We start from the raw sequence: 71,445 nt of genomic DNA, 5'->3' as shown, positions 1-71,445 counted from the left end.
CAAAAAAATATATATAATAGCGCTCTAAGTTCATTTCATTTAAAATAATTCCTAATAAAACATTTTTATTGGACATTTTGAAAAAAATTTGTTAAGACACTAAAAAACCTAAACCTGCGTAACTCAAAGAAAAAACTTAATTATTTCTATCATATTTTTATTGGCGCCTACTTCGACGAAATTTATGAACTGGTTTTTTATATTGTATATCTGCTGCATTCTTACAGTATTTTTTCTGTTCATAAAAGCTTACATGAATTTTGTCGGCATCACTAGTGCAACTAGTTGCATTTTTGAACTCAGCCGATCTGTTCGTTCGTATTATGCATCGTGTCCCAAATCTGCTTGTCAACTTGACTTTTTAAGGAACCATATACGGTGACAACCACGGACTAATGTAAACGAATAGAAGCATTCTTATTTAAATATAGCGATCGGAACTGCACATCGCTTGGGTTTGGCCAAGGTCTTAGTCGTTAAACAATCTTAAATATAACAAGCACCCTGTACCTTCCAAATGGACAAAGCTAATTGCGCAACTAATGATTATCAAATCCTGAATCATTTTTTCATGTGGAAGAACGTATATCCCCCAATAAAATAAAACATTTATTAAAGTTGTTTGCACATCTGATAAGCAATTAATTATATCACGTATTTAAGATTCAAATTTAAAGTTGACCTGCTTACTTTATAAACAAAACTCATAAATTTAAAAACTGTTAAAAGATAACGGACTCCTAATTAGTGAAAATAAATCAATTTGTAAAGTTTAACCGGAGGCTACATGAGCTTTATTCATACCCAAAAAAAGATTCGCTATCTATTTTCTATTAAAAAGTACAAGTAAAATACATTTCTATGGCCCTAAATAAACAGAAGACAAATAGACATACCCCCTAAGTACATCACAACGAACTCATCAATATGAATTTGGAATTTGACAGTCAATAAAAATAAATTTACTCAATTATAATTAAGCATGATCATATTATAAAATGTATCTCAATAATTATTTTCGTGTCTTAGTTTACATTTATTCTTGCTAATAAATGTTTACTTTCCAAAGTTCATACTGCGATGATTGATAAGAAGGGAGGAATCTTATTTAACTAAGGTATACGCAAAAATTTCGTTCAAATTTATTTTAAACAGGAGTTATTGTTATTGACTAATTTTTGTCTGTGAATGACATTTAAGCATACTGTCTTTTACAAGCTGTATCAACACAAAAGTATTGATTTTTAGAAGAAAAAAAAAATAGATTTATTACCTAAATATTTATTATTTATTTCGAAGACAAGACAGGTCGCAATATTCATTCGAATTTAAAATAAAGTTGTACACAAAAAGATAACATTAAAAAAAACAGGTTCTTTTTAAGTAGGAATTTTATTATTTTTATTGACACAAGACAGTAACGGATCTTAAATTACTTTTTGTAGGGTTTGATTCGGGCAAATCCAGTTTTTGATACTATTTACTCTATTTAAATATCTCAGTAATCATCAGATAAAATTTACAATAACTGGGTAGGTGTAACTAGAAGTTAATATATCAATTAACCAATTAAATGGAAATAGCACATATAACTGACAGTTTACAGTGACATTAAAAAACTAACACAATTTTTACAGGAATAATGCGATAAACCCGAGGATTCACTTCTGCGCATCTATCAATATTTGGGAATAACGGATCCGATATCCATTTAAATGACATATGCACTTCAATATATTTTGTTATTATCTACTGAACTGTCAGTTTCGCTTTAATTTTGAGAGGTCATTAAAAATGTATGACATTTTTAACTTTGTAACCTGTCAAAATGTAAAAGAAACAATAAATTTGTGTACTGTATTCTGTATCCCTCATAGAGTCTCTAGATGATATATAGATTTTATATGCAAAGCCGTATTTCAAAATTATTAAATGGGCTTAATTCAGATATACTTAAACCAAATTGTTTTTATTATGTAAGGAATACACTGCTAATAATGCTCCTAAGCCCGTGATATTAGTCATAAATGTTTAAGTGGCGAAGTGAAATTGGCGTTATTTGATAAGATCATAACAAAATGCATTAAATGCATAGTGTGAACCGAATTCTTTAATTATTAGGGGTTCACTAAACAAAATACTATTCATGCAAAATTTCAATTATTGAAATTAATTTTAAGTATTTGAATTTTATGACTTCAATAAAGATTTTAAGAAAAATGTTTTTAAAGGGTAAAAGTTGTACGTGCTAAATCCACCCCTTTCCATTTAAAAAAAAAAATCGGGGCTACTGACGTGATTAACAGTTTACTTTAATTCAACATCTTTGGGGTAATGTGTATTTGAAATGTCGAAGTTAAATAAACCAAGCAATCATAATATACTTTCACAGGCATTTTATATCGTCTAAGCTATATAAAAGAAGAAGCACTTGTTAAGAAAGCTATCAGTCAGGTATTTTGTATCTTAAGACTCGCAGTTGTTATTAGAGGTTTTTGGCATGAAGTGCTTGGGAATATTTGTACTAGTGGTTACTGCTGTAGTGATGCAGGATGTTTTGACTCAACATTTATTTGGTTCAGATGTGCAGATTGGTTTGTTGCAAAGTCCTGTGAAAAATATTGCACTTCCGGGAAATGATGCAAAACTTGTGCTTCAAAATGGATACACCAAATTTCAAGATACTCTTAAAGTTGCTGAAAGTAAAGCAATCGAAGGATTAACACATGCTGCTCAATTAGTTATTACTGATCCCAAAGCGTCTGCTGAAACAATACGCAAGTGCATGCAGGAAGCTTCAGACACACATTATGATGCAGGACTTTCTTTCTTTTTTGGCATTGGAGGAGCTGTGAGCATCTGTAATTCAGCAAGGGAAAAACTAAGTGAGGCCAGTCTTTTGCTTCAATACGGGGCACTAGAAGTACTTGATGAAATGGGTACTTCCCTAACTTTAGCACTTCAAGGAACCGAACTTGGTGGACATTTAGGAAAACAAGCTATTGAAGCTGCTTGTCTCGCTATTAGAGCTTCTTTTGCTCAATTATATTACCAGATTCCGATTTCGTTCGAAATAGCAGTTGGTTCCGTGTCAGATCTACAGAATTGCCATCCGGGGACAGGTCGTACCATTAGTAAAAACTTAGCAATAAATAGTGTCCTTCCAGCTTCCATCTCAGTAATTGAAAAGGTTGCAGAAGATGCCATACAAAATAAAGGTGCTTCTATTGACAAAGTTAACTGGTTAAAAGAATCGCTAAAAATTACGCTAATTGATCTTGCTGACGTTACATCAGAAGAAAATGAAAGTTTTGCATATATTCAATTATTGGCAAAGACTGATCCATCATTAGCAAAGGATAAATATCTGACAGATACTAAGGACTTTGTCAGAAGAATTCATATCATATTTGCAAATACATTTTTGGACTATGCAGCTTCAGCTGTCAATTATGACAGTTCAGTAATGAAGGAAATTGGATCTGCTATTAGAATATTGGAACGCGCAAATGGTGATGTGATTGTTGCCGAAGGAATTTCTAAGCATATGACACTTGTTGGACTTGCATCGACAGATGCTAATGTACGTTTGGAATTATTGGAAGCTGCTTTAAAAACTCTGAATTTTAAGATGGAAACCTTAGCTCGAGGTATTCTCACCAGTGCTGAAATTATGTTAGGTTGTCTTAAATAAAATCAATAAACCTTACCTGTTAAATTCTTAAGAAAAACTTTACGTTTATATTTTTGTGTAAATAAATGTGTTAATATCAAATAATCGAGTATAAAATGTTTTTAATTTCTTTTTTGTGTTTTCAACGTAGTGTGTAACTAAGATACTTATGTTAAAACAAAATTAGCATATCGATCTAAGTGACTTGACTTGATTGTTTATATTAATAAAAAAAAGTGTTGGGCGCCATATAATCATACAAAATTATCTGGTACAAGATTTCAAGGCCTCTAATTTATGGGAATGTGCAGGTATGGGACTCACCTTGGCCCTCTTTTATAAATGTCATTTGCAATTTACCGTCATTAAAATATGGGTGATGCATTACCAATATATAAAACAATTTGGATATGTTTGTGTCAATATCTTTTGAAGGCAATGTGACATTTCCATTTACACATGGATTTGTATGGTGGTTAGGATAATTTGTTAATACGTATTACAGCAACTCAGTACTCGTGACATGATGGTTAGTGCATTGGATTGTCATGAAAAGTGATTTCTCTTATTAGCCGTATGGATTCGGCTTAACATTGAAAGTTCCCTACATCCCTAACAATATTACTGGCACACAGGAATGGTTGAGAATTGTAAGTCACTATGCCCTAGTTCTCTACGGACTATTCCGCCACCCAATTTATTTTTTATTTATAATACAGCAACAATTTGGAATCCTGGTTTTTCTCTGGGTTAATAATTGCTTCGTTTAAATATCAAAAATGACATATATATACATTTAATTATGACAGCTACAGTGCTGTTTTGTGTTTTATTTGTAGTTTTAGTCATTAATTTCATTTTACCTGCGCCATATTTGATTTGTTTTCTTCTTTTCAACAACTGACGTATGACATTTTTGTTTTAATTTGCTTTGACAGTTTAAAATGAAAAGAAACACGTTAACCCGGTTTAAATCAACTTTTTCGTATTTGGGATAATTTGTTTCTTTTTAATAAGCAAAAATAAGGATGAACATAATTTTCTTAACTATAATTTTCTTACGATCTGCGTTTATAAAGGTCAATACATTTCTGGTCTGCTTTACTCAACTATCCAAATAATGCGATTTCAAGTATTTGAATCATCTTTGTTTTAGATTTAAAATTATAGAAACAGTGTAATTCCAAGATAATTTAACCAAATTGTTGAGTTATGCTTGCAATTATGAACAAAAATAGAGCCGGATGGATTAATTGGAAAAACGAAAGTGTAAAAGAATGACGCGAAGATAAACTTCTTCATATCTTCATTATGGGAACTACTTATAATCTACATTTTCTATCTAAAGCACTATTCACATGAGCACGACCTAATATTCGTCGATCTTGACATTTCTTTCACTTGAGAGTTTTTAATTCGTCGCGAATGAAATTTGACTTTGACAATTGTTTTTTTTTTGACAAAATGCTGTCCAAGCTATATTTGTTTAAAAAAAAGTTATTGGTGTCCTTGTTAATAAACAAAACAAGAAAAAGATTTCATGTGCATCCATTTAATTCAAATCGGAAAATTGAAGGAGAATATGTTTCCTTAATAACACTGCTGGAAAAATATCCAGAAAAGTTCTTTACATATACATACATAGCCGAATACCATTCACCACCGAAACCAAAACAAGAATGCTTTGTTCAAGTTAAGTACGCGCTATTATTTTATTCGTTGTGAGTGTGGATAATGTGGAACGCGAATAAAGTTTGACAGTTCGTATCAACTACAATTTTTTAGCTACGAATATATTTGTTTTCTTAAATTTATTAATATATGATATTGAAAAGTAAAAGTATGCATCATAAATCATAAGGAAACTATATTGCTATCGTTTTATTAAGAATTCGTGTGAAAATATGTTTTCAAACGTATATAAACTAACATTTTGTAATTCATTCGTGGTTAGTTGGTCGCGCTCATGTGAATACTGCTTAACTAATGTTAATTCAGTATTTTGTATCCTTTTTCTTTGCAGATTTTAAACAAAAATATTTATTTGCTGAATCACGAAAAAAGACATGATGGAAATTCTTGATGTGTGCATACCTGAATGCGGAATAAAAGAAAAAATGTGCACTGAACTGTTCCACCAAGCTACAAAAAAAAACCAATTTACATTTTTGACACTCCTCACAGTTTGAAAACATAACCTTGCAAGTCTTATCAAAACAAAAATACAAATTTTAATATTTTTAATATTTAAATCAAAAGAACAGAACACCTAAACAAAATATATTTATTATGAATAAAACTTAGAGATCATTTAAATAAAATGCAAATAAGTAGATGTGTTTTAATACTCTATCCATTCATATTTTAAATGAACTAATTTTCATAGATAAAACAACCAAAGATGCTGACAATTTTAAATCCGTTTCTTGAAGTTATCAATTTTTTGAAGAACACCGTCCACTATGTCCTGGTTGTTAGCTTCCTCATTGGGAAGGGAATGTTTGCATTCTTCGAACAAATTTTCTCTTTCATCAAGATAGTTTTTCAGGGTGGAGCTGTTGTTCTAGAGGAGCTATGGTTATTTATAAGGGAGCTCAATTCGACTGTGAACGAAATGTTTATCTACATCGAGACATCAACGAATCGTGGTCTGGCTGGGATACTCGAGGGATTTTTCTTGTTTTTCAGTGAAATGGGACGATTCTTGACAAATGGAAAAATTCATTCTAAACTACTTGCATCGACTGTTGCTAAATGGGTTAGTAATTTCTTTGGAATTATCCGTGGGGCTCTGCTTTTGATAGCCGATTCAGTTTGGTTTGCATTGACCATCATTCCAAGGACTTTAATCGATGTGTTCATAGTTCTGGGAGATCTAATTGCCTTTGGAATTGGTGGCACTTGGAAGTTGATATTGCGCTTTGCTCAAAACGTGATTGATGAGCTATTTCGATATACCATAGCATTTGTTGTAATTGCTGTTGCTCTAAGGAATCGCAGACGCATTTATAGAACTAGCCGCAGGTGGACAGTTCGAATTTGTCGAATTTCAATAAATGTAAGCCTTAACTGATAAATCAAAATAGTTCTCCATTCTAGATATATTTCTCGTTTTAGTGGGTTTTGAGGATCTATCGTTTCCTCTTCGTTCTTCAACCTCCCAGACCAACTACCGACGATGCAGCTGTGGTCGTTGTGTCGTCGCCATCGATTCAAAACCGCATAAAGTCACGTTCTCCAATTAACACCACTTCGACGCTAAATAAAAGCAGCGAATCCATTTGCTGCGTTGTGTGTCGAGACCGTCCCAAATGTGTGCTGCTACTGCCCTGCAAACATTTATGCATGTGTGAAGAATGTGCCGAATTTATTTCAGCTATGCGACAAGCATACTGTCCTCTATGTCGTAGTAATGTTCACAAACAATTGTCCGTCTATGTGTAGACTAAGCGGCGGCGGGCCACAAATATTTTTTGAATTACAAATTTGACCAAAAAAAAAGTCTGAACATATTTTTCTACTTTTTGTACCTTGCTGAGCGCGTATTTGTTTTAAGTTCTATTTTGTGTGTTGTAATACTAATTCATTCTATGATTAATAAATTTTTAAAATTTTTTGTAGAAAAAAGTTATTAATCTTTTTGAAAAATAACCTGGTAAGCTCACGTCGTGTATTCTGATTTATGTCTGAGGTAATAGAGAATTAGAACCAAACCTTCTTTAACGACGTGCCCAGCAACGAACTCTCAAAGTAGAGATCGACCGAACTACTACTTGGGAATTATAAACGAAAAGAGATGCATCTAGCTGGGATATCACTTGCAGGCATAGCGGTTGGAGCCAAGTCGGAGCACATTCAAGGGACAGTGGCAGTTTAGGACAACTTCAAAAAAAGTACTGAAAGAAAAACTTTTTATCATCCAACAAATTATATTCAAGTGGCAGCACCATACATACAAACAACCATTTTCTTAATGTAACGGTACCAGCACACAAAAAATTTATTAGCAAAAGTGTGTTTCTGGAAGGCATGTTTATTTATTTTGTGATGTGATTCGACAAAGAAATTTAACAATTTATAATGTCTCTATACAATTTAAAGCTTTTTAGTGTTTTCTCTCTCTCGGGGCACTTTTGGACAATGCACGAGGAGAAATGTCCTAATCTACCCCCTAATAATTAATCTGTTTTGTGGTGTCTTTTATTGACACCAACTTCACAGAAGCTAAGTTACCACAAAAACAAGTGAGGTGAAGAAATGAAACACTTATGTTTTATTTAACACTTATTAAAAGAAATAGAATAATAATTTATTGATTAAGCTAAATATATGTATACTAATTTTAAAAATACAGAAACTGTGCGGTTGGATATTAGAAAAAACCAGACCGAATTCAGAAGGAAAGAAAGTAAGAATGGAAAAATATTCAAATTTCAAATTTAATCTGCTCACTTGGGCAGTTTGATTTTTTGTACACTTTGAATCAAAATTATTCTGTTCTAGAATTTTCTGTTTTAATTTTGTCATGAGCAGGCAGATGTGCCACCATCGCTACCGTGTCACCACAGTTTACATTGTACAACGCCATCTGACGTTTTAAATTTTGGTTCACAGCTACTTGAGCGTCAAACTTGTCGAGTTGTAGAAGCTGAGTAAGGTCAATGATTCTCGGGAATTATTTCTGCAGGAGAGTCTTGAAACCAAAGGACGCTCGCCCCTCCCCTTCCCAATCCTTACCCCCTCCTGCGACGGCTTTGTGCTATTAGGTTGGATGATGGCTTATTATCCCCTGACTGTATAGTGTATCACTGTCTCTCAATACCTAGTTTCCTTCCTGGGACGCTTATGGCTTAATTGCTGTTCGTCTCTCCTTGTCCAAAATATATCCTTCCCTTCAACTTCCCAATTGGCCTGGATCTAAGGTGTTATACGATCCGTGCCGATGATCAGCCAAGCTGAGGGCCCAATTTCTAAAAATAGCTCAGTCATTAACGGAGTTTTCGGATAACAGGCGATCTCCGGATTAGCTAGCCTTATCTTTTCTTCGCCTGCTCGTGGGAACTAAATGAATAACATAAAACAAAAACGTCAAACCGGTACGTGAATAAACCTCTTCAGGGTGTTGCTTGAGGTGGTATCCGTAGGGTTAGCAGCGTCGTGAATAACTACCCTGACTCTACTACGAATACCGCCACCCAACATAGGATCTCTTACAAACAGCGGTTTAATGCTATGACGATTCTAAAATCCCCTGGTTCAACATTGGGGGATGGACGTAATCCCATCTGTAGCAAGAGGCAAGAGTGGGCCAAATCCATGCTAGACAAAACTAACATCAGCTACGATTTCACGCCAAAGCGACAAAGTTCTTTGGAGGAGTCCACTCTCGTCCCTAAAAAGCCAAAAGTGCAGAACACCAGCACTCCCAACATTGCTAGAGCAATGGGCCTTTTCTTTTGGCCTAAGCTAGTAATTTTCATATAGGTACATAAGTACAAAGGTAATTTCAATTTGTATAATAAATAATAACAAATAAATATATTTGGCAACACAAGCTAATGGTTGTCAACTTCCTTTTTAAAAAAAAAAAATACTATAAAACAAGTTTACATCCTTTCAAATAAGCGATCTGTTTTAAAAGATGCCAGCGTTCTGAATATTTTCGAATTCTTATCACCTACTTGTGAGGGGCCGCTTTTGACGATTAGTCACAACAAAAGACAACTTCACAGAATAAAAAAAAAGAAGAACTGCTCAAAGATCCTCACCAATTAAGCCATTTTTTTTTCAATTCAAAGGTTTCTTTATATTCACAATTTTTATTTTCAATCTAAAAACAAGGATATGAAAGCCCACGTTTAATATATTATTTTAATACTTATTTAAAAACCACCACAGCAACCAAAAGCAACCGTTATGAATATTATTTATTTATTTATTTTCGTATATAATAGACTAATCGCAAGTTGATAACAATGTGTAACTACACAATGCATATATGTATGTACCTATATAAGATAAAAATAAGAGCTACAGAAAAAGAAAATTCAATTCAATTATAACCACACTCCTTCTTCTTCGATACAAGATCGTTTCTTTTTTTTAACACGTAAACATTTAAATTTCACTCGACGTCACAGTTATCATGTTTGAGTTATGTTCTATATGCTTTTTCGTTGAATGAAGTGAAGTGATTAGAAAAGGTCCATTTATGCAGCTTAAGGTTGTGGTGGTTGTCTTGAGGGGTCATTTGCATGCGACTGTTGGAGATTGGCGACTTCAGAGGCAGCCGCTTGGACTAGACTAACCAAACTTTCGGCGTCGAATCCGCCACCTGCTCCGGCTCCAATCGATTCGAAGAGACTCATCAGCCGGGGGTCATTTCTGTTGACTTGCATGTTTGAGACGATATCTCGGAGAGCTGGATTGGAGAGCATAGCACCAATGGCTTCAGAAAGTTGTGGAGCCATATTGAAGGCTGCTTCGTTGGCTGTCGGCCTTTGGTTCTTGGCCACTTCCAAATTGGTACGATAGTCCTGATTGTCGGGTTCTAGTTCAATGGCCTTGCTATAGGCAGCTTGAGCATCATCGAACTTCCCAAGGTTCGAATAGGCTATACCCATTCGGCCGTAGGCTTTTCCATAGCTAGGATTGTAGACAAGTGCTGATTTGCAATCCCTCACTGCTCTCTCGTTCTCACCCAATCGAATAGAGGCTGCGGCACGATTGCAATAGAATATCGGGTTCTTGGGATCGAACGTGAGTGCTCGGTTGTATTGGATGAGGGCTTCTTGGTATTTGCCTTCTTTCATCAGGCGATTACCTTCGTTCTTAATCTGCTCGGCCATTTCCAGGGATTTTGGATTGCGTTCAATGAAAAGCGATTGGAACATCTCAAAGAGATCGATTTCATTTTCTGTCACTGCAGCTGATCCCGATTGGGAGACTTCGCTTCCGGACGCAGCCGACTGTGGTTGTGCTTCATCTTCTTCGCCTATATCGAAGGCTGCCTGTAGACATTGCACTGCCACTTCCAAACTTTCCAATGCGTCGGCAGCTAGTAGTTGCCCCTCGACTTGTGTTTTCAGATAGCCGATAAAGGATTTGACGAATAACTTTTGCACTTGATCGGTCATAGTTGATAAATTTAATTTTATCTAAATTTTCAATTGATCTTTTTTGGAATTATTGCAGATTATTTTAAATGAGGCAAATCCGCAAATGTGTTCTCGTTTTCGTGGAAGTGACAAAGTGGATAAAAAAAAACTTTGACGTTTATCACATTAACTGGGTTTGTTTGTTTTGACGTTGACAAGAAAAACAGAATTCATATTCGGTATGTTCAAACTGTTGAGCCGAGGGAATATGTTACTAAAAGAATAGTATTTAAAAATTTATTTTAATGTCCTTGTTCTTCAACGTATTCGAATAAATAAAAACTTACTAAATAAATGGAGATTCAAATTACGCAATGCAATCGGTAAAATTGTGAAGAAATTCAAAGAGAATTGAAGTTTTAGTGATGCTTTGAGGAATATGCATCATCCCCCTAAGTCAAATAATATTGCCACTGGAAGTGGAAGTTTTGCTGATGAGTTTTGCATAAGCTAAAGACAAAACCAAATGAGAACACAGAAATGTACCAATTGGAAGCATTTTACACATCCGATGAAAATGTATATTAAGAGGCACAGATAAAAGACATCGAGGAGATCACCATTATTTCGGCTTCACCTGTTCCTTCTAAAATTATCGACAATAGTGCCTCTTCTCTGAGTACAACATTTCAAGAAGGCCAAAAAAAGACGGTTAACAAAGTAAACGCTCAGCAACTTCTTATGGAAGAACTGGAAGTCCAAAAAGTTTTTACTGATGAAGCTATTGTAGTGATGAAAGAGCATAAAAATGAAATGGACACAAATATGAAGAAGTTGTACCGATCACTAGATAGTATTCATTATCAACAAAAAGAGCAGACAAAACAACAGAAGCGGCACAATCATGAAATGTACAAGTTAAGAAAAGAAGAAATTGAATTTAAAATAAAAAAAGTAATTGAGCTGAAAGAAAGAATATTAATTTATTTTATTCGTCAATTGATTTAATCCTTGTCAACAACAACTATCAAAGCAAAAATTCAGCTAGTAGGTTTGTTCATTTTCTGATGACAAAAAGGCACACTACTTAAGAACGGAGGGGAAATTTTGTATGTCCGCTTACTTTTTTTTCAGAAATCGATTAAAAATCGTACCATGGCTCTCAGTGGCCACAATTTTTAAGTAAATAATAAAAATGTATCTCTTTGTTTGTGTTTTATTTAATTTTATCTCCGAGACCGTAAAAATGAATGAACAAATAGTTTATTTTAAATTAAAATCACGATGATTGAAGCCAATCGACCTAGTCATCTACACCCTTTAATATTTGATCAAATCTTAAGAAATTTTAAACTTAAAAAATCCTTAATTTTTGCCACAAAAATCTTACGTCAAATATTACGGAAATTGTTAGCTTCATTTTGCGTATTTGATGGAAGTGTTTGTTTTGGATGAAGTAACTCCTTACTTGACACTGATTGCCATTTTTCTTTTTTATTGATAAATGAGGATGGCAATCCCATTGTTTAAAAGCTTTTATGTTTCTTGTTTTATTTGGTCATCAATAGTTTCCGGGATTACTTACTTAATGTGGCGCTACAGTCCGGGGCGGACCAACATGCGTCTCCAGCCAGCTCGGTCCCTAGCTAGCTGTCTCCAGTTTCCAAGTTGGTTGAGGTCCTCTCCCACCTGGGTGCGTCACCTGAGTCACGGTATTTCTCTACTGTTGGGGGGATTCCAATATAAATCCCAGGGTCAAACAATAAGCTGCAAATATAAAAATCTTTGCAGTACCAAAGAAATAAAAAGGCCAATAACCAGTTTTTTACCTTTTAAAATATTATTTAATAAAGTCTTTATTCTTCCAAGATAAATTAAGAACTAACTTACAAAAGAAATTAAAATAAGAATATAGCTTAGTCAAAGCGACTATCACGGTGGTGAATACACAAACTTAGTTTGCGGAGAGGTGAATAACAAAAATAAGCTTACACATTACTCAACTTCATTAAAAACATATGATAACTTAATTAGCGTTACGTTATTAGAACAAAATGCCTAAAAGTATGCATTTTGTGTGCATTATTTGAATTTGAATATAAATTATTTGAATTTAATAAAACTGACGTCAACATTCCGGCCTCCCTTTGCAGGAATGCAAAGAGTAAAATCCGTGTATCCGAAATGCAGATTGTTTTTTTTTTTTTTCAATTCGTTATAATTATTCCATCGGTGGAGGTATTTGTTATGGAAGCGCCTCGATTCGCTACCCAGGAAAAAAAATAAAGTTAGTAAATCCAACGTCGAGGGTTGTTTAAAGAGTGCCCTTACTCACTCAGACATGTTAATAGGAGTGTATAAATTCAATGTAAATAAGTAAATTTAAAGGTTTAAATTCGTAAGGTTTAAATTCAGAAATAAAATTTAAAATTAAAATGTATAAAACTAAAATTCATAAGGTGCTGTGCATTCAGCAATATAAAAGTATTTATAAAAATATGAAATCTCAAAAACTAAATAAATTTTAATAAATTATTATTATTCTTTTCTTTGTATTGCATGATACACCTGAAACAATTCTTGATCGACGGGCAAAAGACACAATTTCACTACAGGTCGTAGAATATCTCCTTGTTGAGTTTTAAGTGTAACAACGCGTACCTTTCCATCGTTCCCTGGGTGAACAGCCACAACTTTTCCAAGACGCCATTGAGTGGGTGGCAAATTTTCATTTCGCACAACCACAATGTCTCCAATTTCGACATTACGTTTAGGAAATTTCCATTTTGTTCTTCGCTGAAGATCAGTTAAATATTCTTCCTTCCATCGCTTAGAAAAGGAGTGTAAAATTTGTTGAACTCTTTGCCAATTCTTTAGGGTGGTACTTTCACCAATTTGTCTTTCAGGGAAGGAAAGCAATGGCGAACCTTTCAAGAAATGACCTGGTGTCAAGGGTAAAATTTCGAAAGGATTTTCACTTATTGGAGAAATAGGGCGGGAATTCATACAAGACTCAATTTTGACGAGCAGTGTAGAGAACTCTTCGAAAGTTAGCTTAGAGTTTCCAACAACTTTCTTAAAATGAGTTTTAAAGGACTTTATTCCGGCCTCCCAAAGGCCGCCCATATGAGGAGAACCTGGTGGGATAAAGTTCCATTTCAAATTCCTAGGCAAGTACGTTTTTTCAGCTTCCGAGGTTGAGTCTGCCAAAACCTTTCGAATTTCATTAGTAAGAACTTTATTAGCAGCGACAAAGTTAGTACCATTGTCGGAAAAAAGTTGTTGGGGCACACCCCTTCGTCCTACAAATCTATCGAGAGCTGCCAAAAACGAGTCAGTAGAGAGACTTCCAACTGCTTCTAAATGTACAGCTTTTGTACAAAAACAAATAAAAAGACAAGCATAACCTCTTATGGCTTGATAGAACCGACCCTTCTGAACCTTTAGTTCGAAGGGGCCAGCGAAATCCAATCCTACATGGGTGAAAGGAAACGAATAGTTTACCCTTTCTGGTGGGAGTGTTCCCATCAGCTGGGTTTGAAAATTCTTTTTGTGCAAGACACAAACTAAGCAATTATTTACACAGAATTTTACTAAGTTTTTTAATTTTGGTATCCAAAACTCTTTTCGCATTAAGTACAAAACTTGCTGGTTCCCTCCATGTAGGGAAATTTTATGGACAAATCCAACCAACAATTTTGATAATGGACATGAATATGGCAAAATAATGGGAAATTTTTCGTTATAACTCAAATTTGCATTTGTTAAACGACCGTTTACTCTAATTACAAAGTCAGGGTCTAGGGAGGGATTAAGAGTCAAAATTGTACTATATTTACTCAATGGTTTTGAGTTATAAAGAGCTTTGTATTCTTCACTAAAATAAAGGCGTTGTGCTAGTATAACTAGGCGGGTTTTAACAAAAACTATTTCATGATTTCTTAAATTTTCAGATAAGTATCTATAGGGATAAAACCTTTTTCTTTTGGGAGAAGCGAGGTTGATAAATCTAAAGCAATAGGCTATTACTTTTACAGCACGAGCATAGCACGAAAATCTTTTCAAAATGTCAAGGCTGACATTTTGATTCGCAACGAAGCTTTTTATTTGTTTTATTTCAAGATTCCATTCAGAGTCCTCTTGAATTTTTGTTACTGGCCAAGTTTCCTTTGAAGACTTTAACCAACTTGGACCGTGCCACCATTGGGTATTATTTATTAAGTTTTGAGGCATAACACCTCGAGAAGCGACGTCAGCGGGATTTTGTTCTGAAGGAACATGTTTCCAAAGACTACCTGGAGGACATTCAGTTTGTACTTTAGACACCCGGTTACGGACAAAGGTTTCAAGCCGAGATGGACAGTCACGAATCCAATAAAGTACAATCATCGAGTCCGTCCAAAGATAGACAGGACAGTTTTCAAGGCGTAGACTGCTTTGTACAGCGTTTACTAACTTTGTTAGCAAAAGAGCTCCACAAAGTTCTAGCCGAGGTATCGAAATAGCTTTCAGGGGAGCTACTTTTGTTTTTGAGGTAAGAAGGTAACTAAAAACGTTTCCAGATGAATCTGAGATCCTTGAGTAAACGGTGGCAGCATACGCACTGAGAGATGCATCACAAAAGCCGTGTATTTCTACGCACATCTCTGGGGTATAATTAATCCATCTTTGGATTTTAATATCTTTTATAATTGCAAAAGATTTCACAAACTCTTTCCAAGTTTCTATACGGTTGGGTTTTATGGGAACATCCCACTCTGTTTTGTCCTTCCAGACATCTTGCATCAATATTTTTAATAAAATTGTTGTTGGTGCTAGCCAACCGATAGGGTCATATATTTTTGAAATATTTGAAAACAATTCACGTTTTGTTATACCATAATCTGGCAGAGGAGATAGTTCACAACGAATATAAAATGAATCTTCCCTCGCATTCCACCCAACGCCCAGAACTTTCGAATGTGAAGACTCTTCGAACATAAGAAAGTGTTGATCTAAAACATCCCCCCTAGGGATGTTTTCCAACAAGCGAGGGTGGTTTGCGGTCCATTTCTTCAAACTAAATCCGCCAGCCAAAAGAAGTGATTTCAATTCTTCCTGAATCTTTAGGACTAGATCCAGACTGAAACCTCCAGAGAAAACATCATCAACGTAAAAATCCGAAAGCACCACTTCTTTTGCTAAGGGATATTTATTTGCTTCATCCAAAGCAAGTTGGTGCAATGTTCGGATTGCTAAGTATGGAGCACAGTTAACTCCAAACGTAACTCGGTTGATTTCAAAATCAGCTAAATCTGATTCTGAATCAAAAGATCGACAGATAATCCGTTGGAATTTTCGATGACTCTGGTGAACATATATTTGGCGATACATCTTTTCAATATCGCTATTGAAAACATATGGATATAATCGCCATCTTAACAAAATAGTTTGCAAATCGTTTTGCAAAGCAGGGCCACTGTAAAGAATGTCGTTAAGACTTACTCCTTTGTGTGTAGATGCACTTGCATTAAATACAACTCTTACCTTTGTCGAAGCGCTATCTGGTTTTACCACAGCGTGGTGCGGTAGGTAAAAGTGCGGACTGGAAAGGTTTAAACTACATGGTGGCACAAAGGACATATGTTTTAACGAAACATATTCCTTTAGAACTTTGTTGTATTCTTCTTTCAGACACATATCGTTAAGAAGACGTTTCTCTTGACGCAGATACTGAGAAACTGCACTCTTTCTGGAAAGGCCCAAATCTAAAACGTTAAAGTTCGGCTTGAATGGAAGTTTCACTATGTAACGACCATCTTTATTTCGAATTGTGGTATCCACATACAATTTTTCACAAAATGTATCTTCATCAGATAAGGGTTTGACATATGGAACCTCTTCGAGTTCTCAAAACTTTTGAATTTGTTTCAGAAGTAAAAGTCTAATAAAAAATGAATTAAGGGTTGTTTTGTTTGGATTTTCATTACATGGGCCTGAAATAATCCACCCAAACACGGTATTTTGTGCAATTGGAGAAAGGTCTTTTTCTCTCTTTATACCTTCACACAAAATAAGAGGGTAAATATCTGCTCCTATCAACATATCTATAGAAGCGGGTGTATCAAAATTAGGATCTGCCAATCGCAATCTTTTGAGCTCAACCAAGTTTGATGCGTCAACAGTCTGCGATGGCAAATTACCTGTCAGCTTTTTCAAAACTACAGCTGCAATGGGAATGTGTACATCAGGGTTGATGCGAGATTCGAGAGTGAGAGGACACATACTCGTTGAAAGTTCGCTTTGAACTCCTCCAATGCCACAAATAGACGCATTGGTTGAACGGGTGAAAAGCCTTAATCGGGTCACTACAGATTGCAATATGTATGTAGCTTCAGATCCAGGGTCGATCAAAGCTCTCAGGAGAAATGTTTGGTTATGAACAGTGATTTTAACCAAAGCTGTTGCTAACAAAATATTCCTTTTCTGGTTTACCAGAAAACTTTGAAGAGTTGAAGAATCGGATGAAACATCTTTTCCTGAACTAATGGATGGTTGTTGCTGAGCAATAGAAGTGGACTGTATGGGGGTGGTACTTAATGAAGTGTTGGGTTGCGAATAAGATCTTGTATCGGAAGGGGTGGGTTCTGGTGAAGTAAAGTGCAATAAGCTATGGTGTCGTCTACCACACTTGTCACAGGACACTTTACTTTTACATTCGTATACCGAATGTGTGAGCGCAAGACAGTTGTAACAGTACTTTTGGGATTGAGCCTGCTTACGTCGGGATGCAACATTCATGTCTAAAAATTTCTTACATAAACGCAAGGGATGATTACTGTTACATAATTTACAACAAAAACTTTTTTCTGCAGAATGGAATGAGTTAACTTTCTTAAAATTGGAATTTGAATTTGAAATGTGATTAGCTTTTTTACGGGAGAATTGCGTCACTTCTTCCACAGATTCAAGAATTTTATATCTGGAAGCGAGAAAATCCTCCAAGGATTGCCAGGTTGGAACTTCTGTTTCTGTTTTCAAACTTTGTTCAAAAAGGAACAAAGTATTTTCAGGTATTTTTTGCGAAACAAGAAAAACTAAAATCGGATCCCAGTTTTCAGTCTTAACGTTAAAACTTGAAAGAATCCCTAAACAATCGCGCACGGCTCTATGTAATTTTCTTAAGGCAGATCCACTTTCAATAGTAATCGATGGAATTGAAAAAAGTGTTTTAAGTTGAGTATTTATTAAGATCCTTTTATTTTCATACTGTGATTTTAAAGCTTCCCACGCAAGAGTAAAATTATCTGCAGTCAGTGAAAACTTGTCGACAATATCATGAGCTTCCTTTTTGGTTTTTAAGCGTAGATGATACAGTTTTTCTACATCACTTAAACGGGGGTGGTTTGCATAAATACATGTGAACATGTCACGAAAGGTAGGCCAGGATTTGTAATCACCCTCAAAACATTCAACGTCACAAGGTGGGACTTTAATTCCAAAATCTGTTTTAGTGGACTCAGATATTTGAGAATGTTTTACATCTTCTTTAATTTCGGTTTCCTTGTTTTTACTACTTGTACCCATCTCAATTTTATCTATTAAACTGCCTACTGTACTGAAATAATTAAGTGATACTGAATTGTATTTTGCCTTTATTGTCGATAATTTTTCATCGTCTATGGTTTTATCCTCATTACTTAAACATTTTGCATACACTGTGCGAAAGTTATTCCATAAATCTTCGAATTCCTTTTTCCAAACCTTAAACATACCACAAGTCATTGTATCTTTATTTGGTACATTCCGAAAACTTTCAATTGTTTCGTTTATTTGCTTTACGCTCAGAAAAAAATCTTTAGATGTAGCCATTTTCAAAAAAACGATGAAAAAGAAAATCAACTTGTTCTCAGACGAAGAAAAAAAGTGCACAAATTGCAATAAACTTCCAAAAAAATAGAAATAATTAAATTTCTGAACAAATTTTACTTAAAAAAACCAAAAAAAATTCTTTTAAAATAGAAGAACCGAAAATTATCTCAAAAAATAAATTGTTGTTCACCAAGAAAATAGCAGAAAATCAATTCATATAAAGATGTAAAAAAACACCGTAAGAAAACTGTACTATATCACGAGATTAATAAGAAACCATAGGGAGACTGTACTTTTACACAAGACTAAAGTTAAACCGTAATGAAACTGTACTCAAACCTTTCGATCAAAAATCATATCAAATATACCCACAAATATTTTATATCACTTAAATCAAATTTTCATTAAATAAGTTTTTAACTAAAATGTCTTTAATTAAATTTGCATAAGCCAATAAAATTGATAAACTAATAAAATTATATTAATCACTGTCAAAAATAATTATTTTATATAACTATAATTATACCAAATAAATGTATAAATCATCACCAAATTTTTAATGCACAGCACCTACCTTGGGTAAAGGGATATAGGATTTCCAAATAGGAGTGCACAATTTGCATAAAAAAGACTTTCTCGCAAAAGTCCAAAAGATTCCATCCAATGATCAAGATTCTCATCAATTAATTTTTTTTTTCAAAAAAATAACTCAAAGGGATATGAGTTGGGTTCACAAAATTAATTGCTGTCCAAAAATCAGCATTCGGCTCGATTGGACCAAAAAATGTTGGGGGGATTCCAATATAAATCCCAGGGTCAAACAATAAGCTGCAAATGTAAAAATCTTTGCAGTACCAAAGAAATAAAAAGGCCAATAACCAGTTTTTTACCTTTTAAAATATTATTTAATAAAGTCTTTATTCTTCCAAGATAAATTAAGAACTAACTTACAAAAGAAATTAAAATAAGAATATAGCTTAGTCAAAGCGACTATCACGGTGGTGAATACACAAACTTAGTTTGCGGAGAGGTGAATAACAAAAATAAGCTTACACATTACTCAACTTCATTAAAAACATATGATAACTTAATTAGCGTTACGTTATTAGAACAAAATGCCTAAAAGTATGCATTTTGTGTGCATTATTTGAATTTGAATATAAATTATTTGAATTTAATAAAACTGACGTCAACATCTACTGCGCCGTCCCTCGTTGGTGGTTTCTAATTCCTCTAACTAGGTCAGTGCCGCTGTACAGCCCGTACATTTCGTCGTTATATCTTCTCCTCCATCCTCCATTTATTCATACGGGACCAAAAATCACCCGAAGAATTTTCCTCTCGAAGCATCCTAAGACGGTCTCATCTTTCTTTGACAGGGTCCAGGCCTCAGCGCCATAAATGAAAACCGGGATGATGAGTGTCTTACAGATGGTGATTTTAGATGCTCGAGACAGGACTTTACTTCTCAATTGCCTTCGAAGTCCAAAGAAGCAGCGATTTGAAAGAGTTATTCTTTGTTTCATTTCAGCGCCGGTGTCGTTGTCTGTATTAATAGCGGTGCCGGGGTAGACAAAGTCCTTAACTACTTCAAAGTTATAGCTGGCCATGGTAACGTTTTATCCAAGACGTCGTTGTTCAGTGTCCTTTTTTGATGACAGCATATACTTCGTCTTGCCCCCATTGCCGACTAAACCCATCTTCTTCGCTTTCGTCGCAATGCTCAAGAACGCTCCACTGAAATCACGCTTTGATCTTTCAATTATGTCAATATCATCTGCGTATCTGAGTAATTGGATGGACCTTTGGAAGATTGTGCCTCTAGTATTGATGGTTGAGTTTTGCACAATTATTTCCAGAATGATGTTGAAGAAGTCGCATGACATTGCATCGCCTTGCCTAAAACCTTTTTTGACATCAAATGCACCGGCGAGATCTTTTTCTGTCTTGATGAAGCAAACGGATAAGTTTGACAGGGATGCTTTTAAATCTATAAAGAGATAATGGGTATTGATTTGAAGTTCCTGTTTTTTTTCCAAGATTTACCGTAGTGTGAATATTTGTTCGGTAATGCACTTTCCTGGTCTGAAGCCACACTGATAATGACCTATCAGGTTGTTAAAAAACGGCTTCAGACGTTCACATAATACGGCAGAGAGGATCTTATATGCAATGTTAAGGAGACTGATGTCTCTGTAGTTGGCTCAATTTAGAGGGGCTCCTTTCTTATGTATCCTGCACACTATGCTGAGATTCCACTTATAGCATGCATTCTTTCTTCCGACCATATTTTGCAGATGAGTTGGTGCATGCTCCCTACCAAGTCATTGACTGCTGCTTTGAATAGTTCGGTAGCGATGCCGTCAGCCCCAGCAGCTTTGTTTGACTTCAGCTTAGAATAGCTATCTTCACTTCGTCGAGGTCGGGTAGGCGGAATTGTTGATCTGCATTTTGGAGATTGGAATTCTGAAGGAAGTTATGGACAAAAAACCTTGAGGCCTTATATCTCGAAATTCTACAAGTGTCACCCTTTCTTCATCTGAACAATCCCAAACATTCAAATAATCACGAGTTCGATTACTCGAACAGACCTTTTGGCTTTTCTCTGCACTTGACATTCGCCACTCTAATTTCCTTCAATTTACTACTTCTTCCACATCCACAATCCATTTGCTTTTTGGTTGGAGTCTCTGATTTTACCTCATTTATATTTCTCTTTCTTTCAGTTCCAGGTTCCAGTACAAAGAAAATAGCAACAAAAATAAATAAATAAAAATAAAATCACTTTTTTTTTCATTTTCCTCTTGAATTTAATGTTTTTTGTACTTCCATTTCGATATTTTCTTTCAGTGTTGTTCTTGTGGATGCAGGGCGTGGGTGCGTCAACAAAATCGCTTTAAAAAAGTTCACTTAAAAATAACATCACCTCCTTTGTTGTGTGTTGTGTGTACTCACTGTTTGTTCATCAAATAAGATTAAAGTGTTAAAGATTTGTCAACCAAGTGAAAGTCTTCAGCCCATCCCATAATAATCGAAGCACCCCAAAAGTTAACTAGTTTCCATTGAAAACAAGTTGTGCAAGAGCATTTCAAGACGAAGAAGAGCTCTTAAAATCTCAAACTCAGATGTGTTAATTGCTTCCAAATCTCATTTAAACTTCCTTTCCCTCTTACCAGTGTATAGTATAAGAAAATATATTCCAATTCAAACAACGACGATGGTCCGTCTAACTAGAAAAGAACGTCAGGACAAAGTGGAGCTACTAGCGAGCATAAACAAAGTTAACATTAATGATGACAACGAAGCTACAGACAACGGTATATGTACATCCTATAAGACACTATTTTGTATATTTTGAATTTTTACGTAATCAATAAGTTATTGGGTCACGCTCACGCAGGAGGAACCATTGACCAGCACCAGATCCTTCTTTTGCCATATTTTGTGTGTTTCACGCATTCATTTCCATTTCGGTGATTGACTAGTCAAGTTCCTATCTCTGCCTTCTTCCCGATCCTAAAAAGAATGAAGAAAATACAATTTCGCGAAAAAAATAAATTTCAAAGTGTCTATCTTCCTAAATTGTCTTATTTTCATTTCATTTTTATTTGCTTAGCCCATTTCCATAATGAATTACCTACCTACCTATCAACCTATATCCTCCATCATCCTCCTTCATGTCCTTCATGTCCACTTAAAAGGATTTCTTTTGGAATAGTTTTGTTTTATGATTTTGCGATTCACAAACAATACAAAAATCACTTACCTACCTATTTCGGTGTGTACTTTTTTGTTTCTAGATGGATACAAACATTGCGCAGATTATGGTTCGGATTTCTCGGAGACGGACGAAATATTTTTGCAAGGTTTATTGCTGAGTAATCCTTCGACGCCGCACAAGGACAAGGTTAGACAGGAATCCTTTTGTTCAAATAAATTGATTGTTAACAGCTGGAGTTCAGTAGGTTATTTATTTTGGCAGGATAGGAGAGTGTAAGTATTTGTTTGTGATTGTGAAAGCATTGAGCATGGCGAGGGTGATTGTACGGTATTTCATAGGTTTCATGTTTCGTGTTACTTTATTATTGTAGATTTTGTATTTTGATATCAACCTACTCGTTAAGATATAAACACGAATATAAATAAATAGCAGCCACTTGGTCTGCAAACGGGTTCAGGTTTCAATTTGTGTGTAGGTGGATTCATTATTTCATAAGAAAAAGGTTCACAGGCACGAAAATAACTAACGGGTTAGGTTCTCTTTTTTTTTATATTATACCTTAAGACTATATTGTACTTACACTGCGGGTCATAAGGTTAGAAGCAGGATTTTTTGAGAAGTTAAATCGATATTTCTCCCATTACATAATGGATTAAAAAAAATAACTATGGTCAATGAAAGACTATTTTGTTAACAACACAACATACATTTTGGGTATAGAATATATTAAGCTAACTGAACTTCTAAGACAAATTGTTAATTAAGTCAAGAATATGCGGAAATAAATCGGGTCATTAGATTAGAAGCATATAAAATAAATGAAAATAAAATGCAGTTATTCATATTTTGTTTAAGTTTTTTGGGTTTTATTAAATATTTAATAATGTGTGCTGCCACCAGCCTTTAAAATTGCTTCAAAAATTCTATCTTTTAGGGATTTATAAAGAGATTCCAAGTAGTCCAGTAAAATCTCACTCCACTCCAATTTGATACCATGAATAAGGGCTTCCTTGTCATCGTATTGCTTCTCTCCCTCATACACCTTACGTGTAAGCCAGCCCCACACATATTCCATTATGTTAAGGTCTGGGGAATATGGTATCCAAGGCAGCAAGCAGATGTTTTGGTTTGCAATGAAGGATTCTACCTCTTGGGCTGTGTGTATCGGAGCGTTGTCCTGCTGAAAAATGTATGAAATTGGTCCGAAAAGCTCGGCAATTTTGGGGAATACTGATTCCAGCAAGGCTTTGTAGGTTTTTCCAGTCATTTTACTATCTTGGACTACCAAGTCTATAGTGCCATAAAATGAAATTGAGCCCCAGACCATAACGCCTTCTTCTCTGCTATGGTGACGGTTTAAAAACCGCTCTTCTTTCCTCATGTCATGGAAATAATAATTATAACCATCTGGGCCATCTAGGTTAAATTTTTTTTCCTCGGGAAAAATAACCTTCCGCCAATCATTTGTAGTCATTGAACTCTGCACATCCGAGCTCATGTGATCTTTCGCAAAACAAAAGCTTTGCTTCTTCCTTGCGTCATTAAGTGGTGGTTTTTTTTTAAGCTTCAGGCAGTGAAGTGTATCCTTTATAATTTTTTAGATACGACGATGGATTTTTTAAATAGTTGCTGACACAATGATCACTTCGATTTATTTTTTGGGCTATAGCACGGCTCTTAAGACCTTCAGAGTAAGAACCATCTATTCTTGCAATTTCCTCCACTGTCAACCATTTTGTCTTGCCCATTTTTATAACAACTCAATAAACAACAATTAATTTATGAAATGCACCGTTTATACCGAAAACAAAATGAATTCACTTCACAAGACAACGTTTAAATGTTCACTGCTTCTAATCTTATGACCCGATTTATTTTCGCATATTTTCGACTCAATTGACAATTTGTCATAAAAGATCCGTTAGCTAATCCTCTAATATTCCCAAATTTTACATTTTGTTGTTAACAAAGTAGTCTTTCATTTACTATAGTTGTTTTTTTCTAATCCACCATGTAACGGGAGAAATGTCGATTTTACTTCTCAAAAACGCCTGCTTCTAACCTTATGACCCGCAGTGTATATTGAGTAAAATAAAACTACTTGGGTACATTTGATGGGTTTATACCTCTGCACATACATTATGTATGTATATTGAATTTATTACTTCAGCTTTTCGTTCACGTTTTAAAACTCTGGATGATTAAGTTTCAATGTGTAAATATTACTTTCCTTACAAAATACAAATAAGGTAAGAAAGTTTTTTTTTTTTAATATACATAGTTTAAAGTTATTAACAGAGTTTTTAATTTCTTGAGAAAGAATCTTTTCCGAAATCATTTTTTAAGCGCATGGATTTGCGCAATATTTAATTAAAAATTACGTTTTTTTTTGTCGATTCAAAAGCGACCTTTGACACGGTTAATAGGAGTTCTTTAATTTATGCTTATCAACAAAATTTTTCAACTTATATAAGCTTCTTATAACCGATACCTCTGCTGCTATATGGAATGCAAATAGAATGTCTTATTTCTTCAATACAAGTTCTGGTGTTCCACAAGGTTGCTGATTAAGTCCATTAATGTTTGCACTAAGTTAAAGTTTAAAAATTATAAATAGGGCACAAATATGTGCGATAAGTTTATGTTAATTCTAATATTCAAAGTGTATAGTTTTGGTTAGGCTTGAATAAAGTTTTTTAAAACCTAAATAAAAGGGTTAGCTTTTTAATTCATTGATATAATATTGATGACGTATTCAAAGATTTCCCTGATGCTATTAAGTTTGGAGAAACATTAAAAAAAATGCTCCTATACGCGAATGACATTCTACTATTGGCTGATAATCCCATAGCTTTGCAGTTACAAATAAACAAGCTCAAGCGTTTTTGTTATTTATGGCATTTAAGTATAGAGTAAGGGCGGCAAATTAGGCCTACGTGGCTAATATGGGCTACAACGGTATTTCCCAAACCGAAGCCAAAGCGAAAAAAATGTTGCATTACGAACATGTTCAAACGGGTTTAGCCTCAGTCTTTCGTACTTAATGTTTTAATGCATTAGACTTAAATTTATGGTTTTTTTTTAAATGTTAAGGGTGGGCCATATTTACCGCATTTACTGTAAATGTTCCAAATTCGTAAATCATGGTATTTGAAAATACTCATTGAAGAACAACAAGAAATGTTGTTTGGAACGTGAACCAATAGAAATAGTAAATCAGTGCAAATACTTAGGTTTCTTGATAACTCGTAACCTTGATTTTCCCACACATGTAAAAGAAAAATGCACTGCAGCGAAAACGGCAATTAATCTTATGTGGAGTAATTTCTTCTTCTAAATTAAGAGTGTTGATGGAACCATTAAAACATGCCTGTGCTATGCAAGTGTTTGGCTAATAAAGGACTGACTCAAATCTTCAAAAACTGATATTAAAATATGCACTTAGACGTCAAATATCGCCTTTCAAAGAATGGAATGATCTAGCTTTTTAGACACAGCGTAGACTTCGACCTCAATAATACAGCCATACATACCAATTGGCAGTCCATTCCTGCATATTACAGCTGTATAGCTAAAATAGATGATTCCCTGTATTTGAAATGTCTGAATAGATCGACAACTACCCTTATATATAAAGAATTGAACCACACACTTTTTATTCGAAATTATTTTAACGAAAAACTCACTCTTAATCAAATGAGTGTTATCTTTTAAGCAAGGACTGAAATGCTTTGTTTAAATTATAGACCTCACAGAACTGACCTTCGCCCGATATGTAGTTTGTGCAAACCGCAATGAAACTGAAAACGTGTATCATTTTCTAGCTTCTTTCTTTTTACCATAGAGGAAATATATTATCTAGAGTCCCGACTTAATGGGTTTGCTCTCTTTCGGCCTACAAGCTAAATTGTGAGGATTTTATCCATAAGGATAAGCATGTGTTAGTGGTCCCGTGCATTTCTTATGGGACTAAGCCATTATGAATGTAGTTGTTATGGAATTTGTGCCCACATTGCTCGACCGCGGGGGAAAAAACTATGAGGTGAACTCAGCCGTTCAAAAAAGAGATCCGTTGAATTCAAAAATTGAAAATAAATGCAATATTTTAAGAAAAATTAATTTTGCAACTTCTTTTTAGTGAAAACAGTGCTTAAAATAATATTTAACTGCTTTTGGCAAACAAATTCTATCATTTTTATGAAAAGTTTAGCTAAAAACAGAATAAATAATGCCGAAAGTATAGGCGCACCCTAGAACTGCAATGCGAACGTGGCGCAATTTGAGTTGTACCCAGTTTTGACAGATCAAAAGCGAGGTAAGTATTTTGACAGCGAAAATTAAAAAGAAAACAAAATACAATTTCTGGGATTTAAATTTTAAATAAATCAAAACAAATAAATCAAAACAATAGTGAAAATTAATAAAACAAAGTTGTTAATAGTGCTCCTGATTAACTGTTTTATCTATATTATATAAATAATTTTATACAAAATGATCCAGAGTCAACTAATTCATCGATCTAAAAAGTGACTTCATCATATCCGAAGAAGTATTTCCCTACGTAACTTGGCTCTAGCTGATAGAGGATTCTTTCAGGATCTCTTTCCAGACACCGCTGGGTAAGTTGTATATTGTTTTGTATGTTTATAAAAACTATAAGAAATCGTAATGAATTATATTCTGTTCTTCTTAAAACGGTATTCCGGAAATGGCAAAACTTTTCACAACAAACAATCTACGCCGGCTTTGATCAAGCTGCCGATAGTCTAACGTTGGCAATCTCCTGGTAATAATTGGACTTCTGCATGGCATCGAGAAAGACACAATCCAATTGCGTTAGTTGGAATACGGGTCTTATCGGTAATCCTAGTGGCAAAACAAAACGAAATAAACTAGGGTTGTCGGTCATTGAGACAAATTAGGTAACTATAATAGAAACCTAATGCGCTTTAAAAACTCAATCGTTTTGATAATCTTTTTTCAGAGTCGTCAACAATGCATCATGGTAAGAAAATCTGAATGTAGAGGACTTTGTTGCCAATATGGGAAGACACTTTCGAATGGGATTACTGCTCTCAATATCGTCAGTCCAGTCGCGACTTAATAGTGCAGCTAGAATGAGCTTTACCGAATTCACATAACAAATTTTCCAGGGTTATGACTTGTTGCATTTGCTTCAGAAATACAATTGTCGCTTTCAAATGGGAGGCAGTGAACAAATGGGTAACTTAATTACTGGCCACGAACTATCAGCAGAGTAGAAAAAAAGAAATCAGTATTTGGATTGGCACTTCCAATAGTGACCAACGAAGGATAAGACAAGTTCGGAAAATCTGCTGGCAATGGTATTTGGCTGGACGAAGAAAAAAGTCGCCATTTGTTCTTTATCAGTTCTTTTTGAAAATGCCAGATTCTGAAGTCGAGAAGCTTCTCAAGTTGTTCACTTTTATCCCACAAAGAAGAAATTGCATTTCTCATTGAAGAACACAAAAAATTACCAGAGAAGAGAAAAGCACAAAGAAGATGTGACGCTTCAAGTCTATGGAGGTGATTTTTAATAAACAAATAAATCACTTCTTTTAGCTATTTAAGTTTTTCTCATTCCAGAGGTATGTCTAAAACAAGACGAAAAAGTCACAGCGGAGCTCTATAAGGGAAATGTTGAAGGACTAGGTGAACTGAATTACAACGAAATCCGATCGTTGAGATTTTTTCAGAGCCTGGACTATCCATTCTTGATCTGGCACTAAAAGCTAAATGTTTTACAACAGAGAGTAAGTGAAAAGTGTTAAGTTTTTGCTTCAGGTAATTTATTTTAAAATTAAAATTCTTTTTTCAGCTGATGCGATCAGAATCATCACAACTGGAGGGTTCTATATTAATCAAAAGTAAATGTAGTTTATGTGTTCCGTTCCCATTTTCATATGTTTTGTATTTTATTTATTTATTACATCAATTAGAGTTAAGAGTATACTCAAATAGACTAATGAATATGACAAGTTTTATTTAAAATATTATATTATAAACTAAGAATGTAACGTTAATAAAAAAATAAACTAAGCATACATATATTTGAAGGTATTTCTATTAATATGAAAATTAAAGTCAATATTATTTGATAAGTTATTAATTTCTCTAACACTTCGAGTTAATGGTTCGTTGAAGGCATAGTTCATTCTATGAGCGTTCATTTATTTACTGTTGATGCTGTTAATGCTTTGTTGCAGCTTAACTTCTGGCTTTTTGGATTTTCAAGTTGTTAATTTCTTATGTTTTCTTTTGTTCATAGTTTTCGATTTTGAATCGATCCGTTCAAAATGGTTAATGTTCCATTTTTGTTGGCAAGGATGAGTATATGAATAAAAACAATTTGTTTAGATTATACAATTAAAATTCACATTAGTTAAAAGTCCTTAACAATAATATTGTATTCTTTTCTGTGATAAGGAATTATTTAAATCATGTAGACTTTTTAATCTAAATTCATGAAATAGCTTTTTTCAAAACAAAAAAATGAGTTATGTATGTTTTTTCAAACCTACAATATTTTTCCTCAGTATTTCGTTCAAATTTGTTTCGTACTTTTTATTACGAATTTGTAGTCTTAGGACAAAACATCAAGTTCCTGTAGTAAATTGAAAATTGACAAAAATAATGTTGAAAAATAGTTTTTTTTAGCTAAAATCGAAGTTCGTATTCGTAATCAGCATCAACAATAAACTCACGAACTATTTAAAACCATAAAAGTATTACAATTCCATACTTTAGGTAGAATCAAATGAAACTCATGAGTCCACATGGAATCGCGAAAGAATACACACGAACGTGATGAACCAAAACATAAGAAGAATAAGTATTACAAATATTAAATTTGTAATGCCTCAATTAAGAAAAATATACTTTATACAGCTTATTCGTTTTTCCAACGAACATTTAGTTATGTAAGTCCTCTGAAGCAAAAAGCACCAACATCTTTGAATTCAAAACAAATTCCTTTATTATTAAAGTAAAGTAAATCATAAATAATTTTGAATAAAAATGATCCTATTCAGCAAAGAAACAATAGAATATACAATATATACAAAATTACAGTATAGCTCAAAATAAATAAACAAGTTTTTTGCAAAAAAGATTATTTTCTAGATATACATAGAAATAAATCTAGTCTTCAATTTGACCAACTTTTACAAAAACTTTCGATGATAATGCGTGTTTTTGACGTTCTTTCTTTTCGGGCGTGTGTATGTATTCACAAAAGTATATTTCATCAAGAAACTAAGGATAACATCATCGCCTGGTTTCAGTCCTCCTTCAGGTGTGAAGTTCAATTTGATTGTTACTTTATTGGACTTCCTTCAATTGGTGAAACTATAAAAAAATAAGAAAAAAAACATAGAATAAGAATTTCCAATTCGATTGTTATTTACTTTGGTTCCTTTCGTTGAACTTTTATTCGAAGTCGATCATTTGACGTTCCTCTTCCTTGGTTGGCAGTTTCATAATGGTTGTGGCCATATGGTACATCGTTGGGTTAGTTAGCTTGAGGATCAATTCAGTGGACGTGCCAGGCTTCAGTGGCTTTTCCCAACGCACAAGCAGAACGTTGGGTGCATGGTAGTTAGCAAGCAATTGAATGCGATACTTGATCGATCCTGGATGGTACTCCGGCTTGATGACATTGTTTTCGCATTGTCGACAACGCAGAGATCGCTTCCGCTGCGAATGGAGGTTATTCACTGTGAATAGTTGATCTGCAGGTTGACCATGACGCTGCTAAATTGTCGTGACTATAAAGAAATTAATTTGCATTAACAAGGAAATCTTAAATGGAAGTTGACTTACTTTTTTTTATGTTGATTTTCTGTGTGAAAATCAATGGATTCCACTCGCCGACATCGTCAGTAGCTGCCGAAAGACTGATCTGAATCTGTTTGGCTTCTTAGGGATTCTTGTCGGGCCAGCTCATTTGCCTCCGAATGATTGCCACCGTTAAGCCAGTGCGATTCTTATTAGCAAAATAAATGGATTCGTTGTAGATTTAAAATTTGAACTCTCTTACAGTCAAGGTTGGACAATTTTTGAGTTCCTGCGATTGTATTCTTGTTTTTCTTGCGTCTCTTGCAGAACTGCAGACTGGTAGTAAACTCTTTACACCTAGAAGATGAAGATTAAGCTAGTTGACTACGATATGAATGTTTCGATACGTACTTACACAATTGATTTAGAAGGGCGTCAGCGGTCGACTATTACATGGCAAAACTTCCACTTGCATCATTGACTTGGTGGTGTTGTTTTTAATGGTTTTGATGGTGACACCTCCGCCGTCAACGCCTGCGGCAGCTCTTGCCATTGAGAAGTACATACAAAAACAATGGGCAGCATCTGTAGTTAAAAACATTGATATTATTTTGTTAAGATAAATATAATATACAAAAAACTTACCAGCAAATCAGCGCCTTGTTTGGTTTGCTTTCAAATTACTTAAAGGAAATTGCTTCCTGCATTTTGGCAATATCTAAAATGAAAAGACAGACTATAAAATAAATCTATTATTGTTGCACCTCCTTCACTGCAATTTGACTTACTTTTTATTCAATGAAGTGAACTTGTATATAGGTACCCTCTTCATTATAAAGAATTTTGGTCTAAAAAATATCAAATTATATTAAAAATCAAAACAATTAACAAAAACTTACTCTTAAAATCCGAAAGCCATTGTTTTGTTTTTCAAAATTGATTGTCATTTTTGACAGGTCACAAAAATTCCATAAGTTTCTTTTTAGCCCAATCCCCCATTTTGCTTTTTTTTCTCCACTCACATGTATTCACCGATAGAGAATTTGTGAGAGTTCACCTCGAATTTGGGAGAGTTCACCTCGAATAAAATTTGAGGGTGTTTCAGGTAGGACGGGTACCGGTCGGGACTCTAGATAATATATTTCCTCTATGCTTTTTACTAAAAACTCGAAATAAGTCAATAAGGCAGACGGCAAAATTTTTGTTAAGCTTTACAATTCTTACATCAACAAAACGTAAACAAAATATCGAGAAATAAAGAATGTATTAATAATAATAATAATAATAATAAATAATGTGCCTGGTTACACGAGCGCAAAAAAGAATTGCTTTTGTGTCTACACTCAGAAAAAAAAATTAAGTGGGCATGCAAGAAAATTTGACAATACAGGAACAGTCGGAAATTAAAATACAAAAACTATACTCAGCGTCAGGTACTTTCTTTTCGAATAAACTATTATAAGTTATTATTATTGTTTTAGTTTGCTAGAGCTTATTTGGATTACGGTGTAGTGATAATTTTCTTAGTAAAACATACATAATGGAGGAAGATTTGTTGGGAGCAGCAGGATATATGACGTGTGTTGCAGCTGCTTTGTCATTATATGCGGCTGCAAAAGAAAAGCAAGAAACATCAAATTCTAAAAAAAGGGAATGGGTTAAGACATGGAGACTGAAAAGGATTGAAAATAGCTCATTTAAGTTCTTGTATGATGAACTTCGTCTGAATGATAAAGATAGTTATCGTCGTTATTTAAGAATGGACGAAGAATGTTTCAATGAAATTTTAAAACTTGTGGAACCCTTGATTCTCAAAGAGACGACTCAAATGAGAGATCCGATTGATCCTCGAGAAAGTTTGGCCATGTTACTACGTTTTCTTGCTACTGGGGAATCTTACAGGAGCTTGGACTTTCAAACCCGGCTATCGCACTCATTCATTAGCAAATTTATACCAAGATGTTGCTCTGCCATTTATTCATCTTTAAAAGGAAGATATTTAAAAGTTTGTTATGCGATAACGATGATTTTACTTTGAATTTATGCATTTTTGCTTTTAGTTTCCGAGGAGCTTTATGGAGTGGGAGGATGTGGCTGAAGGTTATTCACGTCGATGGAGTTTTCCATTGTGTTTAGGTGCCATGGACGGCAAGCACATTGGTTTTAGAGCTTCCAAGACGGATGGTGCTCTATATTATAACTATAAAGGTTAAAAAAAAAAAACAAAATATGAGCAATGAACAATACCTACCACAGTTTTTTTTTAAATATACAGGGTTCAATAGTATTATCTTACTGGCTATGTGTGATGCGAGATATAAATTCACATTTATTGACGTAGGTTGTAATGGAAGGTTAAGTGATGGAGGAGTACTCAACCGAAGTGATCTTTGTACTATTTTGAGCAACCCGAGCCGATATTTTCCACCAGATGCAGTTATCGGACGCGAAAGAAAATTGCCATATAGTATAATTGGAGACGACGCTTTTCCTCTGCAAAAGCATATTTTAAAGCCGTATTCATATACATCAACGGAAAAACAAAAAAAAACTTTCAATTTTCGGCTAAGCCATGCGAGACAATGCATTGAGCATAGCTTTGGAATGTTGGCGAACAGATTTAGGGTTCTTCAGACAACCATTCACTTGCGCCCAGAAAAAGTTAAGCTTGTAGTTCAAGCTTGCTGTGTTCTTCATAATTTCTTAATAGAAAATTGTGGAAGCTACGAAGTTCCACAACGCCCACCAAGGGGATACACACTTACGGAAGATAACGAAATAAGTGACCAGAGGAGGCCTACGCAAGTTGCTTCGGACATAAGAGACGAATTTGCGAAATACTTTACCGAAGAAGGCCAACTTCCATGGCAGGATCTTTATATATAAGTTTTCAATAAAAGTAAAAATATTAAGATATTATGTTATTAAACTATTTCATTCATTTATTAATAAAATAATATTGCATAGCCTTCATTTTTTTAAAACTAAACAAAAATAAAAATTAACAAAACAAAAAAACGAAACACAAAAAAGACTATTAATTATTTATAAAAAATCTTCGTCATCAAAAACATCTTCCATTGCACTTTCAATTATGTTTCTGTTTGATGAACTTGTAGAATTGGAATTTTCTTCATCGGTTACTTCAGACAACAACCTTACCCTGGAATAATTGGTAAATCTTGATGGAGTTGAAGATCTTGACGGTGGTACGCCGACATTACGTTGTTTGATTTGGAATTGTTTAACGATGTCATATATCTTCCACTTCATCTCCCGCATCAGATCTTCATCCTTTACAACTATCATTTCCTCTTCTAAATTGCCTAAGAAATGCCGAAGAACTGAGGATGGTTTGTTTGTTATCGCATTAGCTATTTTATCAGCCGCTGAAAGCGCCTGTAGCGCTTTGAGTTCCATGTTTGATACACTACCTTTCCGTTTCTATTGAAAAAAAAAACAAAAGCATTTTTGTAGTTAATTGGAATATGATAGTATGATTGTAGATGTCTGTATGTATGTATTAAAACTCTCCCAAATTTTATGAAACCACTTAAAATATGTATATGTATATAAAATGAAAGCTCTTGACTCCCCGAGTACGAATATGTGCGCGACAGACTGTATCCACTTTAAGTACTGTTCCGATGTCACCTTTCTTGCTCTCTTCAAAATCTAGACAACAACGCTCTGTCATTTCTGGACACACCAATCCTCTTACATACATACATACATCGCGTATTGATCTGCAAATTAAAAATCTATTTATTTCCACCTGTATGATGTGGATCTTGTATTGATAATCCTTCTACGGTATCACTACTACTATGCCGATTTTAATGAAGAGATGGCTGACTACTAGAGAAGGCTGACCTCACAAGACATCACGCTATATTATAGTGCCTTAATAATAGTTTAAACACTCATTCGGAAAATAAATACATATACTCTTAACCTACCGGAACTGTTGTATGTAAGGATCTGGATGTCTTTGGTAAGCTGTGTACCTCTGGCTCAGCAATGATTTCCGATGATGTGGGATCAAAATGCTCCTACAAACATAAATGTTCATTAACATAAAATATTTATTTAATTTTCAATTCTAATTTGACTTACCGACAAAAATGAAATATTCGACTCTCCAACAACCTCATCACCGGTGTTATCCCAGAAATTGAGCCTATCGTAGCACCACAATATAGGCACATACACTTCATTTGCACCCACACCACTTCTTTTTGAACGGATAATGTTATTTTTTTCTTTTAAATATTGCGTTTTAAGCGTTCTAAGCTTAAGAATAACATCTTTCACAGACGTCTCCGGCCGACAACATTTTGTTTTCTCCGCGATTTCGTTTAAACTTTGTGCCATGCGAACACTCTAAGTTAAACTATAATACTAACTACTAATGCCTTTCGGCTCTAAGAATTTCCACTTTAAATCAAAAGGTAAACGAAGTTAATAGTGAAAAGGATATCCGATCAATTGAACTATGCTTTGCTTGTGTATATTGAAACGCATACAAAAATTCTAGAAAAATTTGGTAGGCGTTCTGTACACGAATTATTATGCGTTTAGAGTTGTTTATCGTATTGAATATTAATTTCATCAAGTATCTTCCTTCCGTCCAGCTGCAAGTTAAATAATAATTCTTTGTAATATGCAACGTATACAATTTCAATGAGTCATCACTCATTACACAAATAACTAGCAAATGGAATTCGCATTTGCATTCAGTAAAAAATAGTAAAGGCAGTGTTTTTGTTTTGTTATGATTGATATTCATGCGATTTTGCAAAGAATAAATTAATCTGTTGAAGCTATTTGTTGTTTTGTAATATAGTTTTTATAGCAAACAAAGTGTCAATAATTAACATTAGGTTATTTTAAACGTTGTTGTGTGTATTTAGAATTATTCTAGACACATTCCATAGAGATTTAATGAAGGGGAATTTTCATCTTAAAAAATGTTAATTAAATTTCTTTCCTTCCATTAAACTAGCAACTATGGTTTTAAAGGTTATATAGAAACTATAAACTTTTCATCAGAGGTACATTGATAAACAATTCAAACTGAACGAAATAAGAAACAAAAAGCATTACATGACCTTTAAAAGCCATATGTCAATAGACCACACACAACTCAAGTCCTGATCTTGTAGACATTAATGTAATTGATCTACATTAATCAATTAAAAATTATAACTATAGCATCACTTACCCCACCCAACAAAAATGATATTGTTATGCTGTATTAATCAAGCTACCATCCGCATCCACTAACCTAAGTTCGTGTATATAATTGCCCTAAAAAGATCACTGCTCGAATCAAATATCTTCATTTAGTGACTCAAGATTCCAATCCAATTAACTGCTCTGACCTTTGTGTTCTTTACTACTAATATAATCCAAAATGGCAATTAAGTAAGCGAAATTTTCCTGAACTACGAACGAGAGAAAAATAAAACAGAGGAGCCATAAGACTGTACGGATATGGAGGGTTGTTCTATGTGTTCCTGTCTTGGCTGGTCTGAGACGTTGGCTCTGATAATATGTACAAATAATTTATTAAGTCTCTCACACTATTCCTTAACTAGAGACCTTCTTTAAGTCGATTTAAAGTTCTTTCTAATGACTGCTGAACTGGTACCTAATTGAATTCAATTCAAATGATGAGTAGTCAAGCGAAAACGAGACATTCAAATGGGGACTCCTTACTATTAGTTTAGATCTTGTGCAATATCAATTTATTTTGAAGGGGAAAGTTTATATTTTTTGAAAAATGTTTTTCTTTTTTGTTTGTTTTTTATGATTTTATAGATAAAGTAAGACCTATAAAAAGAACAGTTGCTTTTAAGATTTCCAAAATAAATCATGATGGGAGTTATTTATAGATATTCTTAAATTGATTTTTGAAGTAGGTCATATACCTTGGAAAATGTTCATAGATAAAAATATGTATATTAATCGAACTTGAATCACCAATCAATGAAATGATTTAAGTGTTTAGAGATACATATTTACTATTTCAACGTTTGTAAAATAAAAGGATCTAGTCAGTTAAATTCACAAATTATGCTTTTTCTTGAAGATCAAACAACCAATACTGTAAAGTTCCATTTAGGAAACGTAAATTCCTGTGACCATATTTTTAACTTCAGATAGGAAGTTAGTGTAATGGTTCCGATTTGTCAAATTTAAAATTTTGACATTTCTTGACGGTTCAAGGTCCCTAGAGTCAAAATAAAAGATTTTTAGAAATATGTCTGTGCGTACGTCCGTACGTTCGCGACGTTTTTTTCGTTGTCCATAGCTCAAAAACCAGAAGAGTCATCGATTTCAAAAAATTTTGTTGTACAGATAATATGGCAGAAAGATGCAGAATGAAAATTGCGTGGGTGGTTTTCTTACCATAGCAGTTTGGAAAAAAAGTGAAAATTTTGGTTTACCCTAAATATCTGTTATATATTAAAATTCTAGTACATTATTATTATACTCGATGTAAGCTGGGTTTAAGTATAACTAAACATCACTAAATATTAATATTATGTTCTTATTATAACTTGACTAAATAAATCACTTCCTGTTTGAATTGCAAAGTTATCACAAGTCTTTTTATATAATCCACGAACATCTTTTAAAACATAATAAATTTGGCGACGAGGATAACGGGGTATAAAATAAAAATCTAATTTAAAATCAGTAAATCAAATATTTTTAACAAAAAAGTACAAACAATAAAAGGTTAAGTCACGCCTTCGTATGAACAAATGTCAAAATCTGATATCGAAAGTGACGAAGAAAAGACAAAAAAGGAAATAATTAAAAATTCAGCAAAAAATATGAGTTCTATAATAATAATTGTGCACATCGATCCATATGTCATGGGTAATGATTTCGTCGAATATGAAATGCGATTAAAACAATTTTTTATCGCAAATGATTTACCAGAACCAAAGAAAGTACCACTTTTCTTAACCTATATCGGCTCTGATGCATTTTCTATAGTCAGAAAAATGTGTGCTCCCGACGAGCCATCAGAAAAATCATATACAGAATTGGTCACAATTCTAACCAATTATTTCGAACCAGCGGTTAACGAAATATCAGAATCTTACAAATTCTACAAAGTTAATCAAGATAATATGCCCATCGTCGAATATATAGTCAAATTAAAAGCATTGGCACAAAAGTGTAATTTTGGTGATTATCTTCAGCGAGCATTACGTGATAAATTTGTTTGTGGAGTGCGTGATAATAGTCTTCGCTCAAAATTTCTCAAAGAGTCAAAACTTACGTTTAAATCAGCTTTTGAGATTGCTATTAATTGGGAGATGGCAGAAAGTCAAAATAACATGATTGAATCAAAAAGTGAAGTCTTAAACACATTTGCAATCCGCCCAGGAAGACATGCATCAAGAGTAACTCAGAGAAGTTCTAATAAAAACAGTTTCAAAAGAAATCAAAATCAAGGTCGAAGTCACAGTCATAATCGTCGCAGTTCTCTTCGAAGCAGCAGTAGTCACGATCAGCTATCATCAGCATCACAAAAGTATTATCAAGAGTGTCATCGATGCGGCAGAAAGCATAATCCACAAAATTGTCCAGCTGAAGAAATAATTAAAAAAATTAAAAAAGAATTCCCATGCATATTTCCTTCGCTAGACCATTCCATAGAAAATACAATAAAACAATTTGAAGCAGAAATTGTGCTTAAGTCTGAGTGTCAGCCAATATTCCATAGTGCTTATGCAGTGCCTTATAAGTTGCGGGATAAAGTGGAAGATGAGATAAAGCGTTTGTGTCATATGAAGATTTTGGAACCAGTAAGGTTTAGTAAGTTTGCCTCGCCGATTGTCATTGTGTCAAAACCAAATAAGGGCATACGTATTTGCATGGATGCAAAAGTCACTATAAATCCTTATATTAAAACAGAACATTATCCACTTCCAAAAACTGAAGATATTTTCGCAAGTTTAGCTAATTGTAAATTATTTTGTATAATAGATTTGTCTGGTGCTTACCAACAACTTAAACTATCCGAAAAGTCTAGGGAATACGTCACAATAAATACCCACAAGGGATTGTTTCGGTATACCAGATTGCCTTTCGGTATATCTAGTGCGCCATCAATTTTTCAGTCTGTTATGGACCAAGTGTTATTAAATATTCAAAATGTGTCTTGTTATCTTGACGATATCCTTATCGGTGGTCAAGACTTTCAAAATTGTAAGAAAACCCTTTTAGAAGTTTTAACAAAACTTAACCAATTTAATATTAAAATTAATTTAGATAAATGCAGATTTTTTGAAAAAAGCATTATTTATTTAGGTCATTGTATAAGTGAAATGGGAATTTTTCCAAATCCAAATTAACTTAGAGCCATAAATGAAGCCCCAGTTCTAAAAAATGTCCAAGAACTACAGTCTTACTTAGGAATGTTAAATTACTATGGTAAATTTATTAAAAATGCTGCAAATGAATTGCATGATTTATACCAGCTTCTTAGAAAAGATACAAAATTTGTTTGGAATAGTAAAGTTCAAAAATGTTTTGAAAATTCCAAGAAACTCATTACTGAAGGTAGTGTTTTAGAGTTGTGCGATCAAAGTAAGCCTATAGTACTTACATGTGATGGAAGCCCATATGGTGTGGGGGCTGTCTTATCACATATAGTAAATGGGTTTGAAAAACCTATATTATTTGCCTCAAGCACTCTTTCTACAACCGAACAAAATTACTCCCAAGTACATCGCGAAGCACTCGCTATTTTGTTTGGAGTTAGAAAGTATCATAAGTATATTTATGGTCACAAGTTTAAATTATGTACAGATAGTCAAGCCCTAAAAGAAATTTTTAGTCCCAAAAAAGGAACATCAAAAATTTCAGTGTCCAGGTTGCAGCGTTGGGCTGTAGAGTTGTCAATATATGACTATGATCTTCAATATCGTCCCTCCAAACAAAACTGTCCCGCAGATGCAATGTCGCGTTTACCATTACCAGATAATACAGGTGTTGAGTATATTGGTATGTTGTCCACAAGTATTGATAGTCCAGTCGATGTAGAAAAAATAAATCAATATAGTAAAAATGATGAAGTCATACAAAATGTTTTAAAGTATATAAGAAGTAATTCTTGGCCGAAAGAAATTACAGCAAAGGTCAAACCATTTCATAGAATTAAAGGAGATCTTTCTATAGATGGTGGGTGTCTTTACTATCGAGATAGAATAGTTATTCCTGTGTCATTACAAAATGAAATTTTAAGAATAACCCATGCTAACCATGATGGTATTGTCAGGATGAAAATGATAGCTCGAAGTTTTGTATGGTGGCCAAATTTTGACAAACGTATTGAGGAATATGTACAAAGTTGTCCAAGTTGTCAAATGACTCAACATTTTTCAAAAGAAGTCGTTAGTACTAAATGGCTATCAAGTATGTTCCCTTTCCAAAGAATTCATTTGGATTTTTTTCATTTCGATGGAAAAACTTTTTTAATTCTAATAGATTCCTATAGTAAATATATAGATGTACAAAGCTACGTAAAAACGGATGCAACTCAGTTATGTATAGGTTTAAGACTGTTTTTCAAAACATTTGGATATCCTAGTGAAATAGTTAGTGACAATGGTCCTCCGTTCAATTCCAAAATATTAAATGAATTTTGTACTAAAAACGGAATTAAACTGACTAAAGCACCTGTCTATCATCCACAAAGTAATGGTCTAGCGGAGAGAGGTGTTCAAACAATAAAAAATAGTTTAAAAAAATATGTTTGTGATGTTAAACTTAAACATTTGGATGTACAAGCCAAAATCGATGCAATCATTATGGCTTACAATAATACACCTTCTACAACTACTAAGAAAACACCTGCATCTTTGATTTTTTCTTATATTCCCCAAACTAAATTACATTTTTTGAAGAAAAAAGTATCTTTTTGTTTTGATGAAGAAAATAAACAAACTTCTAACGTAAAATGTAACAAAAATGTTAATGAAAATAAAAAACAAATTTCGGGGGGAAAACTCAAGAAAAAAATAAATGTAAATAAAATACTATTCAGAAAATTCAAAGGAGGTGAGAAGATTTTATATAGAAATCATTTTAAAGAAATTGTTAAATGGATTCCAGCCACAGTTTTTAAAATTATAAGTCCATTAACTTATTTAATAAATGTTAATAATAGCATTAAATATGTACATCATAATTAAATTCGATTTTCAAAATTAAATGACAAATTTCATCCGGTTTCTAAATCTGATGAATGCATTGATTCAAAAGTTTCAGATCCTGAAATCTCAAATAAAAAAGAAAAAAACAATTTAACTGAATTAGAAAATCCTTTGCATGTAACAAGTAAACAGTTAATTTTGAGAAGAACTACAAGAACAAGACGACAACCTGATAGGTTAATGTATGAATAATAAGAATTGTTTAAAAATGAATTTAAAAAAGTAATTGCTTAAATTATTATTGAATTTTATAAAAAGGTAATTAGTAACTGAACATGAAATAAAAGTGGGAAGATGTTATATATTAAAATTCTAGTACATTATTATTATACTCGATGTAAGCTGGGTTTAAGTATAACAAAACATCACTAAATATTAATATTATGTTCTTATTATAACTTGACTAAATAAATCACTTCCTGTTTGAATTGCAAAGTTATCACAAGTCTTTTTATATAATCCACGAACATCTTTTAAAACATAATAATATCTTACGAACCAAAAACGCTAGAGACTTGAATTAAATTTTATATAATAAATTGTAATGTGATATCAAAGAAGTATGTAATATCCATTTAACGGTTTTTTTATAAATCAAAAAAACTGAAAAAAAATTTGTCACCTCCAAAATTTTACGACAAAAATATGATTTCATCTCCAAAACAATTTTGTGCAACGAAGAATAATGTTTTTGACATCTGATACAATTTTGAGAAAAATCGAATGACATTTTTTTTTATAAAAAATAGAAATCTAAAAAAAACATTACTCAAAGTTGATAAAAATTGAATATCGATTCAAATATTCTTTCAAAAACTTGAAATTTAGGCTTCAATCTTATTTTATCTTATAAGAAATATTGCTTTCAACATTCTGAAAAATGTTGAAAAAAATCAAATTGACAGTTTTTTTACAAAAATAAAAACCTAAAAAAAAGTAATAAAAGTTGGTAAAAATTCATTTTCGACTCAAATATCTTTTCAAAACTTTGAGATATTGGCTTTAATTTACTTTTATCTTTCAAAAAATATTGTTGTCAACATTCAGTAAAATTTTGAAAAAAAAAAAACTAATTGACAGTTTTTTTAACAAAAAATTAAAAACCGGAAAAAATTTAAAAAAGTTGGTAAAAATTGATTTTCGACTCAAATATCTTTTCAAAAATTGTAGATATTGGCTTTAAACTACTTTTATCTTTCAAAAAAAAAAATATTGTTGTCAACATTCAGTAAAATTTTGAAAAAAACGAATTGACAGTTTTTTTTACAAAAAAATTAAAAACCGTAAAAAAATTTAAAAAAGTTGGTAAAAATTGATTTTCGACTCAAATATCTTTTCAAAAATTTGAAATAGTTGCTACAAAGTTATTTTATTTTACAGAAAATATTGTTTTTGATATTCAGTAATTTTTATATAAAAATCCAACAGTCCGTTTTTTTCATAAAAAATAGTACGCAAATTTGGTGAAAATTGATACGAGTACATATAGACAAACTTTTAAGCAAAACAAATCGACAGACGGGATGGGAAGTTATCAGTGTGGGTCGCATCCCAGCCTCTTTTTTCAGTTAAGATTAAACAAATCTTCTTGGTGTTTCTACCGGACAAAAAGATTTAAAAATGATTAAGTTTGACAGCACTTTCTAAAATGCAAATGGTATTTCGATGTGTGAAGTACAAGTGAAATAGTTTGATTCGTGTTAAACAATGAAGAACTGATTAGTTCAGCACCATATACTACTCCATGTCCATTTTTTTACAAAAACAAAAAACAGACCAAAATGCATTATCTGTTAAACGAACTCCTCTACACCGGTTTTTCTTTTCAAACTTTGACTCGACTCCGATCTCCGACTGGAGATCAAGCTCATTTCAACTCGATTCAGGTATATAAATAATTGAGGCGATCTTCAAGTTTGCTTTAACACCACATGTTAATTTAGTAGTCCACGAACAAACCCCAGATGCTTTCTCACCATTTCTTCTTGGAATTTGTCCATTTTATTAGTTTTGAATAGTTTTGTTTGCTAAGTTAATTTTAAAATTTGATTTTCACAAAACTTTTTTCTATTTGTGTTTTTTTTTTATTATTGTTCTGACAGATCTTCTTTCAGTTGTACCAATTTTTAAACACAAAAATCTGGCTACTGCGGATCGGTTTGTTGGGAATTCCTCACTGTACTCTATATGGAATACCAAAAAAACGCACTTAATGTTGTAATATTGGGTTTGTTTGTTTTCGGTTTCAAATGCAAAACTTAATAAAACACATGCAGCGATATATTTTTCATAAAAATTCTATTTTATAATTAAGTTTGAACTTTGTCATAAAGTGTAAAACACAATATCATTCAATTAGACGCCTTCGGGAAAGATTCATAATTTATTGAAACCTTTTCAGCGGTATCACTTAAATTTTGTATGCGTTTAGAGTTCGGAGATTAATTACGTTAACTTCGCTTTTGATTTTGAGTGTAAAATCGCATTATCTAAGTGGTCAATTTAAATCGCCGATAGCAAAAACCTCGCACGCAATAAAGCCAAACAAGTGTTGTTGAGGGGCTAGTTACTTCGCCTTTTTAGGACCACCTATCTAAGAAATCATGCACTTCTTCATGCTCTTCGCCACTGACAGCCAAAAAAAAAGTGTGCGATACGTTCAATTAATTGCTGCGAACGTCAGGAAATTGATAAATACAGAGCATCAACAACATTGGCAGTTGCTACAGCAATATTTTGGACTTAGCGTGCATTAAGACGGCACAGGCACACAGGCCTTAAGACATCTATAACGCTTTTTAAATTTCTTCACAATTTTACTGATTGCTTGCCTAGTCGTTTGATTACGACGACAATAATTTTTCCGTAATGTTCGAAAAGTGGCTACGTTTAGAAGTTCCACTTTTGTAGTAAGTTTTATTTATTTAACTGTTAAGGTTCAGAAGATATAAGAGTCTTAAAAGTAAAATACAATCTTCTAATATCTGATGAGCCTTTCAATTGACATTATTTTATTGGACAGTTGACTGCAAAAGTCAGTCAAGAAAGTCAAGTCTACTTATGTCAAAATGACAACTGATCATGTCTTCGAAGTGATAAATGAACTTTATAACCTGTTATTCATTTACTGGAAAATTCCATGTAAAGTTTTTTGTAAAACAGTTCCTTGCTTGTCTGAGACATTTTTGTGGACAATAAATGTGTTTTGTTCTTTTTGCACTATCAACTGAAGATAGAGATTGGTGAAGTAAAGTTTCAAGTTTGAAATTTTTGACATCTGTCAAACGAACTTATTGCCTTGGTTTAACAAATTTACGTTCAAAGAATACATTTGAATGAGAACATTCAAATAATATTATGCCACATCAAATGACAGCTGAATTTGACTAGTTTCAAATGCCACCGCTTCCCACTTACTAACACAATCTGCCAAAGTTCTCACAATCCATAAGTTCAAAGCTAAAAAAAGTTATTCCATGGTAGAAAGTTGCGTAGCAAACCATCATTACTATAGAGAGATGTTACAGCTCCAAAGGTGGATAGCTTCAGTCGTCGAGACTATGATGATTACAGAAATTGTTTTTTGTCAATCAATTTTAATATCCCGACACCTTTTTTCTAGTGCATTACGTATCAAAGAACAGCTGATCTAAAACAGCAGGGTTGTCAAAAAACAATGGAATTTGAAGGTATCGAAGAATTTTTGGTTCCTTACAGAACAGCTTACTCAACATTTTATTTTGAAGCAACTTGAAAATTGATTTAAAATGTGTATGTTTTTTGGTAAAAATCCGGTAAATTATTAAAATTATTAATTTTAAAATGTATGTATAATAATATTTGACCTCGAAATCTAAAAACAGTTGAAAGTTATTTTTGTTTTTTGCGAGCTATCTCAATTTAGTTATCCGATTCGGTGAATAAGTTATTGAACGCAGTCATTGAGGAATGCCAAATGTTATAAATTATTGATCAGTAAGACTACCAATGTCAAAATTGAAAAAAAAAATGTTTTTTACCTTCAAATCACAAAATAAACACCACAAGAAACTTAAAGCTTCATTGTTTCCTCCCAAGCCAGAACAAAACATATTCTTCTTTATAAACAAATCTTTCACTTTGACAGTTCAAAACTGCTGAGAGGTTATTTAACACTTCACTTCTTCAGCTTAGGAAAAATTTGATGATGTCATATTGTTACAAATTGTAACAATCCTAATGTTTAGGAATGACAATGGTTAGAAAAAGAACAAACCTCAGCGTTACAATGTTTGCTCAGCTGGTTTTCTATTGTTTCTCAAGCCGTTTTCAAGACAAAACAGTCTTAACGGTTATAAAGCAGTGCAATCACTTTTGCTTCACCACTACTTTATACTTTTTGTCTTATGTCGTTATGTCATGTCATATTTAAAAATATTTTTTCTTAAATCTTGCTTTAAAAATTCAAAGAGTACAAAATATTAATAAATTAAATTAATCACCAAACTAATACCCATACATACAAAGCTTCATTAATAATTTCATATTCATAATCTTTTACTTATATCTATACGAATCTACGACCAGTTTTTTCATGTAAAATACCGTCACGCTTTGTTTGTTTTAACTGTTAAAAGTGTTTTGAGTTTATTTAACCCAATTCTTACATCCCTCAAAATTAATGAATGGAGAGTTCACACCCTCATCCTGTTGTAAACCATTTATGCGTACAATATTAAAATTTAAATAAAATTATTTCATGTGCTGCAACTGAGCTTGAAGTTCAGTTTCTTGAAATAATAATTGCAAGAAAAAAACAAGAAGATCCTTTCGACCAAAACGTAAACAATCATTTGTAAGTTAAGTACTCTAGTGATCCATATTTTCGCTTTACTATAAAAATAAGAACTAAAAAAATAATGTAACTTGTACATTCCAAGTTTGGAAAAGGTACATATTGAAAGAGAGGCTTGTTTATTCAGTTTGAGTTTAGTGTGTTTTCTGTTTTTTGAATCTTATTTAAGCTTGTTTTTTAGTTTTTTTTGAAGTTTTCTGTTACATACCTGTTCCAAGGTGTGACGTGTTGGCATCCAAAAATAGTTAAGTTAAAAATTAACACTGAAAAAAAAATATATATAGCTGCTATAAACCTGTTCCTGTGTCCCGTGCATCTCAATTCAACCATAAGCTGCATTTTTTTGTGTTCGTTTTGTGTCTTTTTGTCGTTGGTCATGCACGAACAATAATATTCTGTTGTTTTTTTTAAGTTGTTTAATTTTTCACGGGCTTGGGCAGTTTTAAGCTTTATTGAACAAAAAGGGTTGCCATCATACTCGAAATTGTGTAAAAAACCGTTAGGAAATTTAAATAATAGTGCCAGAAATTCTACACTTCAAATGTCAAAAATAATGCATTTCTGGTAAAACTGATTTGAATATCGAATTGGCATTTTTTTTGATCCTGATTAATGTTAGTCAATAATATGGCTGCAAATTAGTCGATTTTTAAACTTTTTATTATATAGGGCAGTGGTCTCCAATTAGTTTCGCTCGGGGTCCATTTTAAGAAATGAAATGACCATAGTGGTCCGACATTTTGACATGACATTTTTTGTTACGAACTATCTGTCTGAAGTTTGGAGTAAAATTGGTTGAAGCTATTGACATTAAATCCTGGAGATGTTCAGAAGTAAGTTGAGATCGAAATTTATTCTTAATGAACTTTATCTTCGGAAATTCTGCTTCACAAATATATGTCAATCCAAACAAAATAAACTTATTTTTGTAATTCTGGTTATTTATTACCAAACACGAATCTTATGCAAGAGTTCTGCACTGGAAATTTCCGATTATTTGTGTTTTAAAACTGTGTTTTCTTGAAAATCGATCATTTACATTTGCAGAGTAGCTTTATCACTTCCAAAAACAATTGCAGCTTCATTGCTCCATTCACTATCAGGATGCATAGAGTAAATGCTGCTGAGGATTTCTTCAACATTCCCAACTTTCTCAAAATCTGCGAAACTTTTATGAAATTCCGATTTAAGATCCGTAATGAACGTCTTGAATTGGTCGACGTCAGTCTTGTTGTCACTGCTAATTATTTTATTTAAATTGGGGAAGCGTAAGCATTCATTTCCAAAATCATTAATAAAGAAATCAAGTTTTCGAGAAAAACTTTTGACATCTGACATGAGCTCGGATACCAGCTTTCACTTGCCTTGAAGTTTAAGGTTCAGGTCATTGATATGTTTAAAAGTATCTGTTAAAAAAGCAATGACAGCAACATCTTTTTCGTTTAGAAAACTTAATTAAGCGTTTGCTGTAGTGTTCTAAAATGCTGAAGAATCTTTCTAAAACGCAGCCTTCACCATCTGTTATGCAACAGTAGATCATATTTTGCATCAACTTCTTCAAGAAATGATTTAAATTCACGATGTTGCAAAAATGATTTAGCACGAAGAAAGTTTACTATTTTCATCACTTCATGCATAATACGTTCAAAATTATGATTGAGTTTGCATCAAAGCACAGTGGTAGGAAATCAAATTTTTATGACACCTCTTACTGTGAACTCGCGAGTCCGCACAAAATGGGTCAGCGGTCCGGATGCGGACCGCGGTCTGCCATTTGGCGACCCCTGACATATTTTATTTGCCGAACTGTTTTTATATTCAATTGTGAAAAGAAGAGTAGGATAGATGTGTACCAAAAAACCCAATGTGTGAAAGAGTTACTTCCCGTTCCCGTTATACGGTTTCAATATTTTACACCCTCTCTTAGTGGAAATTTAAAAGGAGGTCACGGTAAAATTCACTTTAGGAATAAGACAGAAATGTATTTTTAGTTTTGTGTTAATTAAGTCTTTTCTCAACATTGACTACATCCATATATTTAAATGCATTTATTGTAAGTTAAAGTAATCTTAAGTTTTAAATGTTTAAGTATTCAAAGTTGAAAAACCTTTATTAATAACTTTTTGGTGTTTGAAGACGATTTAACTTTGGGCAGGATCTATATGCAGCGTTTAAAAATCTTGACTTGACAACAACGGCCTAATCACTGATAAACATTCCATTCAAGATATTTTGTTTCACTGGCAGACATTTTAAATGATACTTATAACCGACCTGTCCAACAAAATTCCAACTAAGGGCAACTTTTGCGAAGATTTACTCAAGAAAAATCTTTTTTACTGCCAAGTCAAGTCTACATTCATACACATAGTCCAAAAAAATCTCCTTACAGCAGTTTTCCTTTTTTTTGATTCTGAGATAAAATATTTATTGTAACAATAAATTAAAAAGAAGTATTTTGAAAATCACAATCACATTTTTATTGAGTTTTTAGGGGAAATTTCATAAAACTATAGGACAAATCACACGAATGCTTAATATAGTTTATGAGTCCCATTTCCGGTTTAGCTTGTAGGCAAACCGATATGGCTACTGAGAATTTATATCTTTACTAGAGTGTTTTTGGTGGAAACTAACGTTTTTATTTATTTGCATAAATAATGTTACCACTTTGGTCTTTACATTTATTCCTAGTACTTTTTTTCGAAAAAAAAATACTATAATTTTGCTATGCATATGTCAAAATTTCAGCCAATTACGTTTTTTCATTCAACATACAACTAAAATTCATTAATATGTGATTAATTTATTTTCTGCCCATACACAATTTTGTCGAAAAACGTTCCGCGTCAAATTAAAAAATGTCTTTATAATACAAAATGCAACTCAGCTGCAGCTTGCAAGAACAGTTGTTATGATAGACAGGTCATAAAATAATGCACTTTTAATCGTAGTCTGAACATGTCAAATGACCTTCGACGCCAACACAACAAAATAACGCCAAATGGCTGAATCACAAACACGCTTCAGCTTCGGCTTCACCTGACGTTTACGAGTTCAGCCATAGGAATTCAATGCATGCTATAACAATGGAGCTTCGACCTCACGTTTCGTTAGACAATCGTTAAGAAAAGAAAGTAATGTAACGTAATGTGACTCCAAACGGAAGCTCTAGTTCAATTATCTGAACGTTTGCTTTGTCTGACAGCTCGACAGCTGTAAAAAAATGTCAACAAACAAAAGGTTTGCTCTTTGGACGGATGAAATAATAGAAATGTCATTCAAAGCAACCTCGAAGCAGGCCCACCGTAACGCAGACGAAGCCGAAGCTGAAGCATGTTTGTGATTCAGCCATTAACTTTTCTCTCCGGCAGGTTCATTGACATCAGTTGTGAATAACACACATGTTCATTAAAATGAAGGTGTTTTAAATAAGATTAAAAAATGAGCTTGCTTACCATTTTCTACATTTTGTAAATTATTTGACAGTTTTTTTTGAAACCTAGTAAATGCAAACAAAATATAAAGTAAAGCTTTTATGAGTTCTGTAATTCCTCAGTACGCACAGGTTTAAGATAGTAAACAGATTTAATAATTTGAATTCCACTATCCATTCATTCACCCCAATCAGTTCCGTTGCCGAAACGCATACAACAGATCTTATGGATCGGCCCCTTTATACAGTCAAATGTTGAACGCAATCAAATGAATGTCGAACATAAAAAATTGCTATCTAAATTAAATGTCACCAAAAATATATTCATTTTTTCTGACAGCTGACAAATCAGAACCTCTATTGAATTTCATCATCTGATTCCACGCCTTGCCCCAGTCACTAAGCCTTAACGTCCCAAAAATTTGACTTTATAAAGTTCTTTCCTACAAATGATGTGCTAATAAAAATTATCCTTTACTAAATTTCAGACCTTCCTGTTTTATTTTGTTTTGTTTTTTTTTACGATTTACTTTTTCATCAAAACCCAACCTTAACTTTTCCCCCTAAACTGCTACCATAAACCGTAAACAATGCAATATTTTTATAGTTAATGTGTATTAAATTGCAAAGTATTTATAAATCAAATTCTTATTTTGTCCAAATCCTTGCATAAATATAAATACAAAAGTACAATTAACAAATTGAATTGGAATTGATATCTAATGTATACAAATTTATATTAGTTTATCGTGCTTCTAGGTAGTTAATTTGTAATTATGTTAATTATGACGTTTCCCTTTCATTTGCATAAATACAATTTCAGTTGAATCGGTAACCCTAGACACACGAAGCTCACAATCAACAAAACCATCATTAATGACCATTCACTATATACACATAAGATACGTCCGTCGCGTCGTCACGATTCACGACCAGTCCCTTCTGGACAAAAACAACAAACGAAAAAAGTGGATGGAAGGGGGGCATAACTCGGCCAATAAACAACATTCAGATACATCGTTAGTTACGTTACGAAACCAAAAAGTAATGACGAAGTCAGTCTCTACTGTCTTCGACTTCGATAGCAGTGTTTCCATTTCATTTTAGCCCTCTTTGGTTTTAAACAACAACTAACGCACACTCTAGTCGAAGTCGTTCGTGCTTAGCGTGTCTCCACATTATACTAGTTTGGTTACTCTTGCCATACAGGTTTCTCTTGCAGAGCAACACTCACGAGCACGACACACGGCTAGCTGTAATTTTTCTGAGGTGAGTGATGTCACTTCTCATCAGCCATTCAAATTCGAAATTCGAACATCGAAAATCTTTGAAGTTAAATTTTAAGCCATTGTTCGTTTTCGTCTAAACGTTTGCTCTTTAAACGACACAAGCACGACACCTCGCCTCGCAAGTATAGATACTCCGAAGCGGTACGGCAGTGGCAGCGGCAGCACTAGCACTCTAGCAACAAACCAATTGAATCCGGTTACTGAGGTGAGGCCCGAACAGAGCTTTCGCAGTCTTAATTCCAGTTTTGAACCACACGGAGTATCTTTCGCTCTCGAAGTGGGCGCATTGAAGTTAACATCAGTGTCTTTTCTATCTTTCGGTCGCAATGTACTCAAGTGAATTTTTGTATTGAAATAAGTTTCAAGAGTGTAAACCAATAATATAATAATTTAACCAACAATCCAGGTGTTAATCGATATTATTCGAAGTATGTTTATGAATTGTGTTGTTGTTGATTTCTATTGTTTGCTACCTTGGTGACACGTTTCTCTGGTATTTTTTGTTTGCATTTTCTCACATGAAGTCTCAAAGTTGTTTGGTCTTTTCAAGCCTTCAAGTCATTGTATAGCTGTGGAACTTCGTTGTGTAATTTTGTGTTTTCTTTTTAATATTATTGGGGAGTGGCTCCTAAAGCAACAAAAAAAAAAGAAACCATCATTTTGTTAAAAGCCCGTAACCCTTTGTTGAATCCAAAGATATTTGCTTATTTGGGCGTTTTCGAAATTAATAACTAAGTTCGTGGAATTTTCGAAGTAAACCGAAAAGTGTATCGATATTCGAAAAAGAAAAGAAGAAAACTGACAAAAACAGTGTGAGGGTGGTGTAATTCAGATTCTGAAAAACCCGATTTGTGTATCAAGTTCCCCGTTTTGCCATCATCATCATCATCGACTCAAAAGGTGGTTTTTAAAACAATCTCTTTTATGTTCACCTTTATAATTGAGGCCAATGAACTATCACCTCCATGTGAATTGAAGTGAAGTGAATTGCATTTTTTCCAATGCACTTTCTTTGGCTTCTCTCGTGTGATTATTTGTGATGGAAATTGAAAAACAAAGCTTGAAGTGGAAAGTTCTACAATCGCGTGCGCATAAAACTGAAAATCTCATTAGGAAATTGCAATAAATATATTTACTTATATTCATTTCTACGTACAACAATGATAAATGAAAATATACCATTATTATAGGTACTTTTTAGTAATGACATAAATTATATTTTTCTTTAACTTATAAGGTACCTATTACATCTAGTATTGCAATTTAAGTTGTTATTTTTGTTGTCGTTCTCACTGTTGATGTTATTTTGTTTTGCGGTTGTGATGAGTAATATTATATCAATTTGAGTGAACCGTACTCACTGCAGTGAGTAATATTATTATTTAAGCTTCATATAAGAAAAGAGTCTATGATAAAAGTTTATAGTTTCTTAATTGAGTTTAAGTAGTTTATGTATCTTTATATGGAATATTGACGTTCAATGTCAAATGTCTAATTAAGCAACAATTGTACCTACCTATTCCACGCCCCAATGAGTTACCTAAAAATTTGTCTTGAACTACTTGCTTAATTACCAAAACAATAGTTAAAGAAGGTGTTTTGTGCGTCAAAATATAGTTTAACGTGTCTCTCAGGTAACTATACGTTATACCTGGGTTAGTCTCGGGAAGTTTAACGACTTATATACACATAAACTTAATTTGCTTAACATCAGAAAAAAATTGTGGTTGGTAATAATAATAATATAGACATTTATATTTAAGTGTGTTTGGTAGAATATAGTTTATCATGCCAATTATTATAATTTACTATGCTATTGCGTGAAGAGTTAATAGTGTTAAAACGGTTTTTAATTAAAACTTTAGTGCGAAACAGAATTCCTATGTTTTTTGTTAGGGTTCGGATTCTGAAATTTGTATTTATTAAAGGAAATTTTAAGAAGCTAAAAGATTTGAGCCATATAAATAAAAACAAGTACGTACTAAACCGTGGCATAAGGACTTACTTTAGTTACTTCCCATTCATGGAAACAAAATAGTAGTGGATTAATAAAATGACGTTTACCAAAAATCCCTCGAAAAATCTACTACAGTAAGTGAGATGCCAATTTGTAAAAAAATATTTAAAATAAAATAAAATATTAAATAAAAAATATTTTTTTTCTGACAACACATTCCACGTTACCAAACAAGGCTTTGTATTTACATTGGGCAGGTTCAGGCAACATAAGGAACTTCATTTGCAGTCAACTTCAGCCCATTACGATTTGTCTTTTGTTTTGTTGAGAAATATTAATAAATTCTTTTTTAAATTGACGAGGAGCCCTTTTACAGAAAACATTTAATGGAATTCTGCAGAAAATAAATAAATTATAGAGTAGTAAAGCTCAGCTTTCACATGAGTAAAAAACATGATCAGTTGTCATTTTGACATAAGTTAACTTGACTAACTTTCCAGACAACTTTCCAATAAAGTTGCCTCAATTAAAAGTCATTTTTTTGGCAGCTGGCCAATCAGATGCCAGAAACTTGCCTCACTTTAAAGTCCCTTATGTCGCCTGAACCTGCTCATTATAACTGTATTGCAACTCGTAAAGACACGATGCTCAATGTAAGCTGACTAAAATCATGCATATCAGTACAATTCTTTTGAACCTTTTTTATTTTTAAACGTTATATAAAATAATGTATTATATAAATTCAAAAAACGTACTTTATTTCGACCCCATTATCTTATTTAAACCCTATACCTTGCAAATCAACAGAGATATGTCCACCTCTTTTATCCCCATTTAGATCAGGTTTGACAAGTGCGATGAGTTTTTTCATGATTTCCTTGGAAAAACTATATTTCTTTTTTAAATCCTCCTCACGTAGCAAAATGCTTGGATCAAACCAAGTTTTGTGATTTTTTTTCTTTTGACGTTGACGTTTGATAATTGGAGTTGGTTTAAAAACTCAATAAATAACCTTTACGATCTTTCATTTATTAGTTTATTGCAAAATAAATCTGTCAAAAATATATACATATACACTTATTCCTTCGCCTTTTTTATACGACTACCTTCTTCTGTGGTTTAGTTAAGTAAACGTCAAATTGCATGCATTTTGTTTTTTAATAATAATATTTTGACTTACTCGATGGAATAAAGCCTTAACCTTCTTTATTTCGCATTCATTAATTGAGTTGTTAAAGATTTACTTTTGCTAATGCAAAAATAAGGGATCATTTTAAATTTGTATTTGTGAAATATAAAGTTTTCTGTTAAATTGGGGTTATTAAGTATAATAGACGTCATTTCACAAATGATAGGTTTGTTCGTTTACTCTAAACTCCTATGATTTTCTTTGCTGTCAGTTATTTTTTTAACAGTGGAAGACTTTTGTTTAAAAATTAGAGAAGATTATAAAAAATCTGAAAACAGAATTATCTACGTTAAAAATAAAAAATATAAAAAACTGGTACACATAAATTTAATGCGTAATCCTATTCTATGATATTTTAAATGGGGAAAGTTAGTTTGTTGCTTGTTTGTCCTTCCTTTACGTCAGACCGGAGCAATATTATGACATGATTTTTTGTGTGGAGATAGTTACGAGAATTGAGAGTGTTTTAAGCTACTTTTTACCGAGATAAAGTATCTCATTCGCACGGATTTCCAGGTAACAATGAAATTTAGATATTCGATATATTTTCATTATAAAAAAAAAAATACAATTTAAATGAAAAATGTAGCAGTTTATGACTAAACATGTATTTACGAATTTCAATTACGTTGCTATGTCTCTCCAAAGTTGAAATACTAATTGTTTCCTTTCTCAAACATGAAATTATTATTTCTTTGCTGTTTGTTGGACAGATCCATCGAAATACTAAATCTGAACGCACCCATAAACTGATCTACCCATTGACATACTATATCCAACTTCACGATGGTTCCACTTTTAACGGACAAAACACTAGCGCAAAAAGAGCTATGCGGAAAAATTGTGTAACATTTAGTCACAGCGCACAGCCTGCTTCTGCTTCATTTTGCACGAACTTTCAAAAATTTTCAATAACATACAAAAAAACATGGCATCGTTTGTCTTCAACAAATTATACTAGATGTCAATGTTTTCTATGTCAGAAAAAGCTTATCTCAACTAAATACAAACAAATGTCGCTAAATATTTCATAACTTTTTTTTGCAACTGGGCTAGTGTAGCTAAAGCCTAGTACATACTTCTTCATGAAGTGAACGTTCGCCAGTGGAAAAAGTGAACTTTTGACATTGCTCACTGGTACATACTTGTGAGTACACGTTGTGAACATTTGACTTCAGCTTCACCAACAGTTCCCGTACATTTTGCACGTGAATTGCCCGTGAACGAAAACTCTCCACTTTGTTCTCCACTCAGCTTCACGAGCAAGTTCACGGGTGAACCAAAAACTGAAATTTGTATGGGTTCACAAGATGGTTCACAAGTATGTACTAGGCTTAATTTGAAGTGGAACCATTTTTATTCAAATTTTGTATGGAAAGTTCACATCACTAGCAGTCCATGTATAGTATCAAGTATGTCAAGTAAGCTTTACGCTACACCAACGAGTTCATTACAGTATCCGATGATTGATTTTTTACACTTTTACTATTGCAGAACTGTCATAGTTGATATTAAATTCTCTTTACATTCTATTTCAATCAATTGAATTAACATATTATAACCTTATTTTCTGTGTCGCATGATACAAATATACAACATAAATTATTTATTTTTGACTTTGGAGAATAAGAAGTACCGTTATTCTCTGGACGGCCAGTTAAAAACACTTAAAATTAAAAATCAAGAACAAACATTTATTTTAATGTTACATATGTATATCGATGTTCGTATGTGGGCTTGGTTTAATTTTTTAAATGCAATAATTTGGACATACCGTAAACATTTTAAATCAATAAAAGTATCATTGACAAATAGAAACATAAACAATGGAACGTCAAATCAAAAACATCTACATATCTCCAATGGTCAGTACAAGCACTGACTACCAGGTAGTGTTGAAAGGAAATTACTAGGTACCAACAATTCTTCCTTTTTCAAACACTTTTTGACTGTAAGTTTTTTTTTCTATTCGTGATGCACAATAGCCATCAACCCGCCATAATGAAAACCAATCTTTGACATTCAGAAATTGACAGTTAAATATTTGGATTCCTAGAAATACTTACGTTTTCAAAACATCCGCATTCCTAGTGAAATGATGAAAACCAAAACAAAAAGTATGAGTTACTTTTATTTTTCCATGTTTCCGATGAAATGTCAATGAACAGGTTTATCAAAAGTCGATCGACTAAAATAAAAAAAAAAAAAAAAAATATCACTAAACCCTTTTCATTAAATTTTTAGATTTGCATAAAAATAAACTAAGAACTATTTTTAAAAAGTGTAATTACCTATAAAATGACATCTTAGAGACACCTGGACGTCAATTCGTGCTTAAGTTATAGCTAAAGGTCCAAAGTATAATTTTTGGTAATGCCCATATTTGTTTTTTTTTAGTACAACCTTAACAACTTTTTAAATGAGCCCTGTATCTGGGCAAAAATAATTGCATACTCTTTTTATTTTATTTTTTCTGCTGCCTTTCAAACTTCTGCCAAAAGATTCTAGGACTCCAAAAATAGTACCAAGCATAATGTTTCGCCGTTTAATGTCAAAACACTTCCCTCAATTATTTGAGAAGGTACCAATTCCAAATTTTGATTATAATTGTGCTAAGAAATCCAAACAAAAATATTGCAAACAACCCTTTTAATATGCTTGGTCCTTGAATGTATTTCTTTATTGTCTAGATTTCCGCTTCATTATTAACCTTCTTTTTATTTTTAGTTAAATTCTAGTGAACCACAAGAAATTGAAGTCCTTCAACCTGTAAATCTCAATAACAAAACTATCATCGACGAAATAACCCGTAAATATTCCACAAACCGAGGTAGAGACGCCCGAGAACTAGCTCAATTAGTTTCAAAACCTCACTTTAAGGTAAACAAAAATGTCCTCAATTTTAAAAGCAAAGCGAAATTGTTTTTTATTTATATTTTAATTCTAGGCCCTGCTTAAAGCTCACGATGAAATAGGAGAACTCTATCAAAATCGAACTAATAAAGAAGAAAATCGAAAAGGTGGTTATCTCTTCTCTCCCGAAATATTAAACAGCAAAATGCCAGTGGAAACAATTAAAATGGTTGGCCTTAGGCGCAATGTCAACCAACCTCTTGGATTGACTGTCGAAGTCGATGAACACCATCAATTGGTAGTTGCACGTATTTTAGCCGGTGGTGTCATAGACAAACAAGGGCTACTGCATCACGGAGATGTTATACTTGAAGTAAATGGTGTTCCAGTTCATACTCCAGAGGAATTGCAAAATGAAGTTTCACGAGCCAAGGAGAATCTTACAATGAAAGTGGGACCAAATGTTGAGGAAGAAATGAAATCAGCTAGAATGGCTATGGCCGGTGGACAGGTAAAAAATGGACAAAATCTCGAACCAGGAAAGAAATTAACGGTAAGTGGTGTTGTAAAAAAATGTGTCATAGAGAGCTTTTTTATTCATACATATTTTTGTTTGTGTTCCTTTTTTTGTTTTATTAAAAGTTTTGCTAAATTATTTAAAATTATTAATTTTATGAATGTGGCATGATTATAATTATGTAATGTTATAATGTAGCTCAAAAATCGAAAGCCTTTTTCTAAAGTTGACCTAAGTAAACGTAAGTACCAAAATTAAAAAAAAAATTATAACAAAAAGCAGAACATAAGCTCAACTTTTAACTTTATAATGAAAATGTTTAATTTTATTGATTTAAAAACTTTATATATTCTATTTAGTGCTATATGCGAGCTCTGTTCACTTATGTCCCATCAGATGATTCACTTTTGCCATGCAAGGAAATTGGTCTGTCTTTTAAACAGGGAGACATTTTACAGGTATGTAGTACTTCACTTACAACAATTGAACCCAGACCTAAACATAGAACCTTAAATAATGTAATAGAGCATTGTTGCTCAACTAAAAATTGAAACAAAACGCATATAATTTAATGTAGCTTTATTATAAAGATAAGGGTCTGTCATTATGTTTAAACATTTTTTTCCAGTCGAGAGACTCAAATTTTGGCCACTTTTTGCACTTTTGGGTCGTATGTCAGCAATAATGCTCCAAGGCGTCAATCGTCTCGGGTTTATCTGTGTAAACAAGTGACTTCACATAATACAACCAAAAATAGTCCAGCGGTGTTAAATCGCACGATGTTCGAGACCCGCCACAGGCCTACGACGACGACGCGATAATTTACTTACCAAAAATTTCGTTCAAATAATTGATTTTTTGTTGCGTGATGCTTAAAATAAATAAATTAGGTGGCGCAACAGTTCGTAGAGAACTGGGCCTAGTGACTTACAACTCTCAACCATTCCTGTGTGCGAGTAATTGCAGGGATGAAAAGTTGCGTGATGCTTACCGAATCATTATTTGGTAAAAAATTTGCAAACGTTATTCATGAAGCCTATTCATTGTAAAATGTCAAACCATTAACTCCTCAAAAGTATTGGGCAGGTTCAGACAACATGAGGGACTTCATTTGCAGTCAGCTTATTTTTTTAAACATTCATTATTGAACAAGGCAGTTTTTGAAGTACCATAAATTTTAAATTAGGAACTTTAATTAAATAACCTCTACCGTCAGTTCATTGGGCCAAAAACCATCACTACTTTATTTTGTTTTGGAAAAAATGTTAGTTATTCATTTTCCAGTTTGATAAGGAACACAAAACTTTAAACGGAATTGTGCAGAAAATAAATAATTTACATAGTAATAAAGTTTAGCTTTAAGTTGAATGAAAAAACATGATAAGCTGTAATTTTGACATTTTTCTTGACTGAATTTCCAGTGAACTTTCCAATAAAGTTGACTTAATTGGAAGGAAATTTTTTGACAGCTACTAGAAACAGAAAAAACTTCAGTTGAGAGATTGAGACATTAATTTGACATTTGCGCCGAATTAGAAAACAAAACAATTTCTTTAATATTTAATTTTTTAATTTAACACTTTTATTCAAAAACGTTTTCACAAATTAATTGTAGCAAAAAATGTTCGTTTGTCAATAAATTATGGTAAACGTTATAACGGTAGAATTTGCTTTTTCCTCCTCTTTCTCTGAGTTACAGATAGATGGCATTAACAACCAAAACAAGAAAAGATGTGTTCAGAAAGAGTGTAACAAGGTTAAGGTTTCTTAGATTAGACTTTATTTGTATATATGAACGAGTACATGTTTTTTTATAAATGTATGTTATGTTTATTTCAATAGAAGAACAAATTTGTATATTCTTTTCACAAAAACACTGACCTAGCGAGGATACAAATATTTTTAATTTTGTACTAAAGGAGTACACTAGCTTAGTAGAAAGCAGTAAGGATAACTTATCACCTATTAACAAATCTTATGCAATGAAAATTGGCAACAGAAATAACAAGTTGACGGTCTTTTTATTTAGCCTCTACTTAAATCACTTATTTTCAGCATTTTGGAAATGTCGTGAGTAATGTAAAAAAAAGTAATGAGTATATAAAAATGTTTTCAATGTTCCCCAGTTGTTTTATTTTCATGATTCATGTTTACATTCTGTAACTCTTGTTTTCAAAGTTCCTGCAACTCTCGCATCGACAAAAATAAGTCGATCAACTTTGAAAATTATAACAAATCTGAGTTTTTTTTGCATTTTTCAACGGTCTGAGCGAAAATTAAACGCATAAACGCAGATAATAATAAAAAATATAATAACTGTAGTGCTTTCAGAGTTTTATATTTCTGGACTGTTGCACCACATAATTTATTTTACTTACTTAATGATTAAAACTGGATTCAAATAACTAACTACAATTTCTCCGTAATTTATAATTGTTTCTAAATGTTCATTGTTCTGGCACCTAACAAGTGTAATTAATATCACTTCATATTGGAATGATATTATTCCCAAAGGAACACAATGAGAGTACCAAAAAGTTGTTCATCCACAATTTTGAATTTTCTTTGAACACCTTTGAACAGCTGACAAGATCCGCCATTTTTCAATGATGGTCGCCATTTTTTAAAGGTGGGAGTATGCACATCTTCTTGCATAAGTATTTGTCCCCACATTTTTTTATATTGAGTTAATACATATGCAAGTTGGCGTGCAAATTACAACTTGCAGGCAAAAAGAGAGCAACCGTCGAAGTTGGTTCTTTCGATTAGTTCTTTTCTCTCTGAAAAGAGAGCAGGCTTCGAAGTTGGTTCTCTCGATTAGTTCTTTTCTCTCTGCTTATATCGTATGTACCTGCCTAATGGCAAACCGAACTGAGCATAAATCAAGTGACAGCTGTCAAAAAGAAGAACTCCGAAAAAGTATTGCCAGACTGAAAACCACACGTTTAAACACAAAAAGTTAGCAATGTTGGACTAAGTGTATCACTTCCTTGAGAACCCTCTTTTAAAGTTACGAAATTGATTTGTTTCTTGAGTCAACAACAAGTTCTAGTTTAACTCATAACCAAAATACTGGGCCTAAACTTAGTCTGATCATTTACATTGATCAGACAAATATGACGGAATGCTCTCCATCTCCCACATTCTGTTACTCAATTTTTCTGACCTTCTTTTGGGATATCAACTTTTGATATTTTATATTGCCTTCGTTTCGTCACTTAGCTCGACTTTTACGAAGTCTACTTTGTTATTTCCGAATCAATGTACTTAAAAAATGTTGTTAACATTCAAATCATATGTTAATTTTTTAATTTAACAGATTATAAACGTAAAAGATCCCAACTGGTGGCAAGCCAAAAATATAACCGTAGGCAACGAACAAATCGGTCTAATTCCATCACAAGATCTTGAAGAACGACGAAAAGCTTTTGTAGCTCCTGAAGCAGATTATGTGCATAAAATTGGAATTTGTGGAACACGAGTAAGTTTACAAAAACAAATTTAAATACTTTTATTCTAATTGATTTTTAAATTTTAAAGATCTCAAAGCGAAAACGCAAAACAATGTATCGTTCGGTGGCTAATTGTGAATTTGATAAAGCTGACTTAATGTTGTACGAGGAAGTAACACGAATGCCACCATTCCGTAGGAAAACTTTAGTTTTAATTGGAGTCCAAGGTGTTGGTCGTCGTACATTGAAAAATCGCCTGGTCAATAGTGATCTTGATCGTTTCGGTGCCGTTATACCTCGTAAGCTAAACAAAACAATCTTCTAATGCTTATCATTTTATACAACTCCATAATTTGTTTGACTTATTTAAGATACATCACGTCCAAAACGAGCACTTGAAGAAAATGGTCGTACATATTGGTTCCTCGATCGTGAAGAAATGGAAGATGAAATCAAACAAAATAATTTCTTAGAATATGGAGAACATAATGGAAATTTATATGGAACTCATTTGCAATCTATACGAGATGTTATTAAACAAGGTTAATAAAAATAATAATAAAACAAAAGAAAAAATAATAAATTCCATTATTAATTTTATTTTATTTTTGTATTTTAGGAAAAATGTGTGTTCTTGATTGTGCACCAAATGCCCTTAAAATTCTACACAACAGTCAAGAGTTGATGCCATTTGTTATATTTATAGCCGCTCCAGGAATGGAACAATTAAAACAAATCTATAATGAACGTAGGGCTACAGGTTCAAATAAGAATTTAACTGTAAGTTTTTTTCCATCAATTATTATACCAAATTACTTAACATATACTGTTTGCAGTTCGATCGTCAAAGTTCCATTCGATACAGCTCACGACGAGCTCGAACATTAGAATCACTAGCATCACTTTATGAAGTAAGTACAATTTATTTCCATAACCTGTTCAAATAACAAAATTAATATGACTCTCAATATTTCTCAAGGATGACGATCTTGTGGCAACAGTAGAAGAAAGCTCATTTGTTCAGCGAAAATACGAAAAGTATTTCGATATGGTTATTGTAAATGAAGATTTCGATGAGACCTTCAGGCAAGTGGTAGAGACTCTTGATCAAATGAGTCATGAACACCAATGGGTACCAGTTAACTGGATTTACTAAATAAAAAACTTTAATTTTCTCTCGATACAAACAACAAACAAACAAAAAAAAATCAACAAAATCATCAACGGCAGCGGAATACTATTACACAAGTGTCTTATTTTATTTAGTTAAAATCTACAAAACAAATCAAAGCTCGTAATATTAATTAAATTACTATACACATATAATTATTATAATAATATATTTAAAAAAAATAACTCATTTTTTTACAAATTTCATTTTATTAGACAAAGTCTTTTGTTATAGTTATTCTAATTATTATATTGATTGTTTCGATTTTGAAAATTATACATAGTTGCATTTATGTGTTCTTCTTTTTTGTTTAAATATTTTTTAAAAGTATTTTTTATACAATAAAAATAATTATAATTATCTAAATGTATATGAGAAATAAAATGTCATATATAAAAGTACAATTTAATGTACATATTAAATATGTATTAAAACCAATATATTAATTGTTGATAGTTTTTAATTAAAAAAATATTAAGTATTGTTTTTCTTTATTATTATTTTTGTTTGTATACTTTTATTAATTGTATGCTTGTAATTTCCGTCCTGATTATTATTTTATTTTTATTTTTGTATTTTTTATAAATTTAATTTTGAAAGAAGAATAGAAAAACATATTTAATTAATTAAGATTGATAACTGAGGAAATGATGAAGAAGAAGACGTTTTTAAATGTCTAATAAATTCAATGGAATCTCTTTTAATAAATTATTCTGCATAAAGAAAAAGAATCCTGCCCAAAATGAAACTATTGCAAATGTGGAATAGTTATTTTAACAAAAAAGAAAACGAAGATTTAAATAAAACATTTTATTATTTTAAGCTCAAACTATTTTCGCTTGAAAAATGTTAATAAATTGTCTTTTCTTTTATTTACTTTAAAATCTTCAATAAAATGAAATGTGTTTCAAATTGAATTTATGGAGAAGAGCAATATTTTTAAATGTTTTGCTCGGTACATACAATTATAAGCTCTTTGAAAGTTGTAAGTATCATTTATGTTTCTTTAAAGTTAGGCAAATTTTGCATAAATTGTTCAGACTTTTACCATTCATTCAATTGAAATATATTGTCTGTTAAAAGTCGCTAGTTTCCCGAAATCGAGTGAAATTAAATCGAGTTCTAAATTCAAAATCAAGTGAATTTGTATTTAATGTTCTATCCTTCGATTCGATTTTATGAGTTCGAATACTTTCCTAAGTCACTTAAGTAAATTAAAAGCAGCTAGCAAATACATGTACATACAGTGCTGCTAGAAACATTCTGGATTTGTTTGATCAAGTTTATTAAACCATGTTTTGCTACCCAAGAATGTACACATTTTGTTTATATTTTCTATAATGTAATAAGATCATACAAAAATTAAAACAAGTTTAAATAATTCACACAATAAATGCTGGTAACAAAAAATAAATTCAGAAATTCGTCTGCTAAAAACTAACCGGATTTTTGTCACTTATTCTTAAAAATTAATATTTAATATCTCTTTATTTTTAAAAAGTTCTTGGCTTCGACGAGGCATTGACATGATTAAATTGTCGATTATAGAGGCAGGAATATTCTCCCACTCATTCTTCAAAGCTGCAAAAAGAGAGCTTGTTGAAGTGTGCGTTCTCTTTCCAACCCTCCTTAATAAAACTGCCCACAAGTTCTCGATGGGTTTAAATCGGGAGATTGGGACGGCCACTATTATACACAAATATTTTGTGTTGCAAACCACTCTTTAAGCAGCTTTGAAGAATGTTTGGGATCATTATCCTGCTGAAATCCCCAACGCAAAGGCATTTCCTCTGCAGCATATGGCAGCATTGTTGACTCCAAAATATCTCTATATTGAAAACGGTCCATAATTCCTGCGATTTGATGTATCGGACCAACGCCTGCACCGGAAAAGCAACCCCAGCCCATCACCAAGGCACCACCGTGCTTAACGGTAGGGAGTGCATTTGCCGGCTTTAAAAAGTATTCCTTTCCAGCGCCTTACTGTCATTCTAACATCGAAGTAAAATAAGTTGAATTAGCTTTCATCACTGAAAAGCACAATTTTCTATTTGCTTATAGTCCAGTTTAGATGATTTTTTGCAAATTCAACCCTGATTAAATATTTTGATTAAGAAATTAAAAGCCTTTCCGATACACCTATTATATTTTACCTTTTTTACGATGTTTCTTAGTAAGTAGTGGCTTTTTTGGTGGTATATGGCGATATAGATAAATTTAGATCCCCTCAGATGTTTTTCGAGGACGAAAAAGGGTCCTTAAGAACAAAATTCTTTATGCGCCTATCTGTTTTAGCTGTTGTTTTGCGAGGGAGTCCAAGTTGAAGTTGGAATTTTCAGCATTTCAGCGGCTGCATTTTGTTTTGTACCGGCTTGATACTTTTCTAACACTTTATAATGAATAGCGTTTGTGTGACCTGTTTAAGCCATTTTATTAATCGAATTAATTTCTATTTAGACAGCTCACAACCTGCTTAGTTTTTTTCTTTTTAATTTATCCAAATGACAAGAAAAACCGCTACCTAAACATCAAGACTCGAAGTTTTGTATAAAATCAGGTTAGTTTTGAGCAGGGATGTTATGAGGTAAATTTATATATTTTATATTTTTTTGTTACTATCAGATCATTATTTTTTAAAAGTAATTATAAAGTATACCAATATGTTTTTGAAATAAATACAAACAACAAATGCACTTTGATTTTTTCTAGTTGATATTAAGAAAGGCATTATACAAAAAAAATCCGGAATGTTTCTAGCATCACTGTATGTATATCACGTCAGGCAATTAACAATTGTGCTAATTATCATAATTTCTACAATTGTTTGTGTTTTTATTTGCTGTTAAGTTTTCAATAAAATAAATATAAAACATTAGTTTTATTTTTGCATTGTCTTGATGTTTACTACAGCAAGCTGCATTTAAATTTTACATTTTTATTCGAAATGCAGTTTTCAAAAAGATAGAGAATCGTTCTTTAGTCGCACTACGCGAATGTGGAATGCCTTACCACCCTCTGACTTTCCTAGTAATTGCAATTTCCAGGAATTCAAAATCAATGTTCACCGACTCCTCCTTTCAAACATTATCTCCCTTTCCTAGTGCTGCGTCTGCATAATAACGATTGTAGTATCCCCTTGAGTGTTAGGTTAAGTGTGGGCCCATTATAAGAAATTGTTTGCGTATTCATAAAGTTTTAGCAATAGATCAATGGGGAACATAACACATTGAAAAAAGCAACATTATACATAAGAGTTTTCTTATACCAAAAATGATTTCTTAAAAACTTTTAATCTATTGTCAAACAAAAATAAGAAACCATTTGTTAAAATATTCGTCGTTGTTTATGATTAACTTAAAATAAAGTTCATTTCAAAAATAAGTTTAAAAAAAAAATAATTTAAAAGTAATATTGATAAAAGATTTTATATAAAATAAGCCTAGGCAAATTGAAGGAGCATTTTTGTTAATCAATAGATTAGATAGCAGAAGAAAACTCAGTATATCAAAATGTTTGATTTACCAACCAACCTTTAAAGAAGAGGATATCAATACCAATTGAAAAATTGAAGTTACGTGAACCAAATTATGAACAATATCGTAAACGATATAGGACAATGGGCAGATTCAGACGACATAAGGGACTTTAAAGTTAGTCAAGTTTCTGGTATCTGATTGGCCAGCTGCCAAATAATTAACTTCCAATTAAGGCAAACTTCAATGGAAAGTTGACTGGAAATTAAGTCAAGAAAAATCTCCCTAACTATCAAGTCAAGTCTACTTCTATCAAAATGACAGTATAATATCTTTTTCATTCAACTGAAAGCTGAACTTTATTACTCTATGATTTATTTATTTTCTGCACAACTTCATGTAATGCTTTTTATTAAACGGTTCCTTGTCAATTTAGAAAAGAAATAACTAATATTTGTTTACAATACAAACTACAAATCGCGATGAACTTGTTGCTTTCCTGAGGAGTGCTTTGTAGACAATAATTTTGTTGATACTTTTTGTACTATCAACTTAAAGTAGAGGTTTGTGAAGCAAAGTTCTGAATTTGAAATTCATGACACTTGGAAAACTAACTAGTCGCCTTGGTCAAAATTTACGTTCAAAGAATGAAGTTGACTGCAAATGAAGTCCCTTATGTTGCCTGAACCTCCCTAATGTCTTAACAATATTTGAAGCATATATTTCATTGTTTTTAATAGGTGCTTATATTAATTATCAATGCAATGCAATATTAAATGTATAATAAAACCTATAAACGCTTTATAATAACAATGTTCTTACAATATTGCTGAGTTTAACCTGGAGCTCAATTTTGAACATAAAAGAAATTATAATTTTTTTAAGGCTTAGATACAAGTACAACTTAAAAATCACTCTATCACCCGATTTTTTTTTTAGATATTACCTTTCAAGATTGGAAGTAAACCATTATATGAGGCTTTAGGAGGTTATGAAAATTAATTAAGTAGTTCATTTTTATAGTAAAACTAGCTGAATACGTTGTTCTGTCATATAAATAATTTCTAGTTAATATTGTGTTAGAAATAAACATCTTATTGTTAGAGTGTAAGGATATGGTATATACAGTGGTGGACAAGAATTTAGCACACTTGTTAAAAAACATTTAATTTTCAATTTGTGATCTTATTATGAAATTAGTTATATTTTATTTACATTACATACTATGCACTATGTTTTCATAGTACTTCATCAAATATGTTTAACATCTGTAAGAAGAAAAAAGTATGTAATGTAGAAACATCTATTTTTCACCTGGACACGAATTTAGGACATTAAACGGTTTCTTGATAAAATTTTACTTACCGTTATCAATTTTAATCTAATAATTCTAATCTTTGGCAAACTGTACTCTAGATTTTAGATTTTTTGATATAAGCGGGTTTCTCTGAGCTACCCACGTAGATTGTTTTCATTTAATCATTTTATATGGTCCTTGAGGAAACATTTACTCCATAGTTTGTTGAAAGTTTGCTTCGAATGGCACTGGAGGTCTTAAACGAATCCTTGGTCGATAACCTATAAATAATTCTATCTTCATTTGTAGTTGTCTTTCTGGCCCGGGGGTTTTGTTTAACATTTTCAATCACTCCAAACTTTTTGAAATGACGAAGGGCATTATAAACCTGCTTTCATTCTAATAACTTAGAAATATCTGTTACCGCCCGCCCTTTTGACTTCATTTTCAAGATCAGACTTCTTTTTTTAATTTGAGCACCATTTTCCTTTTGCCATGACTAATTAATTTTTGTTTTATTTTTTTGTATATACATAGATTATTAAAGGAATATTTAATTACCTCAAAAATTATTATTTTCTTTTAATAAAAACACAAAAATTAAAAATACACTCTTTGATTGCAAAACGGGCTAAATATAAGGTAGTCATAGTAACAACCTAAAAATTAACAGTTACTTGCAAGTAATAAAGAATTGAAAGTAAAAAATTACTTGCACTCTTTTCAATGTGCTTAATTTGTGTCCACCACTGTAAGTGGAAGAGATATAGAGCACTGTAAACGGTTACAAAATATTAAACGAACAAATCACCAAACAATTTTTTTCAAATTTTTATAAATTAGTTCTTTAAAATTTTAAACGTATCGCTAATTTATGACAATACTCCAAAAAATTAATATCAATCAATGCAACAAAATCTATTCCCAAATACAAACAAACTGGATTGTTTGCATACTCGAGAGCTCGTTACATATAGTTGTCCGTGTGAAAAACATGAAGGGCTCAAATCTAAGCCGTAGACAGACATCATTTGCCCTTGAGACTTATTGATAGTCATTGCATATACACTGCATCAACAAATTGCACATACAGCACGTTAATTTGTTAATAATAATCCATATATTATTAAGTAGCAATAAATTAAGAAAATGAAAACATTAGATATATTGTTCATCTTTATATGTATGTGCTAGTATAATATCCTTTTGCTTGCATGACCTCTCTTAAACGATTTTTCATAGATGTTTCCAACGTTTTGGTTTCTTCAGCAGATATGTTATGACACTTATTCTGAAGCACTTGTTTAAGCTCCTCTCGGTTGGTTATGTGGTGTTTTCGGATTTTTCCAACAGATGCTCAATTGGACTAAGATCAGGGGATTGGGGAGGATGTGGTAGAGTTGCTTTTCAATTGTTAAGCAGCCAAGTTCTTACTAGCTGGGGGTTATGTTTGGAGTCGTTATCTTGGACGAGCATAAATCTGTTACCTAGACCCTACTTTTCTGATCCGTCTTTTAAATTATTTTTCAAAATTGATAAGTATTGGAACTTATCCATAGTATTTTCAACAAAAACTAGGTTACCAAACCCAATCGCCGCCATAACGCCCCAAACCATAACATTTCCACTTCCATGTTTTACAGTCGGAACCAAAAATATTGTACTTACTTTCATCCACGAAGAGTACCTCCTCCCAAAACACATCAAGTCGGTTGATATATTCTTTGCCATACTCTTAGCGCTTCAGTGCATTCTTCTTTGAAATAAACGGCTTTTTACGACAAACACAACCTCTGTAACCTTTAGTATGCAACAAGTTCCTTATAGTTTTGGCTGTCCTGATTCCTCGAGATGTGTAGCGATTTGTGGTGCCGACACTTTTGGATCCGCCTTGACCATCCTCTCAATAATCCGTTCGGTTCTTGTTGACAGAAATTTGTTCCTCCCTCTTCCAGCAGCAATCTCATATGAATTATTTTTTTTTTTTGTAATTACTTACCACAAATTGAACTGTGGGTCGAGGCTTTTCAACAATTTTTCTATTTATGCATTTTGATTTTATAATTAATTTTTTTATATCCACAGGAACTTTTTTATGATTCTTTTCCATTTTGATTTTAATTTTAAATAACCATCCAAACGACCTTACTTCTACGCTTTAATTAAAACATTAATTTAATTTTATTTAAACATGAGAGAACTCCAACACTTCATAAAAGCAATTAAATCAAAGAATATTTACTGTTACTTCTAAACAATGCGACTTGAAAAAAGTGTATGTGCAATTAATTGAGTTAAATTTTGAGTTCCAGCACATTTTGAGTTTTTTTTTCAAATAACGTGACATTTTTGTTGTCTTTACGCAAAAAAATATACTCATTCATAAGAACACGATTTGAGTGGAAATAAATTGTATTTATTTTCATTTAGCCACAAAATCATGTTACATATCTAATATATGTACTGCTGTATGCACAATTTTTTGATACATTTTATCTTTGAATAAGGAATGCCAGTTCCACCTGGTGCATCCAAAAAAAATGATCCACCTTGTCCTGCCGAAACAGCGAGCATAATGTGGTCATAAATGGTTCCTTGTTCTTCATTCATTAGTGGGACATTGCGAGCGACAATCGCTGCCAATTCTTAAGTATTGTATTGTAGTTCACGATTCAATTCAGTGTCTATTAAATCAGATGCATTTCGATTTGTTGAATGCATACCAAAATGGCTGAGTGGTAAGTTTTCAATGATATTGCAAAGATCCTCAATAGCAATCAATGTTTCATTGTACATAGCCTCACTGAATACTATCGTAAGATCGTTGCACCGTGTATGATGTTGATGCAATTAAACAACAGCACTTAGGAATATACAAAAATAGATAAAAACATATTCTCAGACCTACAGAAAGTATCTGCAAAATTTCATTGAAATTGGCTAAGTCGTTTCGGCAATCGGCGTTCGTATGGCAACTAACACTGTGACAGGAGAATTTTATAGATTAGATTTTTTGTTATTTTCCAAATTTATGATTCGTTCAATATTCAGATCAAAAACCTTTGTTTTTTAAATACCTACCTACTACTTGGTGCAACCTTAACTAGGTCAAATTATATCTCCAAACCAATTATGTTCAATCATGTGATTAAATCGGACTTTTTTTCGTAGATTTTAGCAAACAAATTTTTTACACCGAGGTTTACTTTTTGTAGATTTCAGCGCTACAGATTTTAGTTCTGCATATTTTAGTTTTGGAGTTATGTCTTTGTGAAAACGTCATCAACCTGTTGGGATCATCTTGTACTACTTGCTTTGAAGTCGTAGTATCTTCTTTGGAAAATAATCTAATAACAAAATAAAAAAATTTTCTTAATAGTGAGTCTTGCATTCAATTTTGATTAATTAGTCTTTGGGTACGTGTGGAAAATGATAGGTTTCGCACATTCGTTAACATTTCATATTAAATACTTTTATTGTCACCAGAAAATCTGCATTTTTCGTGTTATAAAAGCAAGAGTTACTCTAAAATGTTGAGCTTTTAAGCGCAATTATTGTTAAGTCCCAGCTATCGTCACAATGATGGAAACTAAATTTAAATTTTCTAATTAGAAATAGTCTTCTTTCTGCTTTTTTTTTAATAAGTACTCCAAAACATTTGTGTGTCCTTTTTTAGGACCACAAAATAAAAACACAATTTTTACATATTTTGTTAAGATTTCAATTGTTACCTCATTTTAATTTTAAACACATAAACAGAATTTGTAAAAAAGAAACTAATATTTTTTTACCCGATACAAAAAAAAACTATTAAAAAATTCCCAATGCCTTCTCAACAACTGCGTGTGGTTGGCGCATTACTTCGCTATTTTCTGGAATACCAAGGAAATCACTAAATTCAATGAGTTCATCACGTCCAAGAAGAACGTCTTCCATTAGATTGCTTAAAAAGTTAAAGACGAAAAGTTAGTTTCCTTTGTTCGAGGTGTAACTTGAATTTTTACCTCGATTGTAGAAATGGCAAGCGACCAATTTGACGAGCAGCATGTAATTCCATTCCAAGTTTGAGTGGAGCATGTAAACCCTCATTATTCCTAAGCATTCTCATGGACAAATCAAGACGATGTTTGTCGTAATTCAATTCGGAATCTTTAAGTTGGTGAATGTGGGCCACTTGCATGAGACAGTTGGCATCGGATGGGCCGGCTCCAGAAAGTGATGCCTTTAGAACTGATGGCTGACTTGGGGCTACTTTGATTGATTGCTAAAATGATAATTTATTAAGATTTATTATTAAAAAATTTAACTTTGTAAAGTTACCATTTTTCGATTTATTATTATTTATCAAAGAATGAAAATTAATTTGCAAAAAACCTCGCGTTCTACAATTGAAGAGATGACGGATGACAAACAATTCTTGACTTGAAGTGAAGTTGCTTGTGGTTGGAAAATGTCAAATGTCATTATGCCATTTGCTAATGGTTGATGTATTGGCTTAACGAAATTATGACTGGAATATCAACGAAACCGGATGTTGGTAATACTTTGTTGAACTTATTATAAATACTGTTAAGTCCAAACGAAAAACATTCTGATTTAATTGAGAAATAACAAAAGAAAGTAGACATTTCCAATTATAATTTATTTAAAGGATATGAAGTTTTCATACAAAGAGAAAATTGCGAATAGAAATAAGTCATATTATGTATCAATAATTACGGATTTATGACTTAGTCCAGTTTCGTTCAGATTTGGTTTTGAAGCGATTCATGAATGTTTTTCATTTTAAGATCTATTTTGTCATTTATTTGCAATATTTTAAAGTTAAGAGTTAATAAATATCAAATCTAAATTTCATTTTATAATGAGTGATTTATTTGGAAGTATGGTTTTCAATTTGGCAGTAATTTTTTGGAATTTGTTTTTGACAGCTGTCACTTGATGTATGCTCAGTTTGGTTTGTCATTTTGTAACAAGTACATTTATTACCGAAATAATGGTTCTATGAGCATCAAATACAACACGCCTGAGCTATTTTGTGTGGTGTTTTGTGAAGTAGCTTATCTACGCTGATAACACCGAGTCGATAAACCTTGGAAGAGAATATAGGGCCCATTATTGCTGGCATAAAGCCTCCATTGCTGCAAAAAATGGTCGAAAATTGGGCCTCTCAGCTGAAACATATTTTTTTGCCAGGCACGGTTAAAGTTAAATTCTTTGCCATAACATTATATTATATGGGTATACATATTATTTCTTTTAAAAACATAGTTTTAACTATTGCTATAGAATTTGTTAACTTTACAGAGCCGCACTGGTGTGACAATGCTCTTTATTAAAATGAATAGCAGAGTTTTACCGTCAAAAAATCAGAAATAGTTAAATGGGAGGGGTTTTTCGTCAGGCATAGCTAAGACTGTAGTATACGTCTCTTACTATGAGGCTCCACAAGAGTAAAATCCAATCCAGCTTCTCTTCCGCAATCCATTGTGTTTTTTTGACTGGGCATATTATGTCTTGCCATAAGCAACTTCAAATGTCACATTTGACATTAGAAACGGTAAATCCGTTGTTTACTTTTTTGTTGATTTACATTT

General features: G+C 32.7%; 6 protein-coding genes and 3 long non-coding RNA genes across 18 annotated transcripts; 4 read left to right on the top strand and 5 right to left on the bottom strand.

Moving 5' to 3' along the window:
- Positions 1-5,845: 5,845 nt before the first annotated feature.
- Positions 5,846-7,280, top strand: LOC129950320 (uncharacterized). The gene is made up of 3 exons (XM_056062215.1): positions 5,846-6,003; positions 6,060-6,731; positions 6,791-7,280. The coding sequence occupies exons 2-3, from the start codon at positions 6,075-6,077 to the stop codon at positions 7,115-7,117; spliced, it is 984 nt and encodes a 327-aa protein (XP_055918190.1). The 5' UTR covers positions 5,846-6,003; positions 6,060-6,074; the 3' UTR covers positions 7,118-7,280.
- A 2,307-nt stretch (positions 7,281-9,587) lies between these two features.
- On the bottom strand, positions 9,588-10,935 carry LOC129951713 (small glutamine-rich tetratricopeptide repeat-containing protein beta). The gene has a single exon (XM_056064010.1). It carries the CDS (start codon positions 10,807-10,809, stop codon positions 9,892-9,894), a length of 918 nt encoding a protein of 305 aa, XP_055919985.1. The 5' UTR covers positions 10,810-10,935; the 3' UTR covers positions 9,588-9,891.
- A 10,552-nt stretch (positions 10,936-21,487) lies between these two features.
- Positions 21,488-61,935, top strand: LOC129952777 (protein PALS2). 6 transcript variants are annotated; one of them, XM_056065591.1, is made up of 11 exons: positions 21,488-21,938; positions 22,422-22,528; positions 55,813-55,965; positions 56,033-56,491; positions 56,815-56,913; positions 59,775-59,936; positions 59,996-60,206; positions 60,279-60,449; positions 60,527-60,687; positions 60,744-60,818; positions 60,887-61,935. In XM_056065591.1, the coding sequence occupies exons 1-11, from the start codon at positions 21,839-21,841 to the stop codon at positions 61,061-61,063; spliced, it is 1,875 nt and encodes a 624-aa protein (XP_055921566.1). In that variant the 5' UTR covers positions 21,488-21,838; the 3' UTR covers positions 61,064-61,935. The 6 variants fall into 6 exon arrangements, with proteins under 6 accessions (XP_055921566.1, XP_055921569.1, XP_055921571.1 ...); XM_056065594.1 differs by lacking the exons at positions 21,488-21,938; positions 22,422-22,528 and adding an exon at positions 49,896-49,919; XM_056065596.1 differs by lacking the exons at positions 21,488-21,938; positions 22,422-22,528 and adding an exon at positions 50,004-50,144.
- On the bottom strand, positions 21,948-22,517 carry LOC129952783 (uncharacterized). Its single transcript, XR_008782385.1, has 3 exons — positions 22,388-22,517; positions 22,267-22,327; positions 21,948-22,137 (listed from the first exon to the last, which is right to left on the bottom strand). It is a non-coding gene; the product is annotated as an uncharacterized LOC129952783 (long non-coding RNA).
- Positions 22,535-28,382, top strand: LOC129952781 (uncharacterized). Of its 2 annotated transcripts, XR_008782380.1 has the most exons (5): positions 22,535-26,657; positions 26,843-27,264; positions 27,327-27,889; positions 27,950-28,116; positions 28,182-28,382. It is a non-coding gene; the product is annotated as an uncharacterized LOC129952781 (long non-coding RNA). The 2 variants fall into 2 exon arrangements; XR_008782379.1 differs by lacking the exon at positions 22,535-26,657 and having other exon boundaries at positions 26,679-27,264; positions 28,182-28,379.
- On the bottom strand, positions 29,411-31,176 carry LOC129952782 (uncharacterized). Of its 4 annotated transcripts, none has more exons than XR_008782384.1 (7): positions 31,039-31,176; positions 30,928-30,987; positions 30,785-30,857; positions 30,551-30,724; positions 30,185-30,496; positions 29,770-30,129; positions 29,411-29,710 (listed from the first exon to the last, which is right to left on the bottom strand). It is a non-coding gene; the product is annotated as an uncharacterized LOC129952782 (long non-coding RNA). The 4 variants fall into 4 exon arrangements; XR_008782382.1 differs by having other exon boundaries at positions 29,413-29,710; positions 30,555-30,724; positions 31,039-31,175; XR_008782381.1 differs by having other exon boundaries at positions 29,412-29,710; positions 30,185-30,724.
- Positions 31,434-33,051, top strand: LOC129952779 (putative nuclease HARBI1). The gene is made up of 4 exons (XM_056065597.1): positions 31,434-31,572; positions 31,621-32,144; positions 32,200-32,347; positions 32,415-33,051. Exons 2-4 carry the CDS (start codon positions 31,680-31,682, stop codon positions 33,023-33,025), a joined length of 1,224 nt encoding a protein of 407 aa, XP_055921572.1. The 5' UTR covers positions 31,434-31,572; positions 31,621-31,679; the 3' UTR covers positions 33,026-33,051.
- LOC129952780 (uncharacterized) lies at positions 33,056-34,794 on the bottom strand. Its single transcript, XM_056065598.1, has 3 exons — positions 34,256-34,794; positions 34,099-34,191; positions 33,056-33,583 (listed from the first exon to the last, which is right to left on the bottom strand). Exons 1-3 carry the CDS (start codon positions 34,511-34,513, stop codon positions 33,185-33,187), a joined length of 750 nt encoding a protein of 249 aa, XP_055921573.1. The 5' UTR covers positions 34,514-34,794; the 3' UTR covers positions 33,056-33,184.
- A 7,610-nt stretch (positions 61,936-69,545) lies between the features above and the next one.
- Positions 69,546-70,321, bottom strand: LOC129950335 (proteasome maturation protein). Its single transcript, XM_056062232.1, has 3 exons — positions 70,169-70,321; positions 69,853-70,112; positions 69,546-69,791 (listed from the first exon to the last, which is right to left on the bottom strand). Exons 1-3 carry the CDS (start codon positions 70,169-70,171, stop codon positions 69,659-69,661), a joined length of 396 nt encoding a protein of 131 aa, XP_055918207.1. The 5' UTR covers positions 70,172-70,321; the 3' UTR covers positions 69,546-69,658.
- Positions 70,322-71,445: the final 1,124 nt, after the last annotated feature.

The sequence above is a fragment of the Eupeodes corollae genome, chromosome 3 (genome assembly GCF_945859685.1).
Source record: "Eupeodes corollae chromosome 3, idEupCoro1.1, whole genome shotgun sequence".
Taxonomy (NCBI): Eukaryota; Metazoa; Arthropoda; class Insecta; order Diptera; family Syrphidae; genus Eupeodes; species Eupeodes corollae.
Note: the sequence above shows the minus strand (reverse complement) of the source record. Positions and strands in the feature narration are given on the sequence as shown.

Coding starts and splice junctions, on each gene's coding strand:
- LOC129952779 (XM_056065597.1), top strand. CDS start 31,680: ATGGAGGAAGATTTGTTGGGAGCAGCAGGATATATGACGTGTGTTGCA. Junction 32,145..32,199: donor TAAAAGGAAGATATTTAAAA/GTTTGTTATGCG, acceptor TTTTGCTTTTAG/TTTCCGAGGAGCTTTATGGA. Junction 32,348..32,414: donor TCTATATTATAACTATAAAG/GTTAAAAAAAAA, acceptor TTAAATATACAG/GGTTCAATAGTATTATCTTA.
- LOC129952777 (XM_056065591.1), top strand. CDS start 21,839: ATGGTCCGTCTAACTAGAAAAGAACGTCAGGACAAAGTGGAGCTACTA. Junction 56,492..56,814: donor AACCAGGAAAGAAATTAACG/GTAAGTGGTGTT, acceptor TATTCTATTTAG/TGCTATATGCGAGCTCTGTT. Junction 59,937..59,995: donor TTGGAATTTGTGGAACACGA/GTAAGTTTACAA, acceptor TAAATTTTAAAG/ATCTCAAAGCGAAAACGCAA.
- LOC129950320 (XM_056062215.1), top strand. CDS start 6,075: ATGCTGACAATTTTAAATCCGTTTCTTGAAGTTATCAATTTTTTGAAG. Junction 6,732..6,790: donor TTTGTCGAATTTCAATAAAT/GTAAGCCTTAAC, acceptor TTCTCGTTTTAG/TGGGTTTTGAGGATCTATCG.
- LOC129952780 (XM_056065598.1), bottom strand. CDS start 34,513: ATGGCACAAAGTTTAAACGAAATCGCGGAGAAAACAAAATGTTGTCGG. Junction 34,192..34,255: donor CGAATATTTCATTTTTGTCG/GTAAGTCAAATT, acceptor TTATGTTTGTAG/GAGCATTTTGATCCCACATC. Junction 33,584..34,098: donor CCTTACATACAACAGTTCCG/GTAGGTTAAGAG, acceptor TTTTTTCAATAG/AAACGGAAAGGTAGTGTATC.
- LOC129951713 (XM_056064010.1), bottom strand. CDS start 10,809: ATGACCGATCAAGTGCAAAAGTTATTCGTCAAATCCTTTATCGGCTAT.
- LOC129950335 (XM_056062232.1), bottom strand. Junction 69,792..69,852: donor TTGCCATTTCTACAATCGAG/GTAAAAATTCAA, acceptor TAACTTTTTAAG/CAATCTAATGGAAGACGTTC.